This window comes from Drosophila sulfurigaster, chromosome 2R (genome assembly GCF_023558435.1).
Source record: "Drosophila sulfurigaster albostrigata strain 15112-1811.04 chromosome 2R, ASM2355843v2, whole genome shotgun sequence".
Lineage (NCBI taxonomy): Eukaryota > Metazoa > Arthropoda > Insecta > Diptera > Drosophilidae > Drosophila > Drosophila sulfurigaster.
Window position 1 is genome coordinate 14,734,713 of NC_084882.1, and position 56,237 is coordinate 14,790,949.

General features: G+C 41.4%; 8 protein-coding genes across 12 annotated transcripts; 5 read left to right on the forward strand and 3 right to left on the reverse strand.

Annotated features, from left to right (window-relative positions):
• The first annotated feature begins 1,279 nt into the window (after positions 1 to 1,279).
• On the forward strand, positions 1,280 to 23,520 carry LOC133838100 (sodium-coupled monocarboxylate transporter 1). The gene is given in 11 exon segments (XM_062269066.1): positions 1,280 to 1,371; positions 12,215 to 12,432; positions 12,509 to 12,656; positions 20,188 to 20,362; positions 20,795 to 20,896; positions 20,898 to 20,931; positions 21,497 to 21,656; positions 21,872 to 22,090; positions 22,143 to 22,521; positions 22,583 to 22,725; positions 22,788 to 23,520. Coding segments are annotated over 11 exon segments (2,082 nt in total). The 5' UTR covers positions 1,280 to 1,336; the 3' UTR covers positions 23,257 to 23,520.
• Positions 23,521 to 24,069: 549 nt separating this feature from the next.
• On the forward strand, positions 24,070 to 32,967 carry LOC133838097 (ectopic P granules protein 5 homolog). Its single transcript, XM_062269061.1, is given in 18 exon segments — positions 24,070 to 24,212; positions 24,275 to 25,029; positions 25,087 to 25,372; positions 25,438 to 25,907; positions 26,303 to 26,530; positions 26,585 to 26,984; positions 27,038 to 27,855; positions 27,918 to 28,061; positions 28,125 to 28,302; positions 28,361 to 29,328; positions 29,422 to 29,878; positions 29,941 to 30,063; positions 30,065 to 30,698; positions 30,758 to 31,475; positions 31,532 to 31,852; positions 31,923 to 32,184; positions 32,186 to 32,499; positions 32,554 to 32,967. Coding segments are annotated over 18 exon segments (7,416 nt in total). The 5' UTR covers positions 24,070 to 24,185; the 3' UTR covers positions 32,867 to 32,967.
• Positions 32,939 to 36,874, reverse strand: LOC133838099 (serine/threonine-protein kinase greatwall). 2 transcript variants are annotated; one of them, XM_062269064.1, is made up of 7 exons: positions 36,470 to 36,873; positions 35,499 to 36,341; positions 35,258 to 35,437; positions 35,038 to 35,190; positions 34,552 to 34,727; positions 33,657 to 34,486; positions 32,939 to 33,593 (listed from the first exon to the last, which is right to left on the reverse strand). In XM_062269064.1, exons 1-7 carry the CDS (start codon positions 36,617 to 36,619, stop codon positions 33,328 to 33,330), a joined length of 2,598 nt encoding a protein of 865 aa, XP_062125048.1. In that variant the 5' UTR covers positions 36,620 to 36,873; the 3' UTR covers positions 32,939 to 33,327. The 2 variants fall into 2 exon arrangements, with proteins under 2 accessions (XP_062125048.1, XP_062125049.1); XM_062269065.1 differs by lacking the exon at positions 35,038 to 35,190 and having other exon boundaries at positions 36,470 to 36,874.
• Positions 36,875 to 37,330: 456 nt separating this feature from the next.
• LOC133838112 (immunoglobulin A1 protease autotransporter) lies at positions 37,331 to 42,150 on the reverse strand. Its single transcript, XM_062269087.1, is given in 3 exon segments — positions 37,331 to 39,023; positions 39,025 to 39,623; positions 42,006 to 42,150. Coding segments are annotated over 2 exon segments (1,653 nt in total). The 5' UTR covers positions 39,571 to 39,623; positions 42,006 to 42,150; the 3' UTR covers positions 37,331 to 37,916.
• Positions 42,151 to 42,710: 560 nt separating this feature from the next.
• Positions 42,711 to 44,631, forward strand: LOC133838110 (thioredoxin domain-containing protein 9). The gene is made up of 3 exons (XM_062269085.1): positions 42,711 to 42,840; positions 43,049 to 43,318; positions 43,491 to 44,631. The coding sequence occupies exons 2-3, from the start codon at positions 43,142 to 43,144 to the stop codon at positions 43,962 to 43,964; spliced, it is 651 nt and encodes a 216-aa protein (XP_062125069.1). The 5' UTR covers positions 42,711 to 42,840; positions 43,049 to 43,141; the 3' UTR covers positions 43,965 to 44,631.
• Positions 44,632 to 44,739: 108 nt separating this feature from the next.
• LOC133838109 (uncharacterized) lies at positions 44,740 to 45,806 on the forward strand. Its single transcript, XM_062269083.1, has one exon. The coding sequence runs from the start codon at positions 44,957 to 44,959 to the stop codon at positions 45,725 to 45,727; it is 771 nt and encodes a 256-aa protein (XP_062125067.1). The 5' UTR covers positions 44,740 to 44,956; the 3' UTR covers positions 45,728 to 45,806.
• A 147-nt stretch (positions 45,807 to 45,953) lies between these two features.
• Positions 45,954 to 48,072, reverse strand: LOC133838108 (deoxynucleoside kinase). Of its 2 annotated transcripts, none has more exons than XM_062269081.1 (4): positions 47,914 to 48,072; positions 47,262 to 47,616; positions 46,923 to 47,193; positions 45,954 to 46,441 (listed from the first exon to the last, which is right to left on the reverse strand). In XM_062269081.1, exons 1-4 carry the CDS (start codon positions 47,945 to 47,947, stop codon positions 46,292 to 46,294), a joined length of 810 nt encoding a protein of 269 aa, XP_062125065.1. In that variant the 5' UTR covers positions 47,948 to 48,072; the 3' UTR covers positions 45,954 to 46,291. The 2 variants fall into 2 exon arrangements, with proteins under 2 accessions (XP_062125065.1, XP_062125066.1); XM_062269082.1 differs by lacking the exon at positions 47,914 to 48,072 and adding an exon at positions 47,756 to 47,869.
• Positions 48,073 to 48,512: 440 nt separating this feature from the next.
• On the forward strand, positions 48,513 to 52,348 carry LOC133838104 (adiponectin receptor protein). 3 transcript variants are annotated; one of them, XM_062269070.1, is made up of 7 exons: positions 48,513 to 48,651; positions 49,365 to 49,757; positions 50,603 to 50,701; positions 50,939 to 51,291; positions 51,350 to 51,651; positions 51,713 to 51,792; positions 51,851 to 52,348. In XM_062269070.1, exons 2-7 carry the CDS (start codon positions 49,395 to 49,397, stop codon positions 51,983 to 51,985), a joined length of 1,332 nt encoding a protein of 443 aa, XP_062125054.1. In that variant the 5' UTR covers positions 48,513 to 48,651; positions 49,365 to 49,394; the 3' UTR covers positions 51,986 to 52,348. The 3 variants fall into 3 exon arrangements, with proteins under 3 accessions (XP_062125054.1, XP_062125055.1, XP_062125056.1); XM_062269071.1 differs by lacking the exon at positions 50,603 to 50,701; XM_062269072.1 differs by lacking the exons at positions 48,513 to 48,651; positions 49,365 to 49,757 and adding an exon at positions 50,324 to 50,512.
• Positions 52,349 to 56,237: the final 3,889 nt, after the last annotated feature.

Below are 56,237 nucleotides of genomic sequence, written 5' to 3' on the forward strand. Positions count from 1 at the left end.
CACAGCCCCACACAGCTGTGAAAACACTTCCGATGCATTTCACTCAGTTCAGGCTCAGGATGCCTCATTCAATCTTCAGCTTATCTGCTATCACCACACTATCACCTCGACCAACTGACTGACTGACTGACGTGAATAGATTACGTGAAAATGATGCTAAGATTAAATGGTAAATGTCTTTTTATGATTCCATAGACGGGCAAACATTTGCCTGGTTGTCTGGAACGCGATTCCACTTAACTAATTACATATTTCAAAACAACAAGGGGTTGAACAAATGGAAAAAAACACCTGTGGCAATCGCGTGTACTCGGTATTTGATTAAATATTTTCACAATAAATCTCGTGAGTCGCCCGACACCCAAAGAAACCGCAGCAGAAGTACTCACACAATATATAAATAGGTAACCGGGATGCCGGCCGTATCATTTCATTTTCAATTTGGCACCGTCAAGTTGATTTTCAAGTGCGTTTCCCCGTTCACAAATAGAAGACTCTGCAAATAACTCGTTATCACGTGAGTGTCTAAGTCTCCCAGACTGACTACGTATACGTTATATTTTGTTTGCCATTTATTCTTATTGATTGACTTAGTCAGCGATTAACACGGCGTTTTGGTAATATTTGCACAGCTGATGCTGTATTTTTTTTATTTTTTATTTTGGTGAATCTACCCTAGGAATTTATAAAGTGAAGTTTATTTATTTTTGTATTTTACAATATAAGATAAAATTTAAAATAGTAAATCGAATAGTAAAGGTTTAAATAGTTTCGAGATTATGATTACTTTAAATGTAATTTTAAAGTCTACATTATTATCAAAACAAGTTAGTTGCCTATAAGACTCAAAAATCAATTCGTTCCATTAACTTTCCACTTAAATTTAAATGGCAATGCAATTTGTTTTGCTAACACTTAATTATTGGCAATCATTAAAAACTAGAAGTTTAATATCGTTTCAACTCAAGTAATTGCTGAGTATCTTGACAGCAATAATTCACAATTTAACGTGCCAAAAATGACTTGAGTCTATCATAAAGTATTACTCATCCATTTCTCATGCATACGTCAACTTTTAAGTTGATCTGGAACAATACACAAGCTTGGAGAGCCGCTGAATTAATTCAAGTATTATCATAATCATGCGAGATATCAGGTTATATTACGCATAAACCATAAACATTTGTATAATGAAAATAGACGCAGAAGTTCATGTTTAATGGAGCTCAACTAGAACATTCAGTAGCTCACCTTACCCAGCAACAGTTACTCTTGAACAGCCGTTGTTGCTGCTTACGGATACAAATACGCAAACGAATACGAATCGGAATACGTGATGAGTGTGGCAGAGGCAAATGGCAAATATTTTGGGTAAACCATCACAAACGAAATATGGGTTATTAGTACAAGTGTTTTTCTAATCCGGAAGATTCGGTTAAAGTCCTTGGCTCAACTTCGTCAAGTAAAGTTGAGTTGAGTTGAGTTGAGCTGAAAAGGAAACGGAGGCGGGGCGGAGGCGGAGGCGTCAGGAGTCTTAATGAGTTAGCAACCATTATGACACAGACAATCTGAAGTCTATGCAAATTAACTCACTTTGCTGGCATACAACTTTATTTAAGTTCGTTACGTATGCGGGCGACCTTCGACCCCAACAAGTGCCAAGGCACAACAGGAATATTGCCATCGAGTTATGACAAAAGGCAGCAACGACAAGAGCCACAGCAGCAACAACAAACAGCAACAGCAACTACAAGTGCAGCCGACAATGGCAAACAACGCCCACTTGGCTAATAAATGATGTGGCCGAAATGGGACCTGAGAACAACAACCACTTCCTCTCTGAGGAGCTGCTCTCCACGTCCAAGCACACACACACACACACACATATATATATAGAGACATACATTGTAGTGGGTTTTGTTGGTGTTGGTGACGCTGGTGCTGTTGCTACTGCTGCTGCTGTCAATCAAGACGTGCAACGTTTTTAGCATAAACACAAAGTGACTTTGTTGTTGCTGGACAAGCTGCTGTTGTCAAACTTTGTTGTTATTGTTGTTTTGAGCTTTGCTGTGTGTTGTCGTGTAATTGCTGTTACGCTTTACCAAGTTATTAAGTGAGTTTGCTGCTGTTGCTGTTGCTGTCGCCGCCGCCGCTGCTGTTGCTGCTGCTGTTGCAACATAATCTTCTGATTATGACAACTTGCCACAACTTTGCTGCTGTCCTAAGCGAAACGTAAATTACACTTGAAAAGTTTATGCTCAACGTGTGAGTGTGTGAGTGCCAGTATGTGTGTGTGTGTTGGTGTTGTTGTGTGTGTGTTGCCTACTTTCAAGCTTCTAGCTTAATTGATATGAGAAATTAATTTAAGTTTTGTCAACGCTGCACTTGAGTTTGCCAGCAAATTGGCAATTTACTCTTGCCGCTTTCGGCATTCGTGGAATGCAACACTTGCCACATGCAACGCTTGCCGCTTGCTGCTTGCCACTTGGCGCCAACTGTTGCATTCCAATGTTGACTAAATGCCATGCCAGCCAGGTAGCCAACTAATTACCTTTAATTATAAATTTAACTGCAAGCGAAACATGAATTTGTGCAGCTGACACGACACGCGTCTCTCATCCATCAAACGGCTGACGTATGAGTAATTTCAACCAATTGGTTTCTACACCCTACCAAAAAAAAAGAAGAGAGTATGCTGAAATTATTAATTATACAGAGTATTCGCTATTGTCATACGACACTGTGATTGCGGTTGTTGTTGTTATTTAACGTGCGTAGGCGTTATGATGGCTTATCAATTTAAACTGCCACCCGGAGTGGCATTGAAATTGAAGTGCACACTGTGCTAATTGCCCACTTTTTTGTTGTCAATTAATTGCTGTGTGGAAGCCAGGAGGGAGGGGAGGAGCAGTGGCTGCATTCATATGTAAATAACTCTTTCATAACATTAATTGCATATTGATAGTGTTTATTTGTTTGTAACTGTTGTTTGTTTATCTATCAACTTTTTAAATGATTGCAACACGTTTTTATTGTAAATGCCGGTGGGTAATGCGTGCCTCACTCCATCCATCAATTGCTCAAGCAATCAATCAATCGGAATATCTATTAATTATGCAATCGTAGCACAGAGAGCGAGGGCTGGACTTATAAACTTGTCATTAGCCGCAGTTTTCAGGAGGCAACTTAATTGCTGGTCCTCAAGTTGTCAACACTTTGCCAACTGTTAAATGCAATTTGCGTCTCATGAATATTTATGCCGAAAAATATAATTAAATATGCTAATTACTGCTGATTGTACGCAAATAATTGTGTACAATCATTTGAAATTATAATTCGAGCAACGCTGATGGGCAACGTTGATGCCCAAAACAGGAAAATCGCGAGACTCTCTCTTAAGCCCTCGAAACACGCCTCCAAAACAAAACAACAGCGAGGAGCGAGCAACAACAGTCCAAAAGGATAACACGCATTTTTAAGCTGACAATTTAGCATAAATTCAAATGAAAATCTACAACAATGTTGTTTAATAGAACCGGAGGGGAGAACGCAGCGCAGCGCGACAACTGCTGCTGTTGGGCAACTGTTGCCAATTTCAGGAGTGGCCAAAATCAGGAAAATAAAAACAAAAAATGTGTTGCAGAGAAGAGAATTAAATAAATTACATTGTTGCCTGCAAACTTTTCGCTGGCAGCAAACAATTTGTGCAGCTGCCACATGCAGCCACTCTCTCTCACTCTCTCTTACTCTTTCTAATGCCGTGTCGTATGGCACTTTGGCATTAAGGGGAGACACCGTCACATGGCTGACTTGCTCTTTTTTTTACCTGTCGAGGCTGCATAGAAATTGTGTCGCTTATCTTGGCAAGCAAGCCAGCGAGATTGGAGGTGACTGCAGGATATCTGCATATTGGCCAAGAGAGCAGCAAAAGCAGCATCAGTGGCAGTGGCAGTGGCAGTAGCAGCGGCAGATGATGACACGAAAAACGTTGAGCCAACTAATTTTTTTTGTTATCAAGCTAAGTGAATTAAAGTTTTAATAACCGGTTGCCGGGGCCAAGCAGCACGGCTAAGCTTTTGCTGCCATTGACTATGCCCAGTATCCCATAAAAGTTAATTGAAAATCTAATGGACAAGCGACAAGCAACAAGCGACAGTTAACAGGCAACTTAATTGCAATACAGCATCAAAGGAAATTGCATCAAACTGTAGCCCTCCAAAAAGCAGCAGCTTACACATTATATGCAAAAGGTCCTTCAAATGATCTTGAAATTGGCAGTTGACTAGCCAAATGCTTGTACATAATTAAAATGCAGATGCACACGTCTAAACAAAATTTGCCATAAAGGCCACACGCACCTGTCAGACAATGGGGCAGACAATAGGGGGAAAAACAACCATAAATATCCATTTAAAGCAATTCCATGGTGACAAAATGTAGCAAGTTTAATTTATTACCAGCAGCTCTTGTGCAAACAAAGAGGCCAAAAGAGGTTTTTTAATTTGAGTTGACACACACACACACCCGAACAACAGTAGCAGAGACAGAGAAAACACAATAAGCTGGACAAACGAGCTGTGCTGGTTGCAGGACAAAACATTTCATTAGTTCAATTAGTCAGCAGAGCTACGAAAACTGCCACTGAATTGGGCAGGTGGAGCATCAGCAGAAGAGGGTTGGGTGTTAAAGAGTTTTGTCTTTCTCCTACTCCATTTGTCGGGGTGTCAAGTGGCAGCTTTTTAAACGATGATTAGTGTGCTCTGCTGTGTCACATGAAATACAAGACAAATTATAGTTTGTTTAGCTCTTGGCTGGACACTTAGATGCAAATTTATGGTCAACCAGCGAGACGTTAACATTTCAATATGCGGTCAAAGGCTCATCATAGCTCATGACCCGACTTCAATTTGCGGCTAATTTATTAATATGGTAAGACCAAAATCAGTAAAAAGGGACAGTATAATAGACAGTTATAATAAGAGAGTGTTCGTCTATGAGATTCTTGCTACCATATACCAAATAAATATATATTGAAGCATACCGAAATATATATTTGTACTGAAATATACCGCCCCCATATAACCGTCCGTATGAAACACTGGATCTCAGAGACTATAAGAGATAGAGCTATCATTTTTTCGACAATATGTTATGTTTTCAATATCTGGGAGAGAAAGTGTTTATATTAATACTCTACTACTACTTCAAGAATATTTAAAATTGTCATATAAAATTAATTCTTGAATAAAGCAGCATTCATATTGCTTTTGTTAGAATAACCAAATTTTCAAGAATTATAAAGACTGAAATTATTATTGCGACAGTTCGGACCAGTAGGATAATTGCCGCATATTTACGCTAGTGGGGGTAGTGAGTATAAAAATACGTGCCTAGAGGTCAGCTTAAACAGAGAATTGCTAGACTATTGGCTTACAAATACAAGCAAAACAACTTATTTATACCTTATTCAATCACCGCCCATTTTTCAATTTTGCATGCAATAAAAAAACAACAAAATCTGTCTGGCCAATGGCCAAAAAAAAAAGGATAGGTCTGCATAAATTGCCAGTCTGAGTGAGATGAATGTTTCAATTTAATTTGTCTCGACTATGATAAGCCGAAGAGAACAAAGACACTTTATAGATTTTGGCCTATGGGGAAATTAAAAGCTGGCGCCATTCAATTGTCGACGTGACAAACAAGCAATACACTTGAGAGGGAGAAACTGAAACTGACTTGAGAGACTTTAAGACCGCATAGAGAGCTTTAGTTGCAGTTCGAGTTGAATGCCTGTGGACGACGGTGTGAGCCACAAGTGGCCAGGACAACCGCTAAACGCGTTAATATGCCTAATATGGGGAGACTGTCGTCGCCATTGTCGCAGCACTCAACGCGCTGGACTAACTAACCTAATTATTTGTGAAATGTGCAGAGAGATGGAGTGAGAGAGAGGCAAGTTGAAGCACAAACTGAAACCGCGCTCCATTGTCTGCACAGCAGGTGCAAAGCGGGTAAAAGAGATAGGAAATATGAGATAGAGTGAGAGTTGAGTAGCCTGGAGAGCGGTTGAAAGGACATTGCACAGCACGCGTAATGAAAACTTTGTTAAAGCAAAGTGCAGCTACACAAAAAAAGGAGAGAAGAAAATATGGGGCAAAAAAAAAAAAGAAAAGTACAAAAGGAAAATAGCTGTGGAAGAGCTACACCCAACGAAAGTGCCAGAGCCCAACTCCAGTGCACACCAAGTCCAGCAATGGTGTCGAATGCACAGAGTACACAGAGTGGTTGGCAGGATGGCAGGCATCCGGAACACGGGACGTGAGCTTGGCGACAACGTGAAATTAGTTGTGCATGTTGTGAGAGCAAAAGGGAAAAAGAAACAGAGAGAGAGGGACATCGAGCTGGAGTTGGGCATTAAAAGTGCTGCGAAAAGTAACTCCGCTGACCACTAAATTGCCACGATGAAGTCGTGCCAGCCCAGGAGCATGTTGATCAAATTAACAGCATGTGGTTGCCTGCACCCCTTCCCTCCTTCCGTCTCTCTCTCTCCTGCTGTGTGTGTCGCTTAACCATATTTGCGTAGCATACTTTTCAGCGGCCAGTGAGTGTGCCACAAATTGCTTAAACGGAGCAACTACCTAATTATTCAACAGAATAACTTGTAAACTTTTCTTTGACAATGTAAAGTAAGAAGAGCAGGAGCTACAAAAACAAGCAAACAATTGCAATTGTCGCTCACTTTTGAGAAAGTTTTGGCTTGCAGCAAGCGAATCACTTTTTAAAAGTCATCCTGCAAAAATATATTATAATATGCGTCGCAGCAAATTATGAATAGCTTGAGGAAGCTCAAATGCAAAGTTAAAGACTAAACTGAACGCACAAGTCATGCCAAATTGAAGGCCATTCAAGAAAGGAATTCGAAATTCCTTTGCTATCCTCTCCATTCCTTTGCGTTCCTTTCCTTTTCGCCGTCTGTCTGTGTGTGTGTCTTGGGCTGAGAAATGAGACGTAATTGAAACTTTAACCCCATCGCCAGGCGGTTGAAAAATTGGCATTATATTCTTGTGGCTGCACAACAACTACCAGCAAAAGTACGATAAATAAGCGGCAACTGAAGCATTTTGTTTGGCCAAGTATTTATTTTGCCTCGCTTTGATAAATGACTTTGACGGCGGGAAGTGCAAGGACGAATGTTGAAATCTCCTCTTCCATCCTCTCTCTTGCTCTTTTACACTTCAAAAGCCAGCCGAAAGCCGCACTTTGAGGCGTGGCAAGAACGCCCATCAATGACTTTTCTCATTAGACAGTCGACCGAACGTGGTCAAAATAAAATCGAAGAAAATTCGTAGCAAGCAGTCAAAACGACCAACATGTGTTAAGCGTCGAGCGGTTAAAAGTAAAACCCCAAACAGAAGAATGCAACAGAACAGAAGTGAACGAGAACAGAACAGAACCGAACAGAACAAAACAAGCAATTGCCCAATGCAATGAGGGACGAAAAAAAAAGAAGCAAAAATGAAAGAGGGAAAAGCTAGAAAACGATGAAACAGTTGCATGTTGGCAGAACTTTGTGAACCGCATACTTCAACTTCAATTTGCTCTGCTCGAAGAGGAGAAGGTGGTGGTGGGGATAGTAGGAGAAGGTTGGCTGACTCGTATTTCATTACTCGAACTGGTATTAAGTGGCAAAGTTTTGTGTTTAACAACTTTTAGCAGCCGTGCGGCAAAAATGAAGAACAAAAACCGATGAAAGTTCCCTGTTTCCAGTTCCCTGTACCCTGCGTAAAAGCAGCAACAGCAGCAGCAGCAGCAACAAACAACAACCGAACCGAAACAGAAGTAACTTGCAGCCACTTGACTTAACTGCACTTGCTGTGCAGTTCAGGGGCGGCATTGCCATCAAGTGTGTGGCAAGAGAGGGCGTGGCCAGCAAACCTAAATGAAAGGCGACAGTTTGCGAAGGCAAAACTGACACAACGCGATTGCGAGCACATTAACTTTAGGAGGTGTAAGGGATCTCTCTGTGAATGAAGACAACTTCCTCCACGAAACACTTGCTAGCGAAGGAAACTGCAAAACCCATCATGAACAAGTTTCTGCCACATTTCCATTGCATTTTTGATTGGTAAAATCTGTTGCAATCTCTCGGAAAGTTTGCTACGCTCCTTTAATTAGCCGAACGCACTTGCAAATGCAGCGAGCGTTAAAAGTTTTATGCATTGTAATGAAATGCATACATTACGGGCAACTTTGTTGCATCCTTCCCAAGCTACTGCAGCTACATACATAAAATGGGGTCGCATCGCACGACGAGTACCTCATAAATCCACTTTTTGACTTCACATAATGCTCGCACACAATGTAAGTACGAATAAGAGTATTTTCCCCTTGCAGGCGGCACTCCATCATAACCACTTGGCTTTAACGTCGAAAAGTCACTCGTGATTTTAGTACTTTTTCTACGCATAGCTTAGCCAAGTCTAAGAATCTTATTCATATGCATATTCATGCGTGTTTGTTGGTCCATTAAAAGCCGAGCACATCTGTCACACTTTCTACTTATTGGCTTCATTCATTCGACTGCTTTTACGACTTTATAAAGCCGGAGGCAGCAATCTATTTTTAAGGTATTTTTGGGCGTGGCGACATTACTTAGCTCTGTTTGCATTGGCAATCAAGCTAAATTCGTGTTACACTTTAATCTTTCCATTAGCGTTTTTAAATTTCTGTTGAAGACATGACATGAATTTGCCATCGATTTGACCACACCCCAAGGTAAAGCTAACAAGACAATTACCATAATTACCCAGTGCAAGTCATAAAAATTGATCAAGGTGATGACTGGCGACCAACTGTCCAACGGAGGCCACCAATAGGGTCAAAGGTTCCAGCAACCAACTGGTCACTCCTTATGCCAAACACACACAAAAAAAAATGCAAAATCATGCATTAAACATGCAACTCCTGCTTTACCAGCGAGTGTATGTGTGTGTGTGTGAATGTGCAAGCTAAAAAAAAAGGTGAACAAAGTGCATAGTTTTTCATACGTTTTGCGTCATGGCGGGCACTTTAAGTCCCACTACTACTGTCCTTTGCCCTGCTTGGACGTTGGCCAAGACACTGGCAGACACTAGCTGCAACTGGAGCTGGAGAGGCAGTAAGAGGGCGTGGCGATGGCGGCGCACAAAAGTATGCAACGCAATGCTGCACTTTGGCTAAATTACATTTTCAATTTGTCAGTGGGCACGCACAGAGGCGGAAACACAGGGCACAAGCTAGCAAATGGCCAACACGAAGAGCAAAAAAATAAAAGTCGTGGAATATATATATTAAGAGAGAGAAATGAATAGACTGACAGATGGAGTGAGACAGACAAAAGACGGGGCGTGGCTGGGGTGGCCATCAATAGCAAATTAAGTGGCGTCTTTGCAAATGTGTTTTTGATATTTTCATTGGACAAGAAGAATTTTTGGCGCATTATCCAGCCACTGTCACGCATGCTGAATATTTCATGAGTGGCATAAATTTTGTTTATGTGATTCTCTCATCCCTCCACCCCCTTCCCCTTCTTCTTCATCACTCGCGTGTCTTTCCGTTTTTTAATAACTTTCCATTGTGGCTGTCAGTTTCAGGCACACACTCACAATGCCATCTTCCATGATTTTTTTCTTTTTTTTGAGTTGTTGTTGCCACTGCTGCTACAAGCTGCTTTATAATTTATGATCCTTGGCATCGACGACTCCTTCGTCATCTCATCTCACACATGTCGCCAAGTTTCGTATAATTTTTCAAGCTGTGCCAAAAGTGCATGAATATTAACTGCAAGTTGCCAAGCGGGTAAAGAGGCGAATCTTTCTCTCTCTCTGCGTTTTTTTTTTTTTGGCAAGCGTTGATGATGTGTCAGTGTCGTTGTTGTCGTCTCCTTTCCGGTTGCAACATTTTGCACCCCGTCGACGTCGATGGGCTACTTGAGCGACACTTTTATTATATGCCATGTGAAACTTTCAAGTGGCAGCCCAGCACTTCTTCTCTGCTTTAGAAAAGTCAGTCTGAGTGTGTGAGTGTATGTGGTTCAAATCGCTCTACTTACTTATGCATACGTGTGGCTTAGTTTTGGCTGCTACTTTGCATACACATGATGAAAATGTGTGCGCCAAATTGTCATCGTCGTTGTCTATTGGAAATTATGTCTCCCACCATCTCCATCTTTTTTTACTGATGCTGTTTGGACATAAGTCCTGGTTCTAAAACCAGCCACCAGAGGCACCTGCTGCAGGAGAGTTGTTAACAAAGCGCTCGCAACACGGATAATTTGCTTAAGCTCAGCAAGCAGAAAATAACATTTTTCGCACAAGTTCACACACACAATGGGGTCGACCTTTGTTGGCCCACAGGCTATGCTCCCAGTGTCTGTCTGTCTGTCTGTCCGTCTCACCGTCTCTCTGGTTTTGGCTTTCGTTGCTTATCACATGGTCAAGAAAAAGCGGACAGTTGTGACTGGTCAGCTGTCAGCTCTGGGCAGCTGTGCAGTTTAAATGCGACTCTCTACACCTAAAGTAAACTAAAAACAAAAACAAAAACGCCCAAAAAGAATAGAAAAACAATACTGAAAAAACATGACTAATAGTTTGTGTAGGGGAAAAAGGCAAAACAAAAGCCAGACAGAGTGTCAGATAAAAGCTTAAAGGATGGCAAATGACAGACACATACACAAACACAGAGAGAGAAACGTACACACACACACATTCGCATGTGCATATGGTAAATGTGCCAATTAGTTGGACATCAAAACAGTTAACGATGCTGATGATGATGCTGACGATCGAATGACTCAGCTGCAAATTAAATTTACAATTTAATGGAGCGTATGCGTAATTTGAGATAATATTTTTAAACAAAATCAACACATCTGTTGCAGTGCATGAAGTAAAACACGAGGTGCGGAAATATCGATAGCAAAACGCTCGATAACATCGCAAATATTTTGCATAAATGGGCAAGAAATTGTCAAAACTGTAAATGCATAATAAATTTCCATACAAGCTATTAAGACTTGCACCCACATAGAATAGTACTACAAATTATGATGAATATGCAAAAAGAAAAACCCAAATAACTGAAAGTACTTTACTTCTTTTCGACACAAAACAAAAACGAATGCTGCTATAAATAGCCAACAAAAAATTCCCAATTTTTATCATGCCCAAGAATATTATCAACAATTTTATTTACGTGCAAGGTTGTCTACTCTTAAAATCTTTATCTCTCTTCGTTTTTCTTTTTTGTTCTGTACTTTTCGTACTATGTAAACAAATGTTTTTTTTTCGACTATAGCTTTTTATAGACATAATATGAGCGGGTATTTTTAGAAAAACGTAAAGTCTTAAAGTTTTGTGTGTGTGTTTCGAGCTTAGCAATTGTAAGCTAGACTACATACATATAATATTTTTGCGCTCAGCACACAAGCAGATCAACAGTTGGCTTTGTCCTTACTTCAAGTACAAGTAAAAACACAAAGTTGCAACCCAAATCGCACATAAGCTGCGCGCTTTGTGGACCACTACCAACTTGTCGTAGTTAAACCAAGGCACACACTCGCACACCCGCACACTCGCACACGTGCACATATGTAGATGTGTGTGCAGTTGGTACATAGATTCATAGGTAAAAGGAGACAGCAAGGCTCCGTTGTCTGCCTGGCATGCATACAAATGTCAGCGGTGCGAGCAAAGGACACAGTCCATAAATTTTGTAGCGCGCAACATTTTGCTTTGTTTTAACTCATTTGCCCCGGCGCCAACTTGCCCCCTCTTCCCCCGTGTCTCTCCCCCTATTCCTGCTGTTGATTGCTTTGGTTGGCTTGTTGCACGGGTTATGACGCGACGGGTGGCTGGGTTGCTGGTTGTTGTTGCCTTGCTCTGCCATTGGGACACCGCAGAAACTGTCCACGCGCCTGCGGATATGCAACAATGTGGACAAAGTTTCAACGGCAGTCTGGAAGTGGGGGGAAGTGGGAGCACTATGTGCTCCAAGCGTGACTAATATGCACATGTTCAACTGCGCCAGAAAACGTTTTGACTATAAACCACCCCAGCAGTGGAGAAGTGGAGCAAGCAGCGAAAACTTGTTTTGACCAACTTGCCATTTGATTTTTGCATTTTTAGCTTATATTTTATTTTGGTTTCTCTGTTTTGTTCGCTACTATCTTTTGCAGCACCACAATGGCCAAGGATTTGAGCACTCTGGGTTGGGACTACTTCATGTTTGTGGCATTTATAGCGCTTACCGTCTTGGGTCCACTCTGGACCCGCATTTTTGGCAAAAAGCAGCAGCAGAGCAAGGCAGATTATGTCTTTGCCACCGGCGGCGTTTCTCTTGTGGCTGTCATGATTTCCATAGCTCGTGGCACACTCGGCGTACGCTCTGTCTTAGGTAAGTGAAACGCAGCCTAACTATGCGACTCCATTTAATATCTCTCTCCCTCCTCCCCCTTTACTATTTTGTGCAGGCTATCCAAGTGAACTCTATTATCGTGGCTCCGCAATGTGGGAGATTGTGTATGGCATGATGAGTGCGTATCCCATTGTTTGCTTCATGTTTGTGCCCGTCTACTTCAACCTGGGCATCACTTCGGTTTATCAGTACATCGATCTCAGGTGAGTTCCCCCATTCACAAACAACAGAGAAAAAAGAACCCACTAAATGAATGTGGAGGCGAAAAGAGAGAACATTTAATTAGCACAAAACGACAACATGAAAATTGTTATTTCAACATTCATTTTAATTTCACAAATGCGTCGTGCGTCGCACGACCACGCCCATGCCCACGTCCGCGCCCACGCACAAGCCAAAGACACAATGACACAACCCCCTTCTTATCGCCAAGCCCAAGCAGCATTTTATTCTTCATTAAGAGCGAGACCAAATGAGTCTAAGCAGAGACCAGAGCAAAAGGACAACAGCCTGTTGTTGTTTCGTTTTCCGCGTTTGCTAAATAAATTTGAATAACATTTTCGAAAAAAAACACACACAGCAAGTGTCCAAACAAGGGCGCACCAAATAATCTATACATTTGTCCTTAGCAGGACAAACGCAGGACACGACTTCGAGTCCCACGCGTAAAGTCGACTCTTGGCTGTCGCAAGTTGTCGCCGCTCGTCTGCTGTTCGCGTTATCGCCGAGCAGCCTAATTGTTTTTTTAAGATTGAAATTAGTAAACTAATTTGTTATCAAATGTTTGCAGTTTCGACAACAAAATTCAATTAATTGCCAAAAACTGACAAAACGCTGCTGCTTCTCTGCTTCTTCTTCTTCGCCACCGCCTGAGGCAAATGGCCAAAAAATACGAGAGCCAGCGAATGCTGAGCATAATTTGATTCAAATTTAATTGGCAGCGGCCCAGGCAACTGGCAACTGGACGCCTGGCAAAGATTGTTTGTCTAAAATCTGTTACGGAATTGAGAAATTATTCAAATGTTGCCAAATGATTGATTGCTGTCAACAAATGCAAGCGAGCGAGTTACTCAAGCAATTGAAAACATCTATTTCGCTGTAATCAGTTGGAAAGAAATGAACTTGAATATTATGACATACGTTAATCAGTGCAAGTCACGTCTTAAACTCGACTTATTATCGTTGCCATGACATACTTGCACTTGAGCTAATTATACGAATACAATACTTGAAGTAGTTTGCTATTGCGTTTGCCGTTGCCATCAATCTTAGTTAGCAGCATTGTTGTTAGTGGGTTGCGATTAGAGGCAAGAGTCCCATTCGAGCATTCCAGACACATGGTGAATTTTCATGTGCGATTTAGTTTGATGACAACCAAATGACATTCCAGACGACAACCCCAAAAAAGGCTGCAAAGGGAGATGTCGACAAATAGAAGATGTTGCCCGGACAACAAAAAAAGTTGTTACAAATTTGAAGCCTCATTGTCGCTTGTCAACGCAACTGGCGCGCCGCGACATGTTTATGCATACAACTTCATCAAAATCGGCTGGCAAAACGGATGACAGCAAAAAGGGATGCGGGGTCGATAAGTGAATATGCTACAAATTGCCAAAGACGGTCTACACTACTCTGCCTCTCACACTCTCTCTCTCTCTCTCTTTCTCCATCCTGCTAACAAGACAAAGACAATGGCAACAACAAGCAAGAGATGAGGAAGGACAAAGACTTTGACGACATACTATGACAATGCAAAACAAGTTGAATCACCGCAATCAAAATTGAACAGCTTCCAGATACTCTAGCAACGTCTTCATTTATCTGATGATTATGCCTAAAAGTTAAGCAATTGTTGAGAGTGCAAAAGGGGTATGTTATATCCTTTCTCAACTGAATTAATGATTAGAAATGTCGAGTCAAAAGATTAAGACATCTTAACTTGGCAGGGTATAAAGACCAAGAAGCCAACAGAGTACATATAGAAGAAGGGAAAAAATATATACAAAAAAAAAATAAAGAAACAAAGAACCCTCTCACATGCTGACACACTTGGGCTGGCTGTTGACAAATTGTATGACAATTCGTTTGTGTCATAATGTTTATAAATAGCGCGTGTTGTTGCTGTCAGCCCATCATGGCAGTGGCATCCTGTAGCAGTTCGCGTTGACAGACATCCCCGCCACGCAATTCTAACACCCCCCAAATCACACAGTGAGTCAACAACCGAAAACTTGCAAAAACAAAAAAGCAACCCAGTTACGTATACTTGATTTTTGAGCAGCTTCTTCACCCGGTGAAAATGTGCCTGACAAGCTAATGAAAAAGGCAGCAAGCTTAATACAATCTCTAAGATAAGACAGTTCTTAAGGGAAGTTCAATTATTGTATTATTAAAGCAGCAACAGACTTTCAGTATAGTATAGTGGTCATGTGCTGTGGCATGGCCACATTTCCTGCTGGGATGTGGCCAAGACCAACTTACACACACACACACCCATACACGCACAAGCAGCTTCGACTTGGCAGACTTGTCAGCAGCCTGTCGCAAGTGACGCCTGCCACTCAGCACATGGCCTTTGCCTCCTGCTCGAGCTCAAGCTCGAGCTCGAGTCTTTTGCGAGGTGGCCGAGATTTGTAGCCTAGCACTAGTTACATACGAGTATTTGGCATTTTGCCCTCGGTGTGGTTCAATGATCAAGTTAGTTGAGTTCTTGACACAATCCAGTGTTGTGGGTGTTCTCTGTATGTGTGTGTGTGTGGTTGCAGTTTGAGTTGAGTTCGAATAAGAGACAATTACATCCAGAGAGGGAGCAGCAGTAAATAAATTTATTTGACGCTTGTTTTGGCTGCGGATCAATAAAGACACTTTTTTGGCACTTAATACGAACAACAACGACAACAAAGTGAGAAAAAGAGCACTCGCAAGTGAGTGAATGCATTTGAATTCCGCTTGAATATTTACGAGTACAAGGGCCGAACAAAGTGCCTGACACACTCACATCATCAAAGATGGTTAGTTCTCGTCTGCTCGTAAAAGAAGCAAAACGAAAGGGAGACAGAGAGAGATATAGAATGGGGAGAAAGGGCAGAGAGAAAGACAAATAAAGCGGGCCAAACATGCACGCATAAATAAAGACATTTTTTTGGCATGACGGCAGCAACAGCAACAGCAGCAGCGAGTAAGTGGCAACACGATTTGCAATTCAAAGACAACAAAGTTGTTTTGGCAGCAACACGTTTTTAGGTATTCGCACACACACATCATATGTGGGCGTATGCTTTTTATCACTCAGTGTACTCAGAAACCCATTGCTGATTATGTTTATTTATGCGAGGCATTTAATCCAATCAAAAGGCAGCTCCCAAATGGCAGCTGAGCCGCCTTTGATTATAAAATTAACTCGACGCAATGGACCACAGCAATCGAGTGCTCCCAGAACAGCGATTAGATTGCTCCTCCACCCACCTCCTTCACTCTGCTCGCTCGCTCGCTTGCTGACATATTAAATTTGGACCCTAATTTATGCTTTTGTCCATAAGCAAAGCGGTGAACTGGCTTTGCGCCCGCATTGATAAATGATGTGCTCGGTCCACAGCAAATTGCGAATGCGAATGCGTCAAGCAGTGACTACGACTAAGACAGTCTTAAGCGTTGCCACAGCGCGCTCTGCAAGCCAGTAATGCATTCAATAAACGGCCGCAAAGTGAGGCAAGTGGGGCAGCAACGTGCGTAGCCTTGCAAATAAGCGTTGCCGGTTTTGTCATTGCAGTTGCCATTAAGGTTAGCTGGTCATTGACGTTGCCACAGGCAATGCAGAGAGTGAAAGGGAAAGAGAGAGGGAGAGAGAGAGGGAGAGACTCAGGGTGGATCGTCCTTGTGGCCTTGCTGGTAATTGCATGAACGCTGGCTAGCTGGCTTGGTTGGCTCGGTTGGCATCTTGGCCGCAGGCAACGCTGCAGCAATTATTGCATACTTTGCGGCACTTACATTTAATTTAAAGTTATTAAGCGACGTTCGCGACTCAGTTAAGACAGCGTAACCGCATTAAATAGACACAGTGCAATGCAATTGCAGATTAAATGCAGATACAACGCGCATAAAGAAGAAATAAAGAGCAAACAGACAAAGAGAGAGATATATATATGTATATAGTGAAATAAATGCTGCAGCAAGTGAGTAGGAGCTAGGGGCCAAATCAATTAAAGTATAACAAAAGCCACCCACTGTGTGGCAGGCAGCGCTCAATCAACTGACTTTGCTGGGCGAACAGAAGGGCAGGCAGGAACGACAGCGATAGCCTAGGGTCATCACTCACATAGAGGGAGCACAGAGTAAGAGAGAGAGAGAGAGAGGGAAAGGCAGTGGTGTATTGATGCAGAGCACTTATTGTGATGAACACGATGTTAACAGGCTAAATGAGAAACAATTGCTACAAGCGAACACACACACACACACACACACACACACACACACACACACACGCATGCAGTGGAAGACACAAAAGAAGAGACGAAGAAACAATAAATCCCATAAATCATATTAAATTGACATATCAGGCAAAAATTGACCGCAAGCGAGGCGATGCGAGGCAAGAGGAGGCAGCCAGAGATATCCTGCTGGCCGCCCAAACACGTGTATGAGAATGAGAATGCCCACAATATGCTGTATATGTGTGTATGTGTTTGTGAGTGTTTGTGCGCATTTGCCACAATAACATTTCTTTATCAATTTCCGTTACAAGAGCAGCATGTGCAAATGCCTAAATAAACGTTTGTCTATTTCATTTCCACTCCTCTTATTTTTGCTTTTTTTCCCTCTTTCTCTTTCTCTTGTATTTTGCTTTGCAATTGGCACGCCTTTGCAATTTGTGGTTTATGCCTCAAACATACGCTTGATACTCATTATTAGCCCACGCCAATTGCGTCCCGCTTAATGGCCTTTTAATAAAGCCACGGCCATTGGCATTACGAGTGTGCGTTGACAATGAGCTACTCACTATTTACCATCAGCCTCAGCTGACTCGGCGCATTGGCCATAATTAAAATATATATGTATACAAGTATATCACATATCCCGCATACGACATGTTGTACAACTGCTGTCAACTGTTGTAAGCCGCTTAAGCCGCTCAAACAGAAACGTTGCATTCACAAATGGCAATACATAATGTGCATTAAGCGCATTTAATGCGCACATCAAGATGAAAGTTATTGATTGATGTTTGCTTATTGATTGTCAAGCATTGTTTGCGAAAGTTGTGTGAAAAAAGCCACTTGCCTTTGCCATTGACTGCAATTAGATGCAAAGCATTGTGGCGTTAACGTGACAGACAATGCAGCAGTGCACACCTGACTGACCCTTTCCCCTCCCTCTCCTCATTAAAAGGGGCTGGCTGTCCAATCATTCAAATGATTGAGCAGACGCAGCTGAAGCGAGGCAGCATTAACATGCAGATAAGCCTGGGCTTGATGACAACACAAGGCTAATAAATATGTATTTGTCTTTGGCCATTAATCATTTAGTATGCCATCAATAAAGCCAACACACACATACAAACACGCACACACAAGAAGTGGATTATTCAGTCACACACTCACAGAGATACGATTCATGTGTGCGACAAGTGCACTATAGGAAATTTGACCACTTTCTCTGGCCAAAATTAATATCTCAAGAACGGAGCAAGATAATTCAAATCGGTTTTGCATTCGGTTAAGACAACCATTATCTATTGAAATAAAAAATGGGTGTGGCACCGCCCTCTTTTTTAATTTAAGCAATTTTGCGAAAATGTTTAAAATACTATTTTAATATACAAGAAATGTTTCTATAATAATTATTTTATATATTTTTGAACATTAGTGGGCGTGGCACGCCGTAATTTAATAAAAATTACAAAAAAAATTTCATGCAATTTGTTGTTTGATATTTTTCATTGTTTTTGTGGTAAAATCGCTTTTCCTACTTATATCACATACTACATATAAGAGTTAACAAAAAAATCAATTTTGTTTTTTTTCTCGACATTAATTTTCATTTAACCTAAAACTCTAAATTTTTGCAGTTAGATTACCTTCTAAAAATTAAAATTTAAGGGTTTTGTGTTGTGATCTTTTTAACTACTCTCATTTGAACAAGAATGAAATACTCTACAACATAGAAAACATTTCATCGAAGCAATCTGGTGCAGTCACTTTTCGCAGCTTTCGAAAATGAGACTCCATCAAAAATATCCATTTTTAGGTTATTAACAATTTTAATCTATTCAGGGACAACACGAATTTTTACACATTTGACAAGCACAAACACATAATACAAACCACTGTGGATACAACTCATTTCAAAAATTTGAACAATGTGCTTTAATTTTTAATTATTGACAATTGGAAAATTGCAAGAAAAATGCAATATGCAAAAACACGTGAACTGCCATTCACACAGCTGTGTTTATCAGCTGATATTTCTTGAGTGGCGCCATCTATCGAAAATTCTGGTATGCAACATTGATGAATGATCTATTGTGAACACATTGCACCTAAAATTAGTTCAATCTGCCAACTTTCAAAAAATGACTTTTGGCCAGAGAAAGTGGTCAAATTTCCTATAGTGAAGTGGAGCTATAATTTGGCCACTAATGCCACAACAGCTTGATTTCTCACACACACACACACACTTAATAGATTTGTTTGCTTCAAGTATTTGCATATGGAAGCTGCTGCTCAATTTCATATATTAAATATAGCATACTTTTGAGAGCAAGAAGCTGCTGCTCAATTTCGTGCATGAAGGATAGCATACTTTTTAGGGCAGCCCTAAGCCTTAACTTTGCAGCTTCTCAAATTCTACGAAATTGATTCAAAAGTGGATTTAACAGGAAATCACGGCACAAAGCTGTGGCATTTGATGCCTCAATACAAATATTTATTAGTTCTTAAAAAAGATAAACAGAAATTGTGTCTCAAATAGAAAATTCCCTCGCAGTAAACTAAACTAAACAATGCAATTTTTAGACTGAAATATAAGTTGTCTTAAAAATAGTTATATGCATAAAAATGGGTGTAAACATATTCGGAGCACACTTCAGGCCACTCAGTAAGAAACTCTGTGGTTAAAATTAGACCCCTTTCTTAAGGGGACGATCATTAGACGAGGCTAGAAGCTGAAACTGGATGCCTCCTTTGATGGAGGGCCACTTGGCGCCTTGTCGCGCATTTTGCATCAAATTAACACACAAATTTTTATAACCATGTGCCGGCAAAAGGCAAAAGCCGAATGAGGAGGCTCATAAAAACCCGACACAACTATAAAAACAATCAAAACGAGTTACGAACTCGCCAATTTGGCTGGCAAAATGCGCTGCCCGTTTCCCTTTCTTCCTGCTTGTTTTTGTTTCATTTTTTTTTTGTTTTGTGCTTAGCTGTCGTAAATTTGTGGCACGTCGGAAACTTGAGCTTGCAAGCTGCCACGCCTACCGCCCGTTTTACAGCTGCAGTAAATCATAAAACAAAAACAAAAAGTGTGCGCACATAAAAAGGCCAAACCCATTAAAACTTTAATAAACGCAGCTAATAAAAGTAAATAAATGAAAGGCCAAAGCAAAGGCAAAATACGCTTGCTTAATTAACGCTGTAAATCGAGCCACAACTACACCACCTAAGAATTACCATAGACTCAAGTGGAGCACTTTACTCACCTGTCACCATATTAATCATTCTTCATTCTTTTGCCTTGCAGATTCAAGAGTCGCACCGTTCGCTGCCTTGCCTCTGCCACTTATATTGTGCGGCAAATTTGCAATCTGGGCATCACCGTCTATACGCCCAGCGTGGCGCTATCCGCAGTTATTGGCATTCCCTATTGGGCCTCCATTACGGGCATGTCCATCATCTGCATATTCTTCACGATTCTCGTAAGTATGACACTCCGATTAGAGCTATCTTCACCTTTAAAAAATAATCAAAAAAAAGAGAGTATAATGAGTTTGTCGAAATCGAAGTCAAACAAATATATATTTTATGAAACGGTATAAATAGTATGTCTATCTGCTCAGCTACCAACAAACTACATTAGATAGCGTAACCAAACTTTTTGGAATTTTTTGCCAACTCACCATGTTTTCACAAGTTTATTTTTGATTTTAATATAGATTTGAATTCCGCTAGTTTCATTAAGATCGGATTATAAATATCAAAAATTTAATTACCGAAAGTCAATATAATGTGCTGAGCAGAGCAATTTATATAAGCTTTTCGATTACAAATTAATCTTAGCATCTTAGATTTTAAGTAAATCTCTTACAGTCTAAGCCCTACTATAATTTTCTTACTTGTTTCATCTTTAGGGTGGTCTCAAGGCAGCCATCAATGCGGATGTGATCCAAACTATTACCATTCTGGTGGTTACGTTGGCCGTCTGTCTTCAAGGCACAATAGTCAGCGGTGGTCCCGAAGAAGGTTTATGAACTAAATCGCGACAATGGTAAGTAAGCAATCAATGGGCACACGAGATTAGCTCCACGATTGATCATGGCAGCTTATTAGCGAGTCCTTTCAAATGTCATTCCATATGTGTGTCCCAGTTGCCCCAGTTTCATACACAATTTCTGCTGACGAATGATGACTATTAAAATGGCATCCATTTTAGGTTGTTGCTGTTGTCGTTGTTGCTGCTGCTGCTGCGTCGGCTCATTATGCACATAAATGATGATGATAAAAACAGCATAAAACAGCAGCAGCATCAGCGGCAGCAGCAGCAGCTCCTCCTCCACCAATCTGTGGATGATTCTGTGTGGCACAAACGCAGCCTGCGTGACGACAGTAATAAATGTCTGATGGGGCAGCGTGTTTGTCACATGAGTCTCGAGTTTGAGTTGTTGTTGCCTGTCATTGGGCCAATTGTCGAGCTGGGAATATTCGCATATGGAGACTTGGCAACGTGTCCCACAAAAAAATATTTTATTTTTTTGTTCTGCTATGCAACTGCCTCTTTATGCAACACGTCCTTGGCATCTTTTTCACAATGTGTCTGCTTTTTGTGTTCATAGGTCGTCTAAGCTTCTGGAACTTTACAGGAGATTTAACCGTGCGCGTCGATACCACATCCGCCTGGCTGGGCCAGCTGTTTATGTCGCTATCACAGATCGGTTGCCAGCAAAACTTTATGCAGCGTTATGTCAGTCTCAAGTCACTGAAGGAAGTGCGCAAGTGAGTTAACAAAATGCAATTCATTTTAAGCTTGCAAAAAAGCGACAGCTAATGCTGAGTGCGATAACCTAACTAAAGATATCGATAACCAGCAAAATAGTAACTGCAGAATCTGCAAGCTGCATTGAATGTATCGATTGCAGTTGCTATCGATGTAGTATGAACAGCACACATAAATTTATCGATTTTTAAAAAACTTCGAATTCCACTTGCAGTGTGATGCTGAGCAATGTGCCCGTTGTGTTCCTGTTCTTTGCACTCTCCTGGCTCTCCGGCATGGTTATTTACTCGACCTACATCAGCTGCGATCCCTATGCTGAAGGTTACATTAAAAAACCCGATGAGATTTTGCCATTCTTTGTGGAAGATCAGCTCGGCTTTCTGCCCGGCTTTGTGGGCATCTTCATGGCGACACTTTTCAATGGCGCACTTTGGTAAGTCAGCAAGAATCAACTCTAATTACTTAGCTAATCCATATTTCTCCAGTATTATGGTGTCCAACCTGAACTCACTGGCCACCGTTTGCTGGGAGGACTTCATCTCACAGATGCCCAAATTCAAGGGACTCAGCGATAAGCAACAACTAAAGATAATTAAGATTGTCACCATCGTTTGTGGCCTGATCATCATGTGCGTTGCCTTTGGAGTTGGACTGCTCAATGGTGTCATCGAGTCCTCGTTGCTTGTGTTCTCAGCCACCTCGGGACCGCTGCTTGGCTGCTTCATCCTCGCCATGATGGTACCGGTGGCCAACTGGAAGGGCACATCAGCCGGCATGGTTGCAGCCTGCGCATTTGTGCTCTGGATCATTGGCGGTAGCATGACCATAACCAAGCCTTCAAATATGCTGCCCACATCGACAGAGGTAAGTCGGAAAAATAATGAAGCATTCTTTGTGCTGTTTACATAGCTTTGATACTTCTTAGGGTTGCTCCAACTTTACATTCTCGCGGACAATCACAAAACCCAGCAGCGGCATCGATGAGTTGCCTTGGCTGCTGAACCACACACCTCTCAATGGCTACAATCAAACCTTTGTGGATCCCACCCCACAAATTCCTCACGAAAGGCAAGTTGCAAACATTGTTTCAGTTGATTTGTCCAGCTGACAGTTTTGCTCTTCTATTGCAGAACTGGTCTTGAGACCTTCTACTCGATTAGCTTCATGTACTACAGCTTGATTGGCACAGCACTGACGGTGCTCATTGGCACACTCATCAGCTGTCTGACGCAGCATGCGGATGATGAGTACGATGCCAAGCTGCTGCATCCGTTCATCTTCCGCTGCTACGAGCGCCTGAATGTACCCAAACCGTATTACATTAAGCACGAGGAGGAATCGGGTCTGAATCGTCGCAGCAGTAGCACCTCATCGGCCACAACCAGCGGCAAAGTGGAGAAGATCAATCATGCCTTCGATGGCAGCGAGGATAAGAACAGTCCCATCTCTATACTCTTTACGACCCCAAGCTCAAACAATGAGAACACAGGCGATCAACGTCGCACTTCAATTTGCAGTAGCAGTCGAATTCAATTGGACACGGTCCCCGCTGGCGAGACGGGCGTTTATCGTTATACGGGCTCAAAGACGACTTACTGAGGAGTCAATCCTTAGTCTTTATTTAGTTTGTATTTTAATAAGCTAAGCCATAAGTTAGACCAATTCATAAGTGGAGTCGATAAAGATGCTGTGATTACTTATTGTACAAGGAGTATAAACAATTAACGCAGATTTAGCAGATAAGTCTTTGATAGATATTCGCGCTGCGTTTTTTTGTAGAATAACAAATGTGTTTTGTACTTATGTATGTGTAAGCAAAGGCAATAACTCAATTATAAGCTCAAGCAAGATTTTTCTGCATTATTTAAGAGTTTTATTTAAATAAAAAATAATAATAATAATAAAAATTTTTGACACGAAAATGAAAACGGGTGGTTATTAATTTCTTATTATAAAACAAGAGATAAATTATTATAAATATGCTTTATAAGCTTTTTAAAATAAAAGTTTAATTCGTTTGTCACTTAACGGCTATTAAATTTCAAATACATATTTAAAATGTTTCGTTAAATGCTCGTCAAGCCGCAGCGTATATAAGTGCAACCCATATTTATGCTTGCAGTGCTGCCCATCTACCCAATTCGTCGCTCAGCTGTTTTTCGATAACTTGCCCATGCACAGCTGTTCGTCAACAGTGCTGGCAACAGTTAGTTAGCTCGATAAATACAACAGCTAAAAATGTATAGAGCTTTTAAAGTAAAATTAAACGTATAAAACATTAAATTTTAGTTCCAAACCAATAAAATAGGCAAGGGTCATTCATTTTAGCAACTTTCATAAGAGTTATTGCACTTTTCTGACCATAGTTAGCTCGATTAAAAACAGCTAATAGTCGCTGTTGTCAACACTGACGTTGACAACATGATTTTTGTGGGGGATTTTAATGTTTGCGGCGCATTGATGAGCTTAAGGCGCAAAACGCTGGAGCAGTCAGAAATAGACAACAAAGTGATTGCGAATAATAAATAATGGCAACTTTGGCAAAGCCAAAAAAAGTAAGTAAATAGTTATATTGAAATAATTGTGAAATTCACGTTATAAAAAAACGCAACCATAGAAAACCAAAAAACAAAGCGTCTACAGCGAGCAGCGTAGGCAAGAGGAAGAAGAAGAACACGATGAGTTATCAACAAGTAGAGCCCAAGAACAAAGATATGAGGAAAATGCGTCGTCTGCGCCTTCACTGTTGGAAGAATTGGAACGAGTGGCTAGCAGTAGTGGGAATAGCAAAGCTGCGGCCAATATTATTAGTCACGACTGCTGCATTTCAAGTGACGTAGACCCCGATCTGATAACAACGCCAGTAACAACAGAGGAAAGTGAAATCTTGGAGGCTACGCCCAGTGCCCCCGCAGCGCCCGTCTCTAGCGTGCCGCTCGTGCAATATCCCAATCTGCAGCCAATTCGTTTAACGAATGCGCTCATCGAGGAGCAACAGGCACAGATTGTTTACAAGCCACAAGTGGCACGCTGCACGGGCTTCGTCTTGGCCAGCAGTCATCTGAAGCCGTTTACTAGCGAACAGCTGCGAGAATACTATCAATGTCCCGATCTGGAGTTGGCCAAACATTTTGAGCTGGAATTCCTCATGAACACACTGCTGGAGTCCAGTGAAACTGATCCACTCTATTTGGAACTGCTTGAATACTACAATTTGCAGGGTAAATTGTCGTCCAATCTCCATGACATCAAACAGCGACGCAAGGAATGCGGGGAGACGCAGCAGCAAGTGTGGATCAGCGAATCGGTGACACGCACCTTCAGCGGTCATTGTGGGGACAGCAATATGGTGCAAGAGAGCGAAACCTACGAGTAAGTTGAGTATTTCTCAGTCGCGTGCATTTTCGTACTTATTTGCTGTCTTTGCAGGATCTATAAAGTGGATCCCGTCAAACTAGAGGTGGCATCAGCTAAGCTGACAAACCTCTACGGTTTAGTTTGTCACACATATACCACAAATCTGATCAAAACGAAGACATCCAAGGTCCGCATCGATCAGATCATCAATGAGCTCTGTGCTTATTCTCATGTGGATCCATTGGCATCCATTGAGCTACACGAGCGATTGGATGACAATGCTCTCAAATGTGTGGCGCAGTTACGACGCGCTATTGGAATACTCTTTAGCTTTGCTCGCCGTCCTAGTCCGAATGCGGTAATCTTTTGCAGCTTACATTTCACTTTCATTTAAAACTAATTGAAGATTCTTGTCTCTTTTAGCAATTTGATTGCGACTTAAAGATCTGGCTGCGCAAGCTTGTTGCCTTGCAGCTGCTGCTGGCCACCAAGGAGGATCATTGGTTTCTCCTCTTCAATATTTTGCGTTGTCCCAACGGCGTCGCTATCTGGGCAGCCGAATTTCTGCAGCTTCCAGGCATGACACCAAGGCAAAGCAAGCCCAAGGGCACGCAGCCCAATGAACTGCCACTGCCATTGAATTCGCCTGAGCTCAACCATTGTGTGGCTGTGCTACAGATACTGTTGCTGCCCATCAAGAAGCGAAACGAATACTTAAAGTCTCAGGCTCAGGCTCAAAAGGAGCTGTCGGATGGCTCAGGCAGTAATGAGCGCTGGACAGTGGTGGACTCTGATGGCGAGGATACATTGACGCCCACAGGCGAATACGGAGGCGTTAAAGAGGGCGATCTAATCGCACTGCTCAATCAGCTACCCTTCGACAAGCTCTTCACGTAAGCAATTGCTGCACATTCTCGCCTTCATCTATTGTGTATACTTGTTTCCTAAAAATAATTTTCGACTGCTCCTATCTCTGACTCAGACTTGTTGCTCACTTAGATGAATCGTTTATCACTTGTTTCCTAAAAATAATTTTCGACTGCTCCTATCTCTGACTCAGACTTGTTGCTCACTTAGATGAATCGTTTATCACTAAACATATTCATTTTGCAATTATTTAATTAAGTTTACTTTGTATACGATAGTATCATTTTAAGTTTCCTCTCTGCATTCCCATCAACCATTTCCTTACATTGCTCATTAGCGTGTTTTCATTTTAATAACATTTATGGCTTAATCTGTACTTATTTCTGTTCATAATAATAGTTTTGTTCTCCCTTTGTTACAGCTCTGCCATGTGCATTGAAAAGTTTCTCAATGACTACATCATTGAGCCTGATATGATAACACCACAGCGCATGCTCACCGTGGTCGCATTCTTTGCCCAACTGCTGGAGACACTCGGCGAGGGCATGTTGACCTATAACAACGAACGCTACAAGCAGCTGGCCAAGCGCTTAGGGCGTCTAGTGCGACACACGCTGCAATACGTGGCCGATTACCACGAACTATTTTTGTAAGCATTGTTATAGAAATTCATCTTCAATTTCTTAACTTTTTCAATTCACAGGCAGAATAAACTGCCCAAGTCACAGGATGTGTGCGATCGCATTGAACTTGAGTTGCAGGCGCTGTTAATGCGTGCTTGCAGCTACATCTATCGATCTCGCAATCTGGGCACCTGGCAGTATTTCACCACATTGCCTTACAGAACATTGAATGCCGACATCATTTGGCATTTGTTCTATTACCTCAATGTTGGCTTTCCCAATGATTTAAACACCAAGATCTCAACGGACATGGAGATTGTCTATCAAATGGAGTTCTGGAGCAAGTTTGATGTGGCCAATGCTGATGTGTCGCCCGAGGATATGTTCTATCTGCTGCAGGCCTTCTTCGAAATGGCTAATGAACGTGACCTGACCAAGGATGGACCGCTTATACGCATCATTTGTCTCACCATCTTCCAGGTGCGTTGTGCAAACATTTCGCAGCTTATCACTTACTAATTGTGTTGCCACAGATTGGTTTCATTCATCAAGGCACCCGAGAATATTGTTATAAAACGGCACGCGATATGCTTGTCAACATCACGTTGGCCTATGAGGATCTCCTGGATTGCCTGCTACTGCAGCTAAAGTCGCGCTTCTCTGAAACAGAGCAAGCCGCATATCTTTTCAAGGCATTACCTCTAGAGAATTGGCGTCCCTCAATGGACAGCTTTGAGCTGCTATCACACTGGCTGCTACACTTTGATTATCAAGCAGCCGAAAACCAATTGGCACGTCTCATCATTGGCCATCTCAACTGGGGCTTTGATGTCGAGGGTCGTTTCTATCTGCCTCACAACATACACGTGCGCATGGCCTGCCTAATTACCGAAGCTATTACCAAATACACTCCCGAGGTAATTGGTGCTTCGGGCATCTCTGAGAGCGTGCGTCAAGTGTCCTCATTGATTGACTCGACACAGTCCAGCCGCGAACAATTTACCAACTGGTGTTGGCGCATGGTTTCCATGCTGCGACTGCATCTGATGGATCAGAGCATCGAGTCAGTGAAGCGTACGCTACAGCATCCAACGGAGCCGCTGCTCTTTGTACCCGACTTGCAGCGTCTGGACATGATCTGGCAGGGTGTCACTGAGCAGCGACCGCTGGCATTGTATGTGGGAGTTCTTGTTAGTTTGCACGGTCATTCCATACCCGTGATTTGCCAGCATGGCTTTGATTTGCTGCAGCAATTGATCAGTGATCATCGCCACGCGGCTGTTATTCGTTGTCTGGAGCTGATCATACCGCTGTTCCTCGAAACACCCGATACGCTGGCGAACTGCGAGAGGTAACTATTAAAACTATTATGTATATTGATTTTGAGAAATCACTACACACGTTTTATCATAGCTTTCAGAAGTTACTCATTACGCTGTTGAATGCGGATCGAACGTATCTGAAGCTGGCCAAGGATATGGTCTTTGCCAACTCAATTGGTCCGATTCTCGAGCTCCTGGACAACATGCTACACCATCAGATTGTGTCCTACACTAGGTAAGTAGTTGCCATAATTTACTGTTGATCGCTTCTCATCAAGCTTTATGCTCCTTTCTACAGTTATGGCCTCTGCTCACCGCTGAATCTCATTAATGTCTGGCTAAATTGCTTTACAACGCTGCCAGATTGGGCGCAGAACACGCATGTTCTCTATCTGCTAGACAAGATGCTATGCATCTCATATCAGTTCACCGATTGCCGTGTGCAAGCTGTCGAGTTCTTCTACAACTACTTCAAGGTGCGTTCATCCAAACTACATACATTTAAAATCTTATAAAATTTCATTTTTTACTTAGGACTGCACCGATTGGAAGTCGCCGCCCAAGTCGACCGGAATAAAAGGATTTTTTGGAGGTCAGGCCAATTCGCCAGTTCCACAAATATCACCGCAATACTGCTGGCTTAATCTTGTGCTGTTGGACATTGAATTTCGGCTTCAGGATACACGCTTTTGGCCCGAATTGCTGCGGCAACTGGGGAATCAAACTGTGGAGACTGCGCTGAAGAAAACGCTGTCATTAAGCAAGTCGAATGCGTTTCCGGCTAGACAGCTGGTCATCTACAAGTACGCTCAGCTACTCTCCACAATGGACACCACACACGCACTCTTTCCGATTGTGTGCCAGAAGTTCTTTGAGCTCTATTTGTGGCGTGTGCCCGTCGAATGTGATGTGAGAATCACCAATGAGAATATGGGCGTTGCTGAAAAGTTCTACGAGCACAATGTGCCACTGATGAAAACGATCAAGACACAACTCAAGTCTGCCGAAGTCTATTACGCTGCCATCGCCAATAAGCGTGCTCAGGAAGAGGCCACGGCTCACATGTATCGCAGCTGCACCAAGCTGATGCAGAGTTGTGCTTTGTGGTTGGAGGACACACAGATCAATCGATTTGCTAACGATGCTACCCAATTACCAGCACAATACAACAGCGAAAAGCTGCGCGAGCTACTCAATGGTCATGTGTCCCATTGGACAGAGTATCTGTGTCTGGCCGATCTGCGCAAGGATCAACGCCAGCAAGCGGATGAATGGACAGCTAAAATATATCGCACGCATAATTATATTCCACTACGCAATCCATTGCAACCCAAGCCTCGTTTGACACCCGCTCAACGCATCAAGAATCATCTGGCTACGTATGACAAACGGCTTCCAGCGCCCAATCACCATCATCCAGAGCAGATCCAAAAGCGACCCATCGATGGCAAAACAAAGTCCGAGCTTAAACGTCGCATACAAACACTTAACAGCACCGCCAAGTAAGATGCTAAAATAACCCAAATTTATGTACAAATAGGAATATTTGTCGTTGTTTCTGTAGACTTATTTGTATTTCTTATTCTCCATTGCAGCAAGGTGCATTACAACACCTCCGAAATGAATTCCCTCAACTTGAACTATCTGGAACGCGTTCCCGCCTTGTATGAAATGGTGCCATACGTGGACACGAGACGCAAAGAGTGCACATCCCTGATTTTCAAACGCAACTGCTCTCAGGCCGCGACGATCAAAGTGGAAGGGGAACACATCAGGCGCAATGAGCAGATTGCTAGAAAACAAGAGCAGAATCGTGATCGACATGACAAGATCATTGAGGAGATGTTGGCACTAAATGTAGATGGCTTTGCCCAGGCCATAGTTGAGCTTGGCGATTGCATTACGCAGTTGGTTCAGGAGCAGTCAGCGAATGCGAGCGCTACCGATATTGGACTTGACATATTCTACCATGTGGTGGATAATATGAATGACACGACAATGAAGTTTCCGCCCACCAATGACTGTTACTCCCATATGCTGGAAGAACTGGGCGTAAGTAGCAAATTCTATGCGCCCTTCTTGCAACTATTAATTATCTTCTCATAATATCACAGGTATTTATTCAAGCGGAGCAAGCGGCACACGGTTTGAAAGTGCTCAAATTGGCGCTGCAGCGCGGCGATCTTGTAGAGCTGCTATCTGGCGTCTTTGTGCCCTGCCGCACCGATGCCCAGCACTTTTTTGGAAATGTACAATTTCCTCATCGAGTCCCATTTGAAGCGGTGCGATACCAAAATTCTCTTTGTGCTGCTCTCCAAATTTGATCTGCTCTCATGGCTAGAAACGTATCAGCCCAAATTAAGTGAAATCAATCGACTTCTGATGCTGGTTCTTCAGGGCCTAGAGTCCTGGTCACAGCCAGACAGCAGTCTGTTGCAGGATCAGTTCCGTCGCCAGCTGGTGCACATCTTTACCTACGATTTTCCGCAGCATTATGGCGAAGTTATGCAGCTGGTGCTGGATCGCATCTCCGACCAGAAACTGATGCCCGTGGTGCTGCTAGATTTGCTCAACGCACTGCTTTCAAGCGCCAATAGCCCCACGCTAGCATTGCAGAGCAGCGAGACACTGCTCCATGAGTTGGCCGTGGACTTTGCTCGACGCCAGAAACTGTTCACGCTGAAGGCAGCGACGGATACGTTGCTGCTGTTTGCACGCCACTTTCAGAAGGAGCGACTGCATCACGGACTGCATGGCTTGTATCCCAAACACAAGGAATACTGCCAGCCGCTGGTCATGTGGTTCACCTGCTTTTCTCACGTGTTGCTCGCTTCCGCCATTTGCAGCTATCAGGAACTACTAGCAGATCAGAGTGAGTAACCTAAAGTTCACATAAGATGAAGAACTTGACCAATTTCTCTTGGCTTGCAGTAAGCGACATTGTCTTTGGATCCATTGTGGAGACCTATGCTCCTTGGCTTATTCCCTACACAGAAAACACGGAAATTGGAGCTGGCGCCGCAGCTCATTGGATACGCCAGTTGAGTCCAGAGCAAGGCAAGATACTGCTGCCTTGGAGCGAGGCTCAAGTGGACAGCAGCAAGCTCATGATCCGTTCGTTCATTGTGAGTGTACTGCAGGTGGTACAATATCTGCCATCCTCAAATAAAATACTGGAGCACAGCTTCGCCTGGTATGTGCATCACTTTGCCCAGCCCAATGTAGCCAGGCATGTGTTATCGCCGCTGCACGAGGGTTTGGCTCAGCTACCCTGGGAACGTTTCCTGCCGCCGGCCAAGCACATTGAGCTGCTGTATGATAGCTTGCAACGCTTTGTGCCCGAATCACATGCTATGCTGGGACACATCTTTATCAGAATCGATTGGAATGCTTGGTTTGGTCAGATGCCGCAATCGCCAGAAATTCTCTCACGACTCTTTGGAATCTTTATAAAGATGGCATTCGAACCGAACATTCATATGCATCCCAATACGAGCAAGATACTCGAGGATGCCGTCAAGTATCCCTGGCATCTTGTAGAGTACAGCGAACTAGAGAAGCTGTTCAAATGGTTCGTGTCCACCGTGGAACCTGCCATTGTGCTAAAACTACCCAACGAAAGCAACTACGCAGATCGAGCAGTTCTGGAGTAAGTACAAGCCAAGTAAACTCAACACTAGACTTTACTTTTTATCATTTCTGCAGTCTGCTACGCATCGCCTGCGCCATGCTGCCGGAGAGCAGCGCCCAAAGTGCCTTAGTGCAGGCAACAGCCAAGCGCATGCTCTACACGCGATCCATCGTTCGCATGCAGCGTGTCTGCGGAGCCAAGCACACCAAACTGATGGCCACCAAGGAGGGACAACGCAGCTTTACCAATGCCTTTCTGCAACTGCTACAATCCATTGATCAGGCCATTAGCGGCGTCAGTGAGCATCGCACGCCGGAGGAACAGCGTCGAGAGGCTCTGAATCTGATGTTGGAACTTGTGGCGCCCACGCAGACACAAAGCGAGGAGATATCCAAGTAAGAAAAGATTAAATGATTGACTCATTCGGTTTAACGTCTATTTTATTTTTTATTTTCTTTCTGGCAGTCTTCACATTCAAACGTTAGTGCGCTGGCAACAACATTGTGCACCAGCGAATCCAGTCATGTGTGCCGCGCTACCAGCAATTGGACATCTCAATACGTATATATCGAGCATATACATGCTGCTGGAGTCCAGCATCGAATGCTATTTCCGCAAGTCTACAGAGAACGCGCCGTGGCATGCTCCCAGCTGGCAAGGATTGTTTGAGGCGCTGCAAATGTCGTTGCCAAAGCTGGAGCTGATGCCGGTGCTGCAGGGCGGTTACTTTTTTTTCACTGCACGTCTTTGTGCTTTATAAACTGGAGGAAATCGAGACGGATGGCGAGAAAATCACTTTTCTACAGGATGTCACGCAATTGCTGGAGAATCTAAAAACCGATCCACAAACCGAACCGCGTATGGCTCTCGTTTGGGGTCTGATCATCTCGCGTGGCTGCCAGATACTGCAGACTTCGCAGCTAATTAAGAAACCACTTTGCATGCTTGCACGACACCTGCAGATAGCCTCAACTAAAGCAGAAGGGTGGAGCGATGGACTGCTGGGAGTAATTGGCCTGAAATCGGAAAACATTACCAATAGGTAAGTGCGTGAAATTGAATCTTTATTTGCTTACCATAATTCTTTATTTTGTAGACGCAAAGTATTGACACGTTGCCTAGCATGCATCATATTTTCGCTGTTCCCCGCCAGTCGTGACCTGAAGTTGCCCAGCGAGGAGTACGAAAGCGGCATGCGGGAGTTGGCCATGTTGTTGGCCAACAAAAAGTTCACCGATGTTAAGCCGCTGATTGTTCGCGCCGTAAGCATCATGAAGGAACAACCGCTGCCTGATCTGCAAGCTGTGCCGCATTTGATCTGTCGCTTGATCGATGTATTCTACGAGCAGAGCTTCCTGACGACAATACCGGAGGTGTGGGACTGCAACTTTAAGCTTAAAGCTAACTAATTAATCAAATATCTTATTTGGCAGCCAATTGTGTTATTTTGTATAAGGGGAAAATAAAGTGATCATTTTGTCTATTAATCAATTAAATCAATTATTTTGTATTTTTTCTTTTTAAAGTGAGTGTATAAAATTTGTTGTATAATTGAATTAGTTTGCTATCATGGATATACTTGAAGCTATTTGTTTAAGCGTAGTTAGACATGATCGCGATGGCGACACATTTCGAGTGGGATGATTACAATGAGTGTTACCGAGGGTTTAAATATTTGTAGCTAATGTCGAACGATATAACAATAAAATATTTATACATATATTAAAATAAACTTACACAAGCACAAAATTTTCTATAGCTAGCATATAAATAACACTTAACACATTATAATACAATTAAAAAATTGAAATTTTGTTAATAGATAGTGGGTTGATAGTTTTGCAGCCGCGGCTCCGCCAAAGGACAGCATTCAGTCATCGAGTGCAAAGTTGGACAGTTGCAGATGCTGCAAATTGTTGCGCGCCTCAAAGTAGCCAGTGTCAGTGGGATTATCGGGTGTGGGAACAAACGGCGGCTCCATATGTCCAATGTTCTCCCAATCTATGTCGGCAAAATGCCGCATCTGCTGCACTTCCTTAGCAGCCGGACGTTCCGCGGGCTCCATGGTCAACATTAGTTCCACAGCCTCCACGGCGTCCGGAGACAAAGCCTCATCGCCTTCCGGCCATTCAATATCTGCAATATTCAAGTATTCAATTGTACTAAAGTTTTTAAGTGATAGACCAATTTGTAACTCACTCTTATTAAGAATGTTGTCAAATACTTTCTGAGGCGTTTCATCGTTAAACGGTGGAATGCCGGTCATAAACTCATAGAAGCACACGCCGAGCGCCCACCAATCGACGGCAGGACCGTGTCCCTGTTTCAGCAATAGTTCTGGTGCCAAATAATCGGGTGTACCCAAAATACGTTCATTTGAGACGCGCATGCCTCGCCTCACCGACTTAGGTGTTCGAAACGGTGTATTCACATTCATGTTGGTGTTCTTGGGCGTCTTTGGCACATTGCCCACGCCATGGTTGATCGGTGACATTGTGGGGTCATCAGCAAGCTTCAGGTGATACTGCACTGCGGACAATTTCTCCTTGGCTGCGTGCTCACGCTTCTTGTTCTCAATTGAAAGCGGCAAAGCAAAACGAGTCGCCTTCAATTTGCCCAATAAGCCGCCATCGCGACGTGGCAATTTTTGCGAGGACACGGGGGTCGAGAAGACAACATTAGCCACGCTGGTCTCGGGACCGAGCAGATGTGGCATAGGCAACTCCTCATCAGACAGCGAACGCACCTTAAGCACACCGCGTATGGGAGAGGAGCGTGCCTTGCGTTTCTTTGGCGTACTGCTACCAATGTTGAGAATCTCGATCTCTTGGGTGAGTCCTGAGCTGCCGCTTGCATTACCAGCAACGTCAACCTCCATACTAGACAAGTTATCCGATCGATTGACAAGATTGATTTTACGCTTCATGCCTCGCAAAAATTCGGGACGCTTAAAATGCTTAGAGAGATTACGAAATGGTGAATTCATATGAATGCCGCTGATTTCATTGCCATTATTCGTCAGGTTATAGCTGCAAGAGAGAATTGTTTAGGTTATAAATGCTATAGAATAACTTGAAAGAAAGTGAATGTGAACCTGCGCGAGTAATCGGAGCAGCTGGATTCCTCCTTCGACTGGCTGAGATTTTCCTGATTTTTTTCAATGGACGAAGCAGTGCTTTCGCTGTTAAGATTGAGATGACAGCTGGAATTGTCGTCCCCCTTGCGACTCGAGACGCCAGAATCCTCCTGCAGCTTTAAATTCCGATTGCGCTGATTGAATCACATTAAGAGTATTATTAGAATTTGTTGTGGTTTGTGACTTTAAGCGCTGACAAGTCTTTTGGAAATAGTGGTTAACGTATTTTACAAATGATTTAGAGTAAAAGTTATGTTATGCTAATTGAAGGAGGAAAATTTGTTCGGCCCTTTATCAATAGTCAAATTATACAAATTTTGCAACTTTCCCTTTCCTTTTAAACTTATTGCAATATATGACAAGCAATCAAACTCATATCGGAAAAATAAACAGACAGAAACACACACAAACAACAGGGAAGACAAGGAACAGTAGCCAACGCACCTCGTCGAGCGAACGCCTGCGCACCATGGAAAACTCAAACGAAACTTCGTTTGTTTTTTCCAACTTGGCGATTTCTTTAGAGTCGCCGCTGCTGCTGCCACCGCTGCTGGCAGCAACAATGCTGTGCTTGTCCTGCTCGGCCAATTTGCAGCCCTTTTTGAATGGATAATGGATAAATATGCAAATATTGATTTAGAAATAAAATGCAGCGAATGCTCACCTCGCAATTGCCCCGTCCACTGCCACTGATCACATCCAAGGCGAACTCAACACGTCGCTTGCTGGTCGCCGGAGCACCGCTCGCGGCTGTTGCTACTGCTGCCTCCTCCAACGGCGGCGAACTCTTGCTAATCTCCGCCGAAGTGCAGGTGTGATACGACGATGCGCTGCTGTCCAGTAGCTACAAATAGTACGAGAAATAACAGAAAGCTCTAATCAAAGGTCATTTCCTAAATATTTACATTATTGGTGTTGGTATTGCAGGTGTGCGTGATGGACACGTTGACTTCCTCTGCCGAGAAGAACGGCGATACACCAGAGATTTTACTATCACTCGTCTTCTCCGCATCGTTGAGCGATGTGTCAGCCTCGCTGTCCGACGACTCCATGATCAAGCTATGCTTATTGATGGCCTGCATTAAATGTGAGGTTCCGGTTCCAGCTACTGGCAATAAAGCACTGTTGCTGCCCACGACACCACAACTAGCGAAATCCTGCGTCTTTTTCTCCGAGCCAAAGGATAAATGAGATGTGAGCGACAAGAGTTGTCCTGGCGTGCGTGCATTCAAATTAGGCGAGCAATTGATCAGATCCGATATCTCCAGATCCCTGCGCATTTCAATCTTACTCAAACCAAAGTCCGTTAGCTTCACATGACCCGTAGCCGAGAGCAGCATGTTATCCGGCTTAATGTCGCGGTGCACAATGCCATGCTGATGCAAATACTGCAGCGCCATCACAATTTCAGCCACATAAAAGCGCGCTGTGGCCTCGTCAAAGTAGCCATACATCGCCAGCAGCGATTTAAGATCTCCACCAACCATGTATTCCATGACCAAGTAGACTGAGCTCAGCGATTGCAGAGAGTAGAACAGATTTACACAGAAAGGGGAGCGGGACAAGGCTAAAGCATTACGTTCCGTGATCACCTGGGAGACCATATTCTTGTTGATCATCTCGGATTTGCGCATCACCTTGATGGCAAACAGTTTGTTGGGATCGTTGTGTTTGTAGCCGAGGAAGACTTTGCCAAAGGCGCCACGGCTGATGGGCTTGATGATGGCGAAGTCTTTAATAGTAGGCAGCTGTAGGGGACAGGGGAGATACGGAGACAAATAGAAATGTTATGTGCGTTGATATTAGTGTCAAGTAACGGGACCACCCCATGTAGTTTTATGCGTGTGGCACTTTAACTGTAAACTGTATTTTGTACCTTTTGTGCATTGTGCGATTGATTCTCCGGTTTGGTGGTTAAAATGTTGATTTTCTCCAATAATGCTTCGCTATCCAGAAGCGAATTCGTTTTCTTTGGAGTTTTGTAGTCAATATGCGGCTCAACTTGCGCCAAATCAGCGTGTTCCATATTTTTATCACTTGATTGCTTTTGTAATCCTGAGTTTGTTGTTGCTCGGTTGTTGCGGTTCACGCGCGCAAATATTTATTCGATTTAATTATATGACTTTTTGTTTTTCACATGCTTCTCTTTAATTGCGGTAACATTTCCATGTATTCTATGTTTAACTTAGACAGCATTTATATTAATTAATTTATACTATTTTCAAAGATGCGATTTAAACAGAGCGTCGATCCTAGTTAATTCTAAAGCAGTGTTGAGTAACTCTGCATTTGCAGGGTAGTGTTGCGGCGCAGGTTGGCAGCTCTGAAAAATGCACGTTGGTTTTCAAAATACAAAACACACTCATGTGAGACCGTAGTTAATAGTTTTTGGTATTAAACACTGAAAAGTACGATATTTAATATTTTCAATATGAAAAGTATTTGTTTTTGAATTACTGTTTTTGTTTTCAATCATTTAAATTCAAAAGGTATCCAAACTCTTGTTATTATTTTATTTATTTACAAAATTATGCTTAACGTAATATTAAACATAATCCAAAGTTAACGAGTACTAGCTAGGCCTTCGACTCGCTAACTCTTGTTGCCTTGGGGTAACATTTATAGAAAGATTTACTTATTTTTCCCATCAATAACATTACCATCCATCTTATGATTGTGGTCACAAGCATCATGATTACCTTTAAAATATTGTGTATTAGAATTAAAACATAAAATGTAATAAATCTGATCTTTATTTAAAATATGCGATACTCTTTACATATTACTTTGTGGTTGCGTATTGTACAAATACTCTGACGAATAAAACACAGAAAACTCGCAAATACATATAAATCATTTTAGCTTAAAATATTTTACTAAGACTATATATGTATGTGTTTTGTATGTGATTGAGAGATTGATTTGTTGTCTACAATAAGTAATTTTTTGTTTTTTGTTGTACCCAAAATTGTTTGGGTACTGAAATCATATGTGTATCCTAACAATATTTAACGATTTGTCGGTGCATATCTGCCACATTAAATAAATATGGCAGATATCTAGCAAGAAATCGCCATTGTTGACAATAGGGATGCAAATAGTGTTTAGCGTTTGACTGGCATTTCCTTTAAGCCGGAAAAGAGGAGTCAACGCTTCATACGATGGCTTTGGTTGCAGCCCCTAATTGATATGCTTACTCTTAACATGTAATTATTCGCAAAGAACACAAATTACCAAAGAGTTATTAAACACTACTAAATGAATGACATTGAACTTAAGATCTACTTTAATAAGAACAGCGGGAAGAGGATCGGGAAATTTGTTCACATTATAGCGCAACGAGATCGGTTGGCGCCTTCAACCTCGGTGGTGGATCCTTCCACTTCAGCAGCTGGCACATTGGCTACTAGATCATCGCTTTCCACATCCTTATTGTTTAGTTCCACATCTTTGTTGTTGTCCTCAGCGATTTCCTTGACTGGCGATCCGCCCTTTTTGGGTGTCTCCAGTCCAGCTTCCTGGGCAACAGTAACTTCATTGCTGGCTGTAGATTTGTTTAGCTGTTGCTCCTCCTCTTGGATGACAATGCCCGACACATTCTGCACCTCTCCGCCATTCTCAGCCTCTTCTTCCTCGCCAGCTGGCGGTGTGTCATCCAAACGCGGACGTGTTGATGGCGAGTTAATGGTTGCCTTGGAGAACCGTGAACGCAACATGCTGAATGGCGATGCTAAGTTCATGCTGAAGAGCTCGAAGCGCGCACGTTTTGGTGGCGACATCTCAATGTCGCGGGACAGGTCAGTAGTCGACTGGCTGCCCGCTAGTGGCGGCGGTGTGCGCTCACGTTTGCGACCACGTCCAAAGAAGGAGAACGAAAACGACGAGCTGTTGGGAATCTCGGAGCCAACGGTGGCATTCATGCTGGTGTTGGTGCAGTTCGAGGTGTCTAGATCACTGGTGTTGATGCAACGATAGTTGCCCAGTTTGCCGGGTGTTAGGGCTGTCTCGGGCCGTATGCTGCGGCGACCGCTGATCTGAGCAAAGGTGCGAGCTGGAGTTACAGCTGGGGAGCTGGATGGCTGGGCGGCCAGTTCAACTTCTTTGGTTTGTTTGCTGTTGCTGCGGAAACCAAAGAGATTGCGGCCAGGTGTGGAAGTAGCCGCAGGTTGAGGAACTGGCTCGCTTCGAATTGGCGATGCCTCTACAGCCAGTGTTTCCATTTCAACATCTTCGACAGCCTCAGCTAGATTCGCAGCAACGATTTCAACAGTTTCTGGCTCTTTCTTTTGTTCTTGTGGTAAAGCTTCGATTTGCTCAGCCTTAGTGGGAGTTTTCTGTTGATTTGATGTTTTACGCGATGATTTGCGCTCCGAAGTTGGCGTAGTTGGTTCGGGAACCACCATTGCTTCGGGCTCATCATCCAATTCAATGATATCAGCTGCTGCTACTGGTTCTTTGTTTTTTCTTGGCATCGACAGCAGTTTCTGCTGTTGGCGTAGCTGCTACCTTCACTTCACTTTCTGCTTCTTTTACAGCCACAATTGGTTTGGCTTCCTCCTTGGATTCTTTTGGCTTTTCGGCATGCTTTTCCTTCTCCTTTTTCTGTTGCTCCTTGGACACTGCGACATTGGAGCTGCCGCCGTTCTGTGAAGACTTTTGATTGCCATTTGTAGATTTGCTAACGCCATTTTGATTCTTCTTCTCTTTCGATTCTTTTAAGCTGGAGGATGACGACGAGGATTGCTGTTCCTTAACTTTCTTTATAGACACAAGTGGTCCATTGGCAGCCTGTTCATTTTTCTTGTTGTTTGGACTATTGGAGCGTCCATTGCTACCAGAAGCTGCCTGCTGAAGACGGGACACTGAGCTGATGCTTCCGGTGCCGCTGCTTAAGGAAAGCGGCACACGACGTCCGCCGACAGCAGGACCTGCGCCTCCTGCTCCCACATTATTCGATTGTGCCATTTTGCTGAGCATTGGTTCCACTTTTCCTTTTCTACTTTGCACAATCTGTACGTGTTGCACGATCTCTGCAAAAGACAAAATATGGTATATATTTATAAGTGAGACAAGGCTAAGCAAGTAATTGAAACATCTTGTGTATTCTATTGAAAAGCAAGTTTATACTGTTCACACTTGAAGTGTAGCGAAATCGAAAGATTGCAACGGAAACCTAAACACGCTTCATATATTATTCAACAGCTTTGTTTACGTTTTGTACTTGTTGTTTGCTGCTCTCCCACTGCATTCCGTCTAGAGAACCGGCTTTTGTCGTTGTACTTACCACAGTTGTTTGCTTATTTGTAGTTGTTGTTGCTAGGCTGACTAGATCTTTTCAATCACAGATGTCGTTTCTAGATATACTTTTCTTTAATCTTTTTACGGTAATTTCTAACGCTTAGCGTTTTTCGGTTTGTTGAGCACGTGCTAACAGTTCGATGTCTTTACTTTGTATAACTGACAACAGATAAGGAGCACGCTCTTAAGTAGTCAGCGGGCAGGACGCCAGATAAACGGCGACACGACAACTATTGCACTACCTGCAGTTGGCACAAGGTATTCTTGTTTATTACCAACAGCTGCGCTATCATAATTAGGATATTCCAGCAATTCGCGAATATTCGAAGATCGTTTAGGGATAAGACCTTATTGCAGACATGAAATTCAACAGTAATTACCGAACCAATCCCAGTTCTCTAAACAGAGACATTGTTACACTTGAACAAGCCTAGTTCTCCCCACGCATTCCTAAAGGCATCCGGTTCGAGGGTGATGCGTAAAGTTCCCCAGGGAGAAGAGTGTAACGAAATGCATAAAAATCGCCACCGTAACGGTCATCGGACACATCACAAAAGGGAAATAAATAATCAGAGAGTGATTAAGTATAGTTCCAGACTAAAAAATATACATATTGTGAATTATTGGAGAACATTTCATCACCCTCAAGAACTCAAAAGATGCTACGAAGCATCTGTTTTCAACAGATCCAATTCAATTACAATATTCTGATCTAAAATAAACAAATACATAATATAATATACCTAACTGATCTGAGTTCCTCTTTAAATTCACGAGCATGCCGTGGACATTACAGACATTTTAGTGTCGCATTTGCTTTTCGCGAATGTTGCGAAAGGGGAAGGCACTGATTAAAGCTGCAAGCGTGTGAAGATTTTCTTTTAGAAAGTACAGCAAGCAACATTGCAAAAATAAAGAAAAACTAGAAAACCAAAGTTGAGTGTGCTCGACCGTAAGATACCCGCTATCATTGTTAAAGCTGTTAACAACAATATGTCCAAGGTTAATTAACAATTTAGTTAAATAAATTAGATGCCTTTACTTTCAGTTCTATTTATTTAATGTTTGCACCAATTGATAATACCCTTTTTCCATGGATAGCGGGTATAAAAAGGAAAGCGACAGCGAAAGAAAGAGGCAACACATAAACACACACGCAGACATGCTTTGATGCTGTAGCGAAAAGCAAAGCAGACGCCAATCAAAACACCAATACATATGCATGCTTGCAATTATGCGCCAAGCCCTCGCATCGACATTACTGTAAGTAATGTACATATGTACATACATATGAGCGTATGTTTGTAATGCTTTTTTCGCTTTTTGTTTTGCTGTGCCGTTTGTATGCCAGCAGAGTTTAATAAACTCAACTAAACACTCACACATACAATGATCAAGGAGAGAATCAGCATAAGAGAGCGCGAATGGATGCACATACATAAATACAGACATGCTGCACATTTTAATTAAATTCGATGTTTATGTCAGATTTTTAAGGAACACAAACACTGCAATACTGTAACTGTTAGTTTGTAACAAAGGCACACAGTTGGAATATCAGCAGATAAAAAGGCGGCTTATAGTGACCGCCAAAATATTATGTACGATTGCCAGAAAATTAAATAACTATTCAAATAGATAAAAATTACATACACTTTACATTAAACGTTAAGTAAATTTATAGTTTTAATCAATATTATTTTTTAGTTAAACAAATTCGGCAAATATACAAAAGTTATGCCGTTCCTTTTATGCCTTGCCACCACTGTACCAGACAGGCTCAATTGACGGGGTTCGTTTTAAAAATGGCGGAGGCTGTAGCGACAAATAATAAAAAATTACATACAGACAGAGGTATGTGTATATGTATTTTAACGCGGGTATTTTTGTGCACATTCGTTTTTGAGCACACACACATATTCCGAATAGTTTTATATTGCACACCTTTGTAGCATTTTCCACTCATGTAATCGAAGCCCGGCAACTGTGCGCTAGGTTTTTTATCTATACCAATGCTAAAATCCTACCGCAACACAAAAATAGTAAGGCACACCTACACTTATTGCTATTAGAACTAGTCGAAATGCTAATGTAAATGACCAATTATCACAAACCTTTTTGGTAAACACGAAAACCAATACGATTTGAATGTGTAAATCCTTTGGTCACTTAAATTATTTTAGCGGACCCAAAATGCTGCCGACGCCAACGAAAAAATTAAAAAACTAACGCGCGACGACTGCAAATGTGACCAGACTTCAACTAAACATTAAATTTCCCTTTACTATACTGAAAATGCCCAATGCTCAATTACAAGATTATAATAAACTTATTTAAAATAAGTATTCAACAAGATGTCCTTGAACTTAAAGTTAAACTCATTTGAGTTTGAAAATTCAACAAGATGTCCTTGAACTTAAAGTTAAACTCATTTGAGTTTGAAAATGAATATATATTTTCGGAAATTCATTTTCGATAAATTTCCTTTTCTTATTTGAAGCGCAAAATACATATAAAATTTAGCATAAGTGAATTTAACTGTATTGACTGAGCTATAAAAGATTTGCCTTGCAGGGTAACTTAAAAAGCTGGCGCTTATTGGAATTTAGCCTTGCCATAGATCGATAGACCCATCGATTTTATCATATATATTTTATATTTTCAAATTTGGTAATCAAAAAAATTATGATTACAATTGTCCAAGTAAAAAAAAGAAAAACTTTTCTAGCCTAGTTTTTCAAAAGCTAGATAAATTTTTATATTTGTGGTATTTCAATTTGATAGTTTCCTCGATTAAATACTATGTTTTTGTTTTTAATATAAACCGTATATTTAGAAAATCTAGCTGCGGTCACACTACAATCGCTGGACCCACACGGCTAATAAGAATTGACAAGGAAGTAATTCAATAAACTTTTTAGAAATAAATGATATCAGTGAAAAATTAATGTAAGTACTTTGTTAAACAATTATTTATATGTATCCAAATAGAAAATGACTGCTCTTATTCACTAATGTCGCTTACTTTATTGAATTTTCCACAAAACATGACGCATCTGCATCTGGATACGCCTTTCATATTTATGCCGGACACACACACAAACACACGTATGCACACAAACAAAACATTTGTAAAAACACGCACACTTCCATACAGTGCGTACATTACAAACTCACACAGTCACACAAAATAGATACGAAGAATCTATTAGCTGAGTAAAGATAGAAAGAAACAAGTGCAAGAAGACAAATGGCGCACATATTGGAAAATCAATTATTTGCTGCTGCGCAGGTGATTGAACAGCAGTTAGATCAAGAGTTCGATCGCTTGGACAACTTGGACACCGATGACTTGAAAGCGTTGCGCGAGAAGCGGATACAAGAAATGAAGAAGCTTAACAATAAAAAACAGGAATGGCTCAGAAACGTAAGTGGACCCACAACAAATGGTTCGTGTCTTTGTTGAGCACTGATTTGAAATGCATGCCATGGTTTGTGACTTAACTGAACTTAGCGAAGAATTTTGAAAAAATCCTCTCTTATTAGATGTCACGACATTTATTTATATTCTTATAAATGGATAAATACATTCTTTTCAGGGGCATGGTACGTATTCGGAGTTAGCGGACGAGAAGGAATTTTTCGAGGTATCCAAGAAATCGCCCAACATTGTGTGTCACTTCTACAGAGACAGCACCGAACGCTGTCGTATCGTTGATATGCATCTTAAGATACTCGCCGCCAAGCACATTGAGGCCAAATTCTGCAAGGTTAATGCCGAGAAGAGTCCCTTTTTGACACAGCGTCTACGCATCAAGGTGATACCTACAATAGCTCTGGTCAAGGATAGTAAAACCAAGGACTTTATCGTTGGGTTCACCGATTTGGGCAACTGCGATGATTTCTCCACAGAGATGCTGGAGTGGCGCATCGCCCACTCGGGCGCCATTGAGTACAAAGGGGATTTGTTGCAGCCTCCAGATGTTAAGCGCAAGCCATTCATCAATCGCCCACAGAAGACCATACGCGGTGGCTATGATTCGGATGATTCAGATATCGATCTGGATGACTAACGTCGTTAAGACGCCAACATAACAAGTACTCGAGCTGCTTGAGAGAGAAACAAAGTATAACAAACCAACAACACAACAAAAACCAACAAGGAAAATCAAAAACTTAGCACATGAATGTAGCGAAAGCAATTAGGCATACTTTAGCGTTATTTATTTAATTGTATAATTCCAATCGAGCTCTTGCTAAACTCTAATCCTAATCCCAAATCCCTTCTAACATTCACTTACTACGATGACGTCTGGTTGGTTAAGTGTGCTCAAAGTTTGGCTGCCTTTTTCCTTTACCAATCACTCACTGCCCCCAGATAGATATTCTAATCTATTTTTTTTACATCACCCTTTGTTTTTTTACATTCAAACGGGCCTTACACGCCTTTGGCACAACATATGGAATAGTTCTAACTGATTCATAAAAAAGAAACTTACTTAACATAGCATATAGCATATAAACATAAAAGACAAAAACAAAGCTGGCATATATTTTGAACAATATTTGACCTTTTGTGCAGCGATGCAATTTTCCTATTGTAGTGAAGAGAGATACAACTAACAACTCACAATGTACAAGTTTTTTACATTTATTTTTGTAATTCTACAATTGCGCATCCAAAAAAAAAAGCATAAGATCGTCTTCATATTAAAACTGCAAGTACGGAAAATACAAAAACCCAAATGCATTTTAAGCTATCTACCTGTTGGGTGGGAAAGCGTAATTAGTTACAGGTCAAAGGATGCGATCCTTTGGTGCAGCTGACGCTTAGCCCTAAACTTGGTGCAGCTGTCGCTTCTGCTTAAACTTGCCTGCGCCATAAAAGTCGTATCGCTAATCCTCTCGGTGTCGTCTGCAGGTCATAAAACCGAAGCGATCCGAACTGTAAGTTGACCTGCTATTCGCGTATAAAAGACGCTGCCCGAGCTTCAGTTGTCACATTCGTCCTGTGATTTTGGCACGGCCAACAACTAACTTTCTCTGTGAAATTGTGAACTCAAATATGAAAATGATGCGCGGTACTGATGTAAGCAAACTGGTGAAGTCATTGAAGAGCACCTACAACCACGAGGAGATCGCCCAGATACTCGAGTGCGATGTGGATAGTGTGCGCCTCTGCATGAAGGCCGATGAACCGAAGAATGACAAGGTTGGCAAGGTGCGACTGCGCACAATGCCAATGGAGCCAACTCGACGTGAAGTCGGTCGACCCAAGGTGTTCGAGAACCGCAAACTGGTGGAGCAACTGCTCGCCGAGCATCCACAGTACACATCGATTGATGTGCAGCGTGAACTACTCAGCCGCCATGGCATCGAGGTCAGTCGTCGCACACTGCAGCGACGCATCAGCGAAATTAAAACGGCACAATTTCAACTGAGGAACGGCAGCTTAACTCCTGAGGTAAAACAGCGGCGTATGGAATGGGCGCGTGCTCACGAGGATTGGACGGTGCAGGATTGGCGCAACATCTTCAACATGGATGACTACAAAGTGCTCGATGGCAAGACGCCCAAGGAAATATATGTCGATACTCTGGTCGGTCCAATCTCGCCGGATTGCAACGATTTGAATCTCCTTGAACTTCTGGTTGCCATCATTGAGCCCAAGATCAAGACTCAACCGGCAAATGTCAGCGAGTTTCGTGCTGTGCTCTATGAGATTTGGCACAGCGATGCTGATATGGTCAGCAAGATGGAGCTCCTCTACGAATCGATGCCTTGGCGAGTAGCAACTGTCCTGCAAAATGGCGGCGCTGAGACCGGATTCTGCTAAATCAGATAAATTCTAATTAAATTGTAAAACTATTCTTAATTTCATAATACATTAATTACTTAAATAAAAAGATATAAACGCCAAATAGAAGTTGTTTCATTTTTAAGGGCAATACAAGTTCAAGGGAAAACTCTGACACACGATCTTCAATTCTCCTCTAAAATTATTCTGCTGAATTTATACGATAAAGTGGCAAAGCAAAGCGAACAGTATAAATTCCGAGAACTAAAGGTGTACAGTGATTTTTATTTCAAGTTCAGCTTACAATCTAAAGTTAGGCATAGAATATAATATGGATTATAATTGTTCAAATTGAAGGAGAAATGCATAATTATTATTACAAAATTAAGTTCCTAACCGAAAATAAAGGTGGCCTCCTCTAGCTTACACGTGGAGTTCGTAATGGAACAATTAACACTAATATTTTTGGGAAATTGGAATTCTCTGTGCACAAGGCTGGCAGCTGTTTCGATTAGGTAATGCGCTTAAGTCTAAGTTTATAAATAAGTTTCTCTGCTGGCTGCAAACGTTGTCCAATCATCTACTTTTTTCTTATTTTGTAAGTTATCTAGACATGCGTTGACGTTTGCTGGGCGACACCAAGACTGCAGGAGGCTGAAGTGCACCTGAGATTGCATCAAAAATGCTTGTCTCTGAACGTTGATACTCGCTGCTTATGTTCTCCAGATTCAGATCAGCATCCAGAACCAGAACCTAAGAAAAGATATCAGAAACAGTTATTAGGTTGCTCGAAAACTATTGCTAGCATTTATTAGCAATTCATTCAAAAAGATCTAAAAAGCACTAACTTGAGCATAATAAACTTTTCTACTAAATAAATTCATATCTGATTCATATCTGATTGGTAGCAATTGACAATACTGTTAGATATCTAAGCTATTATTACTATTGAAATTTGAGGTAAGGACTAGAAATATCTAAGCAATACATTTAGGTGATAGTAAATTAGTAAGTAGTATCCTACAATATGCAACGTAAGTATTATCTATCAGATATGAGTATAGCTGTTATAAAAAGTTTTAGATCTACAATAGTTGTAAAGCTATATAGTAGTATAAAGTAATTTCATAGTAAGCCTTGCGGAAGCTGTTAACTAGTATTAGGTAAAAGTTATACTATATTTCATCACTCCATGTTTGTCATATCTAAGTAAATAAAGCAAAATTAACTGTACCTTGCATTGCTGAGGACGTCGCTGGTGTATCAGCCAATCCTCGTGCAGTTCGTGCAGCTCTTGCAAATACTTAAGGGGCACACAACTCTCCTCGGAGCGAGCACGTTCCCGCATGCGTTCGTATACTACTTCGGGTGAGGTGCGGAGATAGATGATGAGATCGGCCTGCACGTGGATCGATTCCTCAATGAATTTGTACCACTCCTGCAGAGTGTTGTACATTCCCAGTTCCAGCGAACCGTTGCGGAACATGTTCTCCACAAAGCAGAAACTGTTCCAAGTAGAACATATATTAAGTAAAGACTTTACTGCACTTCTCCAATTGCATTCTATGCTTACCGTGAACTATAAATAGAGCGCTCAATTATTTTCAGCTTCTTGTCTGTGGGCTCGGTGTGAGCTTGGAGCATCGTCAGCGTAACGTAAGACTGAAAGGGCATCGCCCATTTTTTGGGATCTTGATACATCTTGGCCAGCAGATTGACCCCGTTTACATTGCGCCACTTTTCGACGGGTTCCGTGATCAGACAAACATCATTCTCGTACTTTTGAAAGTGATTTAGGAACGTTGTCTTGCCACTGCCAATATTTCCCTCGATCAGCACTGTAAAGGGCTGTGTGTCCTGGGCATACTTGCGTCCACTTTTTGCTGCTGTTGCTGCTGCAGTTGCCATTAGTCCAGCTAATCGTTGTTCTGTGCGTTGAAACGAAAGACAAAAATCCAAATTGATGCGTTTTTCTTTTAAACAAATTCTAACCAATGTGGTGCGTCAGTCAATTGTAATGTGAATGAATGCAACTGTACGTTGTGATCTCGTTGAATACCAACTAACCACTAATTTTTCACGATTTTGCCGCCGAGTCGACAAAAAAGCGGGAAACTTCATTCAGATGGCGCAATATTCAATGTTATTTATTTGGGTTATTAACAGCTGTTTTATGGGTGAAATGGGATGCATGCTCGGAATCGATATTGTATTTAAGTATTTACTTATTAGCATAATTGTGCTGTGTGAGGCCTGCATTGTAATTTTATTTCACAATCGAATCGTATTCCCTAAGTACATATATCTTCAGATATATACTATGTATATGTTGCCGGATTTTGAATTACATTTGCCGACGACTGTAGCGAGGTTAGTATTTAATATTTGTTGTTTGCATCAGCTGATATAACAGCTGTGTTATGTCGAGTACTATTTAACAGAATCTGTTAACCATGATGTTACCGAAACTCATCAGTATTTCGACATCGATATTTCTCCACCGCTAGTGGGCTTACAGTATTTTTCGAGCTTCAACAAAAAACATTGCCGTTACTAATTTTTGGAATTACCATTTCTTTAAAAATTGTATTTGTAATTGAATTTAATAAAGAATGGTGAAAAGCTCGGAAATACTTTGCCGCATGCATGATACAATGATACAATTGTATCATGCTTTGAAGTCAATGTAGTATGCAAATGAACTTTAAACATGACGTCGATGTAAAAACATCGATGTTGCCATCAAAAATCGAATGTTTAAACGAATATTATTAACGAAATCGATACATCGATAGTTAGTGTAGTCGATTTTCTCCACCTCAAACGCACTGTAGAAAATATTACAGAGGAAGGAAAACGTTGTTATAGTAAATCGTTGGCCTAATTGTTCAAATATCATCTAGAAGACTCCAGCGAAATTCTATTTCGCAAGGATAAAGTGTAGGAGTTGCGAAAAATAAGGGGTGAGCTTATATATTGTGCGGCACGTGGCTGGATTTAAGCAAATGATTTAAGCAAATTTTCATTTTAAAATGAAGTCATTTATTTTTTCCAAGTGACTTCTATAGGGTAAATGTCGTCACAATTAAACAAACCCTGAATTAAATATTCATGGCAGTGCCAATTTTCAATTCATCAAATTTTGTGAAGTGTCGTGTCTGTGTAATGGGCCAAAATAAAAAGTGGTTAACTACTGCCAAGTTTCCCTCCCCTTCTAGTTTACTACTACAGTGCCTAGAGAATAATTCACCCATCACTTGGCAACTACATATGCACAACGTCAAACTGTTGACGCACTTATATAAATGTTTAATTGCTTTTAATCGCCGCGTTGTACCCGCTTGTTGCTTTCTTGGATTGCTGGCTTTCGCTGTACACTTGCCCCACACTCCAATAATCTGATAAACACCAAACCACTACAACAAAAACCACAGGGCACTAACAGGTCTTGGGCACAAAACTTTGTGCGGTGCAAAGTTCATTTTGTTTAGATATCAACGCAACGTGTTGTTGCTGCAGTGGTATTTGTTGTTCATGGCTATTAACAATCGATTCGATAATTCAAAGTGTCTACACGAAAATTTCAAACGCTAGCGATAACAAATTATCAGTATAGAAATTATCGAAGTTTTGTCCAATTTTAATATTTGTATATTAAATTTGTCGTTTTTTATAGTTAATTCGCTAAGAGAGAGAGATAGAGAGAATGGAATCCAAAACAAATCTGCTGGAACGCAATAGCAACAGCAGCGTTGTGAATGGCGATAATGATACCTCAAGCATTACCCTGACTAATAATGGCAAAGATCTCGATTCGGGATTACCTTCATCGGAGGAAATGGTGATTACACCAGCTGCTGTTGTTGCTGGCGACGATGAAGAGGATATTTTCGAACAGGTGACAATGATACTACGCAAACGTCGTGGCTGGGGACCCGAGGATTCACTTAGCCACAATGGCCTCGATCTGGATTTGCTCGAGGATGACGACGATGAACTGGTCGAGGAAGATGACGCTGGTTGTCCTCTACCCTCGACGCCAGAAGACACTCAACTCATCGAGGCAGAGGTAAGTCTTTCGATTGCGTTATCTCTGACCTATCTGGGTTATCGGTCAAATCCGTTATAAAGCATATGTATACATCATTTGCTGTCACTTGAAAGTCGCCCCTTATCAAATCGATGGACTTCAATATGAATTGCCAGCTGTTTGCTATTAGCCTTTTTTGCAACAGCTGAAGACCTCAACCCACCTGGCCTATATTGCAAATGTATGAGGTATTTGCATATAGTACAAATACTTTGTTTTTATAAGTATTTTCAACTTTTATTGCTGTGCATTGGCAATTAGTATGCTTTTGTGTGTTTGGGTCAGGAGCGGATTAAGGGCTGAGTGAGGCTTTGGGCGCCTTTTCAAAATAATATACACTATAACAGTTGTGACAGGTTCAGAATATACTATAGTGTAGTGTATCAATTTTGTATTTTGCGTTTTGTTGTTCAACTTCGTGTGCGTTATCTTATCGCTGTTTTTTCGTTTGCCGTTTCTTTTTGCCATTGGGTTCCGTCTGGAAACAAAAAATTTGTATACAAAACGTTTTAAACTTAGTAGGCTGGCGTTTCAAAGTGCAAAACTTGTGTGTCGTCGTCGTCGTCGTGCACTTGTCTTATTTGTTTTCGATGAAATTGAAATAGTTGCTCAAGATGCTAGAGACACGCGTCGAGTGCGATGCTTCGGCTCCCGGATATGTGGTTGCGCCTGTGGAATCATATAAAAAGCTACCCGATGAAGACACAATCAAGTGTGAAGCAAGCGAGACCAATGTTAGTGTGTGGTGCTAAATTTAGTTGTCGTTTTTAAGTCCGGTTCAAGGCTAGTTCAAAATAAAGCTCATCACTTTCTATTTTCCACAGATGACGGAAGTGCTGAAGGCTGGAGTCCTTTCAGATGAGATTGATCTTGGCGCTTTGGCTCACAATGCCGCCGAGCAAGCTGAAGAGTTTGTACGCAAGGTAAGTTGCAAGATTCATTCAAGCTATAAATCCTGGGTGATCGAATCCTTTGTGTTTTTTATAATTCCCTGTAATTGCTCACACTTAACTAACAAAATTATAACAATTCCTTTCTGTTTTGTAAATAAATGCATGGATTCTTAATTTAATATTTTTGTTTGTTTATTGTCTTTAAAGTTCATTGTAATTTATTTTATTAAAATACGGTTTCTAATTTTTTTTTTATGTTTTTCACAGGTCTGGGAAGCCAGCTGGAAAGTATGCCACTATAGAAATTTGCCTAAATGGCTGCAGGACAATGATTTCTTGCACCGCGGCCATCGCCCGCCTCTACCATCATTCCGTGCATGCTTCAAATCGATATTCCGTCTGCACACGGAGACTGGCAACATCTGGACGCATCTGCTTGGCTGTCTCGCGTTCATCGGCGTCGCTGTCTACTTCATATCCCGACCAACTGATGAGATTCAGTTTCAGGAGAAGATCGTCTTTGGTGCATTCTTTATTGGCGCCATCATCTGCTTAGGATTCTCGTTCGCTTTCCATACATTAAGCTGTCACTCGGTGGGAATTGGAAGACTGTTCTCAAAGTACGTTTTTACTCGATTTTACACTTAATCATTATTAATAATTTTGTTGTTCTTTTAGGCTGGACTATTGTGGAATTGCATTACTTATAATGGGATCGTTTGTGCCCTGGCTTTACTATGGCTTCTATTGCCACTATCAGCCAAAAGTGATATACTTATCTGTGGTCTGTGTCTTAGGATGTCTCTCTATCATTGTCTCGTTGTGGGATAAATTTTCGGAGCCAAACCTACGTCCGCTCCGCGCTGGTGTCTTCATGAGCTTTGGATTGTCTGGTGTCATCCCAGCCATTCACTACAGCATTATGGAAGGCTGGTTCAGTCAGATCAGTCGTGCCAGCTTGGGTTGGCTCATATTGATGGGTGAGAGCACTCTCTTAATTAAATCATACACAATTGTTTATGCCTTCCGGATTAATTTCAGGTCTGCTGTATATACTCGGTGCTTTACTCTATGCTCTGCGCGTTCCAGAGCGTTGGTTCCCCGGCAAATTCGACATTTGGGTATGCTTTAATTTACATTCAGTAAAGAACATCTTTTCTAATACGTTTCTATTTACAGTTTCAATCGCATCAGCTTTTCCATGTGCTCGTCATTGCCGCTGCTTTTGTGCATTACCATGGCATCTCGGAAATGGCAATGTATCGTGTTACTGTCGGCGAATGCACAGTGCCAATAGAGCCTATCACTTTCTAAACAAAATTTAGCTATTATCCAGTATACAATCATTATACTCTCATTCACATACACAAAAATACACATTGAACTCTCACACTGCACGTACAAAGAGACTCATAAACTCAAATTAAACACAATCACTCATCAAAATACTTAGCGCAGTTTAGCAATGCAGCCACAGTAGCTTTTGGCTCGCCTTTGTTCTTTGTTATATGAGAGAAAAGCAAAATAACATTCAGGATGAATACACGGTAAATCTTTTACCGCAATCACGGATAGATTCGCATTACAAAATGCATCGAAAGAAGCTGTTTAATATAATCGAATGAAATCTGTAGTAGTTACATATATAATTAATATACAATTTATTTATAAAAATCACTTATTGGTTACTTAATTTTATTTTAGTTTAACATCTTTTGAATACTTATGTAGTTCATATACATACTATAGCATATATAGAGATATACATTGCTGGCAAACAATTATTCTTTCTTTTAAATCACTGGAGTGTAATCGCAAATGAATTCAATCATCCAATAATGCGTTGTGCTCAGGGTTAAAATAATTATACAACAACTTTGAAAGTCAGTCAAGCAATTTTATACTTTAAGCTAAGCTATGACGATTTAGGATCATTACTATTTTTCCGAGCAGTTATGTTTCAGTGGATCGGAGTCTTATTTAATTAATGACACACTTAAGAGACATACTACAACCCCGAACAATGCATGATTCAATTATTGCACTTGACGCAGTCGTTTCAATACATACACGTAATAATCGCCAATAAACCATTACATATGATAATGCGAATCAAAACAATAAAACTGTAAAAGACTTTGTGAGTAAAGAGATTAGACATTTGAATCTTTCAAAGAGTGCGGGGGATTAAATGATTTTGTAATTCACAGAAACTATCTCCGTATTTGCAAAGATACTTTGGATTCTCAAGGTTATTTAGGATTTGGAAAGTAACAAATGATTCACATTTCGAATTACAATAGATCACAACTCAAGTGAATTTATCGATAAACTTTGTTATTTTTTTTTAATCTGGTGAACTAATCATCCATGATTCAATAGTTATTGCAGTAGTTATACCTACGAAATCTAAAACAGAACTTCCATTTGGAATTGGCGAGGCTTTTAGTTTAATTTCTGATGCTCCACGATGTTGTTTGTTTTGGTCTTTGACTTGACAGCGAGGGCAATGTGCTTACTGCTAATGACTGGCAAATTTGGCTTAAGAGTTCGACTTTGACCTGCTTGATCAAGTGATCAACTAAGTCTGGTCTGAGCTTCGTTTTTTGCCTTTTGCACCTTTTTGTTCTACTTTGAGCCATTCGGTTTTACCTTATAATAGTTGTCATTAGGCCAACCTTTTAGCTAAGATCATTATCTGCAATATCAAAATTTGGTTGAAAAAATAAAATGATAAAATGAAGCTCAGTATATTGCAATTTGGGTTTCAAGTTCAAGATTACTAAGTTTGTACAGTTTAAAATTATGCAAATAATGTTCACGAATTTAGTAAATATTTATAAATTCTTTGATTAATTCGCAAAACAGTTATTCAATTCAATTTTATACAGTTAGAATTATAACATCATTTTATATTTAACATTTTATCGCTTTCGTTTTGCTTTTCAAAGCAGGGGTCAAATACGATAGATGATAAATATACATTTTTATATTAATATTATCTGGGGCAGCATTTAGCCAAGTTTGATGCCCTGGGATGTCTGCTGAGCTAACATTTCGGAGTCTCATGTGTGTCTTCTTTGCACTGATTCGTGTCTCGCTGCTTCCATTTTTGGAGCCAACGGCGTGCCCTGATCTTTGTCAATTTGTTGTAAAATCGTTGTAAATATCTAGGGATCGTTGTTGTTGTTGCTGTTGCCGTTGGCGATGCTTTCACTTTCAATTCAAATGTACACGATTCACGCTAGCTGTAATTTTGATCATTATATTTCATTTTACAATTAGCGTTGTTGTGTTCATACTCTTTCTCTAAGGGCATGCCTATATTTTTAAGCAATTTGTGATCTTTGGAACTATTAATTAAATTAGTTTTATTTATTTCCTTGAGTTGTGACAGATACTTTTGAATATTTTAATATTATACAGTAGGCATAAAAAAGAGTATTCACTCGGCGCGCATTTTTAATTTAACCTATTGTGTTATGTGCTTTCTATGCTACACGGAAGCTGTCTGCATTTTGTATGTTATATCTCATAAGCAGTATCTGCATCTGGCATAATGATGTGTAGTTCAATGTCAGAGTATATTTCCATAGAGTTCAAGACACCCCGATCAATTGGCGGCTTTTCGAAGTAAAGACTGCTTGCTTACTTGTGCTGGGTTTCATTTTGACTCTTGGCTTTTATTAATGGTTTTCAGCAGCTACGTTTCGCTGTGCGTATAAATCAATAATATATTATATTATACGGACAGTCAAAGGCAACGGTAATCAACTTGTCTTTGAAGGTTTTTGGCGTTTAAGTGTTATGGTCAAGGCTATAGACCCAAGGGGCCGTTGCATGTAGTATTCACTCGTTCCTCATTGATTTCTAATCAGCATGACAGTTGCTTCTATCGTGTGTCTGGGTTTTGGAGTTTTGTTTTTCTTTTCTCTTCTCTTCTAGCATAAATTGAGTTTTAATGTAGACACAATTAGTGCGTCTATTGCCTAAAAATCAACAGTATCAACAAAAAACTGTGTACAGAATATTTTTTTGTTGTTTACTTTGTCGCTGCTGAAGAGGTTAATGAGCGACAAAGAGGACGGCGACAAAAGTTTTGATTCTTTGCAGACATTAGCGTTTCGTAGCGATCGAATCCCAATCATTATCATGCAAATTATGCTATCTTGTCAAGTTCAAAAACATTAAAATCGTATAATAAGCAAAGCGGACAAAAAAGAATTCGCTTCGAAGTTGAAGCTGAAGCTGACGCGATTGGCAATTTTGGCCTGTTTTGAAGTGTTGTAAAGATGCTCTAATATATGTGTGGATGGATGAATCGATGGGTGTGTGCGAGTTAAATAAAAAACATTAATCGAGTAAGTCGTTAAAACTCACACACTCACAGACTGTTGTGTTGTGTGTATTGAACATAGTCAAGTTTGTGCCTTAAGTCTTTTGTTTGCGTCTCGACTACAAAACTGATTTAATTGATACATTTTTAAATAGTCGCTGGCATGTTGCTTGCATGTTTTAGCTACAATTTGAAGACACTTGAAGCACGCGTCACAATTCGTTCACCTGCGTTTGTGTTTTTTTGGTTTTTGTTGGACGTGTGACCAGCAGCAGCAAAAGCAAAGGCAAAAGCAGCCGCTTAGCAATTGAAATGAACCGCATGTACAATACATCCCTCCCAATGGACACCCCAAAAACAAACACATTGATTGCCAATTGCCGTGTGTTGCTGTGTGAACCATGCTCGAAACACGCGCCTGGCATGCTAAAAGAGACGCTTCACCTTCAAAACATTTGCGGAAGCTGATTTTTTTTTGGGTACTGCACACAACACTACAAAATCTGCGATCTATGAATGAATTGATAATGAAACAAAATTCTATGGCCGATGCCCAAACTATGGCAGCCACAGTAGAGAATCATCTAACAAAAAATCAAATAGAAACAATTGAGTAATTAACAATAGGGACCAAGGCAACGCTGTGAGTCTTTTGAGTGCCATTTAATTTGTTGGTCTCCACACCAAATTGCAGCGAGTGTGTTGAATGAGTTTTGCCGCTTTTGGGGTTGGTGGCGCAAAATGTCAGTCTGTCAGTGTGCCGTGCGTCTCATTGCTGTAGGCTTCTTGATTGTGCATTATTGTAATGGTTTTGGAGTTATGGTAAGGTACTCATACTCTTAGTAGGCACTCATATTCATATAGCACTTGCTATACCTGCTGCTGTTGCTGTTGCTGCGCCTACATAATGACACCCAGCCCCAGCTGAATGATGACGTTGCTAAAGTGCGCCACAAGTGCTCAACAAAGTTTTTGGAATGCTTTGTAGACTCGTGTGTAGTTTGTAGTGTGTGGAGTCAGTCACTTTGCGAGCCATTTAATTGCACAATAATTTGCGCACTCAGCAGCTAGCATATAGGTCGCAGTTGCTGTTGTTGTTGTTGTTGTTGTGGCTGCCTTTGGACACGTCCAAGTTGATAGATCATTGCGATGGAACTGCTGGGCTGCTGCAGTCCATATGTCATTCTCATGGCACACCTAATCAGCCAAAGGGAAAATGAATAACAAATT

What these genes read in the sequence shown, in the direction of transcription:
- LOC133838099 (XM_062269064.1), bottom strand. Translation starts at nt 36,619, where the DNA reads ATGGAACACGCTGATTTGGCGCAAGTTGAGCCGCATATTGACTACAAA. An exon ending in AATCGCACAATGCACAAAAG is followed by an intron (nt 36,342 to 36,469) that starts GTACAAAATACA and finishes TGTCCCCTACAG; the next exon opens with CTGCCTACTATTAAAGACTT. An exon ending in TGACAACATTCTTAATAAGA is followed by an intron (nt 33,594 to 33,656) that starts GTGAGTTACAAA and finishes TGAATATTGCAG; the next exon opens with ATATTGAATGGCCGGAAGGC.
- LOC133838110 (XM_062269085.1), top strand. Translation starts at nt 43,142, where the DNA reads ATGGCGCACATATTGGAAAATCAATTATTTGCTGCTGCGCAGGTGATT. An exon ending in AACAGGAATGGCTCAGAAAC is followed by an intron (nt 43,319 to 43,490) that starts GTAAGTGGACCC and finishes CATTCTTTTCAG; the next exon opens with GGGCATGGTACGTATTCGGA.
- LOC133838109 (XM_062269083.1), top strand. Translation starts at nt 44,957, where the DNA reads ATGAAAATGATGCGCGGTACTGATGTAAGCAAACTGGTGAAGTCATTG.
- LOC133838108 (XM_062269081.1), bottom strand. Translation starts at nt 47,947, where the DNA reads ATGCAGGCCTCACACAGCACAATTATGCTAATAA. An exon ending in CAGCACAATTATGCTAATAA is followed by an intron (nt 47,617 to 47,913) that starts GTAAATACTTAA and finishes TTCAACGCACAG; the next exon opens with AACAACGATTAGCTGGACTA. An exon ending in GACGTCCTCAGCAATGCAAG is followed by an intron (nt 46,442 to 46,922) that starts GTACAGTTAATT and finishes ATCTTTTCTTAG; the next exon opens with GTTCTGGTTCTGGATGCTGA.
- LOC133838104 (XM_062269070.1), top strand. Translation starts at nt 49,395, where the DNA reads ATGGAATCCAAAACAAATCTGCTGGAACGCAATAGCAACAGCAGCGTT. An exon ending in ATTGGAAGACTGTTCTCAAA is followed by an intron (nt 51,292 to 51,349) that starts GTACGTTTTTAC and finishes TTGTTCTTTTAG; the next exon opens with GCTGGACTATTGTGGAATTG. An exon ending in GGGTTGGCTCATATTGATGG is followed by an intron (nt 51,652 to 51,712) that starts GTGAGAGCACTC and finishes GATTAATTTCAG; the next exon opens with GTCTGCTGTATATACTCGGT.